At 42.0% G+C, this 72,089-nt stretch overlaps 2 pseudogenes; one reads left to right on the top strand and one right to left on the bottom strand.

Annotated features, from left to right (window-relative positions):
• Positions 1–27,619: 27,619 nt before the first annotated feature.
• Positions 27,620–50,893, bottom strand: LOC120432801 (annotated as a pseudogene).
• A 1,930-nt stretch (positions 50,894–52,823) lies between these two features.
• Positions 52,824–64,770, top strand: LOC120432786 (annotated as a pseudogene).
• The last annotated feature ends 7,319 nt before the right edge of the window (positions 64,771–72,089 follow it).

Below are 72,089 nucleotides of genomic sequence, written 5' to 3'. Positions count from 1 at the left end.
ATGTTTTGGTTTACTTTTTGCATCATGGATTATTCTTTGTTTCTCTGGTACTGTGTTTCAGTTATCTTGGTGTTTTGGTGATGGTGCTGATGATTATTGTTATTAGAGTTCCATGTTTCTGTTTATTTGTATTTAGGATTTGTGTTCTCATGTTTTGTGTGAGTTCAGGTTCCATGTGTCATTCTCTGTCTGTCTCTCTGCGTCTTCGTGTAGTGTTCTTGTTTCCTGTTTTATTGTGAAAGTCTGTGTCTCATGTGAGTGTTCAGTTTTACCCCTGTCTCGTCTTGTTGATTATTCCCAGCTGTGTTCCCCACCTGTGTGTAATCTCCTTGTGTTTCTCTGTGTGTATTTAAGTCGCGTCTTCTGTGTTTGTAGTTGCTGGTCCGTCTCATGTATCCACCCTGCTTCATCTGTGTGTCTCCCTGCTGTCCGTCGCCTGCTACCTCCGCTCATCCTCCTTCATGTTCAGGTCCTGGTTTGTGTCAGTAGTTTAGTTGTTCTCAGTTTAGATAGTTTCGGGTCCCGTTTTGCTGTTTTGTCCATTTCATTTTGTGTTTAATAAACCACCCTCTCACCTTCATTCTTGCCTCGCGATTGGATCCTCCTTTATTATTTTCCACACGGCTCATCCCACTCGCCGTGACACTTGAGAAAGAATTTATCAATTCAATCACCCCAGAGATATTGGTTTGTGAGTTTTGGAGAAAAGTAACACATCATCCGCATAAAGGCTGATTTTATGTTCTACATTCTTGCATTCTCGCTACTAAGTTTTAAAGTTAGTCTTATTAATCTTTCTGGGTCACAAAATAAACTTTTAACATATTTTCAGGCGAGAAAGTGGCAGTGTAAATGTCAAATATCTGCTTGGTTTATCAAGACATTGCATATTTGCAAAAGTGCGCCAACGCTTTCGGAGACGCCTGTTACCCACCTGCTCGATAGCAAACCGGGGATTCAATGGTCGCCGAGCCGGCGAGAGCAGCGGACTCCCGGCTTCATCGTTTTCAGACCCCGCTCTTTCACTACTCAGGTTAAACATGATATATAAGTCACCGGATAACTTAAAAATGTAATTGTTTGCCTTATTTCGGTGTTTTATTTGTTCGTGAGTAAATCGGGTTGGCTGAGATCAAAGTTATTAGATTATTAGATTAACTAAAACTTTATTAATCCATCGGTGGGTTCCTCCGGGATTTTCACACAGCTGAATAAACGTCAAAAAGAAAACTGATTAAACAGAAGTGTGAGACGGTCGAGAATTTATGCCAGTGTCCTGTTATATTTTAGATAGCAAGGAGCAGACGGCCGAGTTTATTAAACTCCACCAACACAGCGGTGATGCAAATCTGAAGGCTAGACCGTCCCATTTCACAGCCTCGCACTTCCGGCCTTCTCAGTCTTGAAGCACCCGCCCACGTGAGACCGCGAAGGCCGGGTCCTCCAAGGATGCAGCCGACGTTTTGGGACACAGCTTCTGTGTCCCTGGGTTTTGTCTGTCCCTAACCCTATAGACGGATTTAGGGAGAAAATGCTTTGTTTTCCAACGCCGCTTCTACACGCCATAAGCTTACAGCCACAGCAGGAGTCGAACCGGAAGTATCCCTCCACAGCCGGTTTTCATAGTTGCCGCGACGTGGAAGGAGCCAATCAGGAGAGGGACCTCAAATCAGCTGGACGTGGGTCATGTGACAGGGAGTAGTTGATATGGGTTACATACTGTATGCTAATGTCAAGGATGCATACAGCTCCTCCTCCCTCCCCCACTTGAAAGGTCAGATCATAACCTGATCCACCTCACCCCACGCTATGTGCCACCAGAGGAGGGAACCTGTGACCACGAGGAGCGTTAGGAGGTGGTCAGAGGAGGCCTTAGCGGAACTACAGGGCTGTTTCGAGGTGGCCGACTGGAAAACACTCTGTGAGCCTCACACCGAGGACATCAATGAGTGTATCACAGACTACATAACTTTCTGCACCGACTCCATTGTTCCAGCTCGGACTGTTCATTGTTACCCAAATAACAAGCCGTGGGTGACCAAGGACATCAAAGCCCTCCTCAACGACAAGAAGAGGGCTTTCAGAGGGGGCAACAAAGAGGAGATGAGGAAGGTCCAGGTGTTACTAAAGGACAAGATCAGAGAGGCTAAAGACAATTACAGAAGGAAGCTGGAGTGGAAACTACAGCAGAAAAGCATGAGAGAGGTGTGGAGGGGCATGAAGACCATCACTGGATTCAGGCCAACCAACAGCAGGGGAGCTGAGGGAGGTGAGGAAAGAGCTAACGAGTTGAATCTGTTTTTCAATAGATTCGACACTACAGTGGCTGCTCACACCCCACAACCTCACCTGTAGTCAGCCTGGAGTCCAGAGCCACACCCTGTGCCAGCATCTCTCTTCACATGGCGCTGTTTTCTCCTGTGAGATTCCTGACACCCATCCCCACCCATCACCTTAACTCAATACCAGGTTCAGATGCAAATGAGGAGACTCCACTCAGGCAAGTCTGCTGGACCAGACGGAGTGAGTCCCCGCATCCTCAAGGCCTGTGCTCCCCAGCTGTGTGGAGTCTTTCATAAACTGTTTATGCTGAGTCTGAGTCTGCAGAGGTACCAGTGATGTGGAAGACATCATGCCTCGTCCCTATTCCAAAGACGCCACGTCCCAGTGGCCCCAGGATTACAGGCCCGTGGCACTGACCTCCCACATTATGAAGACCCTGGAAAGGCTCATCCTGGACCAGCTGCGACCCATCGTCAGACCACATCTGGATCCCCTTCAATTTGCTTATCAGCCTCGTCTTGGAACTGAGGACGCCATCATCTACCTGCTCAATCGTGTCTACACCCATCTGGACCAGCCGGCGAGCACTGTGAGGGTCATGTTTTTGACTTTTCCAGTGCTTTCAACACCATCAGGCCGACCCTCCTGGGTGATAAGCAGAGGTGGGTCGAGTATCCAAAAATTGTACTGAAGTAAGAGTAGTATTACTTTCAAATATTATTACTCAAGTAAAAGTGAAAAGTAGTCACAAAAAGTTACTCAAGTAAGAGGAAAAAAGTACTTGGTGAAAAGACTACTCAAGTAGCGAGTAACTGTTTGAAATGTCCAATTTATTTTTTAAATAAATGCTATCAGACAAAGAAAAATAAATAAATATACAAATTTTAGTATTTTCAAATAGAATATATGTAAAAACATCAACAAAATAAGGCACAACAATTCTAATTTCCAGATTTCAATTTTTCACAACATAAAGCTTTTTTCACCAATACCTACAGTAAATAATATAAATATATAAACAGTGCAAACAATTTCCAGTGACAAGATATGCTGTAAACTTTATATTCATTTTTGCTGCAAATGGCGCAACAGCCTCAGAGAAAACATTAGAGCGAGGCATCTTCAACATATGTACATACAAGGCAGCTCAGTTTACCATAAATTGTATGGGTGTGCATCTATTTCTGCATATGTAGCAAAGATGTGCCATTTCTTCACTTAGTGAAGTGATGGTTAAGCTTCAGTAGCAGTTTGCTCTCAAGGTTCTTGCTGTGAAGCTGTAACTGTTTGGCAGTGAACAGGAGTCCTGCATGACTAAAGTCCTTCACAGGCTTCAGATGCAGGAAGAGCTATATTGATTTTGATCAACAGCTTCTTGATGTGAGGAACGCCATGCAATAGATCCACAACTCCAGCGAATGGACATGAAAGGTACCTCTCCAGCTCCCCTGCTTCTGGCTTTCCCACCCCATGGATCCATCATCTTAATCGAATAGGCCGCTGTTTGTGCTGGCCTCATCCAGCTCTGTGTCTAGGTGATGTCTGATGAAGTTGAGACCTGTGGAAAGATGCATGGTTTTTGAAAGAATTAGGTCTGGTCATTATAGTGCTGTATACACTGCCAAGCTGCGGATGTTTGGCAAGAAGATTTGATCACACTGGAGATGTTTTTTACTAACTCGTGTTGAAAAACAAAATCTTGTCATTCATATCCCGCACAAACAGTTTGCAATGAATTCCAGATTAAGTTTAAAATAAGAACGCGTGCAAAGCTAAGCAGTGCTAGCCAATAGATCCTCTATGCACCGTTTGGCTGTTACTCTGGGGAAAGACGAGAAAGACAGTGATGAAAGCCGTGACTGGAGCTGCAATGTAGCCTCTAATCTCAGTTGTACGTTTGTGCAATATAATTATCATGTTGGTACAATATATTTATATTTTACGAACATGATAATTATGTATATTGTAATAACATGATATTATATACTTCAAAGGTGAGAGGTATATTGTACCTACATGATAGTATTTTGTACAAACATAAAAAGTATATTGTTAGAACAATAAACCTTTCATGTTATAACGTGATATAGCTCTATTTTTCTTTTGCCTGGGTGGCAGCTCTACGTTTCCGTATCTGAGGTTTTTCATTGTGGCCTCACAAAATTATCACGACTACAACAACCATGAAAAGAGTTGGATGGACATTGCTGCTCAATCACAGCTGCCTGGTCAATGTTTTTCATTAGTAATTTAGCAAAGTTGATGGTGTGTGTGTCTGTGTGAGTGAAAGACAAAGAGAGGGAGAGCGAGAGAGATTTTGTATGATAAGCTTCATGTTATAAACGCACAGTTTGAGCACTCAGGTCGCATCAGAGCATCGGGCCGTATAGTGTGAGACCCTGCATCGTGACCTACGAACTTCTAACCCCTGAAATTCAATTGTACAGTTTGAGCAGGAGCTGAATAATGCGACTGAAAAAAATTGCAGTTTGCCCAGCTTAATGCAGACTGTTAAAACAAAACAAGCTGCTGTTTCACATAATAAACCCTGTCACCCGCAGTATTGCCTCCTGTTTTAACAGTTAAAGCAGTAGAGACGAGCTGTTTACATGTGCGTGGAGCTCTAGCTTGTTTAACCAGGCTAGCTGTTAGATTATAGCTTAGGCTAGCTAACCAGCGAGCAGTTAAAAGGACAGTCGCAACTGCACAAAACACCCACAAACTTATCTCACTACAACGTAGCGCCGAAAATATGACTCGCAGCTCGAGCTCGACACAGCTGCTGTAACATAAGACTGACATCCAGCTAACCACAGCTAAAAAGATATTTAGAGAAAACTTACCGTTTCCTCAGGTTACACGAGTTGAGCTTTTTCACACTGAAAAGTTGTTTTGTTTTGGCTCTCACTGAAGACACCGACACTGCAGACATAGGTGTTCTTTTGTACTGCTTTGAAGTGAAACATTCTTTGTATGTGAGGCCAAGGGTGTTCATCCTCTTCAGCTCTAGCGTAGACAATTGGCTCTGCCATGTTTTCATGTGTTTCTTCTTTCTGTGTGTCTCTACCAGCTCCTGGGATTGTCCCATGGATAACAGCAGGGTCCTTATGTGGATCAAGGATTTGAAACGCTTGGGCTTGGGCCCGCCACACTGTGGCGCCACAGTTTCAAACTGGTCATGTGACTGCATGGCCATATCTGATTGGTAAAAAAGTCACCGGAAACTCCACTGGCGGCATATTATCTAATGTGTTAAACTAATTATTTTTTTTAAAGTAACGAGTCTAATTTTGCAAATGTAGCGGAGTAAAAGTACCGTTCTTCTTCACAAATGTACTCAAGTAAAAGTAAAAGTACTGCGCCAAAAAGGTACTTTAAAAGTACATTTTTCAAAACTTACTCAAGTAACGGAGTAATTGTTACTCGTTACTACCCACCTCTGGTGATAAGTTAACAGCAATGCAGGTGGATGCTTCTCTGGTGTCCTGGATTGTTGATTACCTGACAGGAAGACCACAATATGTACGTCTCCCACAGTGTGTGTCTGACAAGGTAATCAGCAACACAGGGGCACCACAGGGACTGTCCTCTCCCCTTCCTCTCCACCCTCTACACCACAGACTTCAGCCACTGCACAGAGACCTGCCATCTTCAGAAGTTTTCTGATGACTCTGCGGTGGTTGGATGCATCAGCAGGGATGATGAGTCAGAGTACCGGGCTGTGGTCGACTCCTTTGTCACGTGGTGTGAGCAGAATCATCTGCAGCTCAACGTGGCAAAGATCAAGGAATTGATAGTGGACTTCAGGAAGACCAGGAAACATTTGACCCCTGTTTCAATCCAGGGGGTCAGTGTTGACATTGTGGAGGACTATAAATACCTTGGAGTACACATTGACAATAAACTGGACTGGGCTAAAAATACCACAGCACTTTACAGGAAGGGCCAGAGTCGTCTCTATTTTTTGAGGCGACTGAGGTCCTTCAACATCTGCCAGAAAATGCTCAGGATTTTCTATGAGTCTGTTGTGGCCAGTGCGATCCTCTATGCTGTTGCATGCTGGGGGAGCAGGCTGAGGGTCGCTGATGCCAACAGACCCGATAAACTGATTCGTAAGGCCAGTAATGTTGTGGGGATGGAGCTGGACTCCCTCAAGGTGGTGTCGGAGAGGTGGATGTTGTCCAAGATAAAGACAATGTTGGATAACACCTCCCACCCACTCCATGACATGCTGGTCAGTCACAGGAGCACGTTCAGTGAGAGACTGAGATTACCGAAAAGCACCACTGAACGACACAGGAAATCATTCCTGCCTGTGGCCATCTCCCTGTACAACTCATCCACTTAACACACTGTTTACTGCAACAGCTACACCCTTCTTGCACATGTTCTTTTCAGCTATTTATTAATAAGTGACTTTTATGTATATATATGCCTGTATATATTGTGCTATTCTTAGTTAGTGTATTGTCTGTCTTTGTTAATGTTTGTTTATAATGGAGCACTGTAACGAAAAATAATTTCCCCTAGGGATCAATAAAGGATTCTGATTCTGATTTAAGGATGGGGGTGGGGGGCTTAGCCCCCAAGAGAGGGACACGATATGAAAGAAAGTAGTGCATGAGCACAAAATTTCACAAACAGAAAACAAAGACTGAGAAATTGCTTTCCTACTTTTTTGGACAGATTAAACATCTTAGGCCACCAATAGATCTATTGTTTTATTTCAGTCTGTTTTATAATACAGTACAACAAGAAAACACTGTCTTTGCTGCATTAAAAACAAGAAAAAAAAAAAAGAAAATAAAAAAGTAAATCATTTTTATGGCTGCAATCACCAGTTACTTGGTGGGTGGAAGCATCAAAGAGTGCCGTCTGTTTTTAAGAGTGGCAAATTGGTCAGTCACTCTGTTGTGACTCAGATGCTGAAGCGTGTCTTTTTCAATAGACATGACTGCAAGACTGTGAAGTCTTTTCTGACCCATTGTTTGACGCAGCCAGGAGTGCAGCCGACGCAGTGCACTAAAGGACCTTTCACATGAACAGCTGTCTACAGGCATTGTTAGGACAACTTGGATGGCTGGCGTCAGAGAGGGAAACATGTTGTCTGTGGATAACCTCCTTGATTCAGACATATCTTTGGGTGGACATCCAGCCTCTCTTTTCCAGGCAAGAAAGTTTCTGGCCACCAGAACCTCCTCTGTTTTCAGGTCAACTCTGTAGTGCTTTGCAAGTTCATTCAAGTGTGGTTCACTCACGAAGGTCTCAGATTTAGGACTGCATGCCTGGATGCCTTTTAGTAGCCCTGCATCAACACTGCAAAATGTTTGATCAAGCTCACCAACCATCCGATCCACACAAGGGAAAAGTAACTCTCTTTCCGATGAGTCTGAGTTGTTCAATTCAGTGTGTGAACCCACAGTTGCCTCCAGCACAAAATCCTCCATTTTCCTCTGTTTGTGCCAGATTTAGCAGCTTTAACAGACTTTTGATACCTAGATAAATATTTACGAAGCATGTCCAGAGAGACATGAAGTTTATCTTTTTCCATTTTCGCTCAGCGCACCGACATTCACGCCTAAGGCCGTGGGTAGTGTCATTAAGCCATTGTCATTGTTAATAACAGTGTTAAACAAAATCGGAAAATGGTCCAAAATCCCGAGGTTCTTAATGTCCGTGATGCAGATATCCAACCCATGGGACAGTACCAAGTCGAGTGTGTGACCTTTTGTGTGAGTTGGATCACTTACCCACTGGGTCAGATTAAACAAATTAATAAGAGCAAGGAAGTCTTTGACTAGTGAGCCGTTGTCAGGAGTAGTAAAATATTATGCTGCTATTATTTGCTGCTATTTTTATAATCATCATTACCATTCTATTAATAACACTATGGATATTGCATTCAGATGTTTAAACATATTGGTATCATATAAGTCTTTATTACAGGTTCAGTGAGAACCACTTTAAACTGTGAAGTTGAATCTATAACCCGAAGGTTATGAATCTTTAGTATCTTTTATGTATCTATATCTTTGGATTAAGCTTTTAGTAGAGGTTCTTGATTAAAACATTTACTCAACATATTACATATATAGTTCCAATTAGGTTATTACATGTAAGGATGAGCCTGAAACACACACATAGTTTCAGTTGTGTACGTGCTGGCCTTCTGTCTAGTGGAAAGGTTACAAGGTCTAGCTGGGGAGCTGAGAGGTGAAAAAAAGGGCAGCAGAAGCTGACACACACATACACCCACATACACACACACATTATTAGATAGACTCATTTATATAGGTAAGAGTTTAATCATGTTTTGCTTGCGACTGCAAAATTGTGTCTGCATGAGTGACAGTTTGTGCAGAACGTGTGCCTGATGCTCCAGACAGATAAGCCCGGCAGGATGGTGACCGGATGCACCTGCCGACAATGTTCTTTTTAAACTGTGTTAAAAGTTATTGTGGTTTTGAGTTGACGATGCATGTATTGTGTTTATCTGACGCAAGAGGGGCGTTCTAATACCCCGATGCATAAAAACTGTGTTCTGACGTTTTGGAGATGAGATCTGGATGCTGTCTGGGTACAGGTCTCCACGCCATGCGTGTGCTTCATTAAAAATCATTTGTAGACTCCAACTGACTGGGTCAGTGTGTTATTCCGATCTCCACCACCTCTCTCGTCCTCAAAATGGATCTTAACACCGTCCTCGCAACAAACATGAATGTTAAAATCGACAACAATTAAAATACGATCATAGCATAAGACAACACTCCCCAGTAAGTCAGCAAATTCAATAAGCCCCTAAAAACAGTCAGTGATCACTGTCGGCCTCTCTCGGTTTTTATCACCACTGTTCATTTTAAAGCTCAGTTTTTAAACCCTTACGATGTAACTACAGCCCAGCCCTTGCAGCAGTATATTAATGACTAAGCTCGTATTGTGGATGGATTATCTCAGTTGTTCTCCTGACTGAAGTTTGGTCCGTTTACAGCATCCTACCTTACGATTGCATTTGTCCCTAACCATCAGGAACCCTCACTTTAACTTTTATCGAGTGGAAAAAAGTTAGCGTTCATCCTCCAGCTTCACTGTGTTTATGTTATGCTAACATAGCTGTGTAGCTAGCCACCACGTGCACATTGTTATATACCAGCTAGCCCAACTTCAGTAACCCTACAAACGTCACTGCTGTTTAGTTTTCTGTCTTCATGTATGTCTGAAGTCATGACAGAGCTGTACATTTTAATTTTTGCTGTAGTGGTTAAGCTGCCGGATTTTTGGCTTCACGACCCTCCTTCGTGGTTCATGCACGTCGAAGCTCAGTTTGCTCTTAATGGCATTTTAGCCAATGACGAGAAATACCATCATGTGGTGGCCTCACTGGATCCGCTGTCCACCTGCCGTGTGATGACCCTCCACCGGGATCCCCCCACCCAAGACAAATACACCGCTCTCAAGGAGCTGCTGCACATCTCCGACGTAGAGTGGGCCAAGAAACTCCTCTCTCTCAGGCCTGGGTGATGGCACTGTTCTCAAGCTCATGGAGAGCACACTGTCCTTGCTAGGAAGGACTCGTCGAAGGATTGCTCTTCACTCATGTCTTCCTCCGTCAGTTGCCACGACCAGTCCGAGCTGGCCTGCCCAACTCCCCGCTGGTGGCCTCAAAGGATTACAGCTCACTTGCAGAAGAAGCAGCTCGCATTCTCCTGGCATTGTCAGGAAAAGTACTGAGTACCGTTGCTGCTAGTGATGTGCGAATCATAAACGAATTGTTCAGTACTCTAGAATCACTTTACCGACTTGTGAATCATGTTTCACAAGCCCAACTGACTCATTCACTGACTCATCCCTGTTGCCGTTAGTAAACTAATTTATTTAGTAGAAATATATCTAGCTTATAATTAAAATTGTGTGGAAAAAAACAACAGCCAGTTTCTTAACAGAAACATTTCTGCTCTGAACTCGAAAAAAAAACCCTGAGTAGAAGCTCACATCAAGACAATAGCTCCTTAGTTCACAGTAGCATCGCTCAGCTAACATGCTAACAGCACATTTGAGTTTCTCACCCCCTGAAGGAATCACTCAGGACTCACTCACCCCCTCTCTCCTGGCTCACAGCTTCTTCTTCTTGGTTGGCAACCAATGTTAAGGTGCATTACCGCCCCCTGGCTCACAGCTCAGTGGACATTTAGATGAGAAAATATATATTTGACACATTTGAGGAAAATACTAATAAAATAAATGCTCCCTTTAGAAATCTTAATTTTTTTGCTCTATAAAAATAGTTGTTTTTCTTTTTCAATCACTCATCTCACTCAGCAGTAGGATATACATGAAAAGAGAAACAAATTAAGTTTGAGTGAAAATGTACTTTTGTTGCACTCTCTGGGCAACTGACTCAGTGGCTGTGTCCCAATTCAGGGTATGCACGCTTGAAGTACGCATTTCAAGTGCGATTACGTCACCGCCACGCGACGACAGCTGTCCCAATTCGAAGTGTACTTCAAATGCATCCCATCCTGGCTTCACTATTGGCTGCCTGTATATCTTAGAGTTCATTTTAAAATCCTCATGTTTGTGTTTAAATGTTTAAACAGTCTTGCCCCAACTTACCTCTCTGAGCTTCTGCATCCTTACTCACCCCCAGGTCTCTCAGGTCAGCTGACAAGCTGCTCCTGGAGGTACCCAGGTCCAAGAGGAAGCTCAGAGGGACAGGGCCTTCTCGATTGCTGCTCCTAATCTGTGGAACAATCTGCCCCAGCACATTAGAGAGGCCTCTTCACTGTCCACTTTTAAAACACGTCTTAAAACCCATTTTTACTCCTTGGCATATGACACAGTCTGACCCTGATTTTATTGATTTTATTGTTTTGATCTAATGTGCTGATTTTATTGTTTTAAATGTAATTCTCATCATCATTTTTATACTATTTTATTATTGTCTTTGCTATTTGTGCTAATTTTATTTATTCTAATGTCATTTTAATAATCATTTTATATATATATTTTATTTATTTTTATATTATTATTTTTCTTATTTTTAACATGTTCAATGTATCATTTTGGCATGTCAAGTGTACAGCACTTTGTGTTCAGCTGGGGGCTGATCTGAAAGTGCTATATAAATAAATTGCTTGCTTGCTTGCATACTCCAAATGCGCCGTCGATTTCCCCAAATATCAAGCGTGGTCCGGTGCACGTTTAGGGTCCCATATATCCCACAATTCATAGCGGGCGGTGGGTGTGGATAATTTTGCTGCAAAATACGGCAGAAGGGAGCGCCAAAGAGTGAACTGTCAAAAGTAAGTACAGAATATGATGTCACTTATTTATGTGCGAATGTGTAATAACGAAGAACATTAAAACATTACTGTTGGCCACATGTCGGCAAAGTTATGCGACATTAGTGATGTTTGTACTTTCAGCGGTAACTTGGTTTTAAAGCCTCTACTCCTAAATATATATATATATATATATATATATATAGTCGACCTTATCTTACAGAGAATGTGATGATTTTATGCGTAATTAAAGTCAGTCATATATCCACAAACACAACAAGCTGAAAGTCAGTGATGCTGCTCGGTTTGCAGTCCTGAATATGACGGCACAAGCAGGATTCACTGCACTGTTAATGTTAGCTATGTTATATTGCTGCCTCTGTTCGGTGGTGTCGAGCCAAACGGACTTTAATGTGTGTTAGGAGGGATATTAGGCCCCTTATGTCAAACTGAGTGATTTATGGCCCCCAATAAATTATTCATGAGCTCAGGAAGTAATAAAGGAAGTAATAAAAATATGATATTCATAAAAATATGATATTCATAAAAATTATGATTTTCATAAAAATTATGATATTCATCCAAAATATGCTAGTTCATAGGTCATTGCTTTTTCTTCCCCAAAACCAACTAATTGATTATTTAGAAAGATTTTTTTATATCAAATAGTATTCTTTTATTTTTAAACCATTAAAAAAAGATTTTACTTTTTTATGCTTAAAAAACGCCCTCTGGTGGTGGGTCAGCGCGTGAGCGCGCACCGTGTGCGCGCTCCCCGCGTCCGTGTGTCTAGGCGCGCTGTGTGTTTTTCGGGCAGTACCGTGCTTGTGTGTGAAAACGTGTTAAACCAGTGTAAATGTGCTTAGTTAAACTTGTGCTTTTGTAACGTTCAGTATGGCTAGACATACAGGGTGCATGCCTTTGGGGAAAACTTTATTTCAATTTATATGCATTTGTTTAATCCGAACAAGGAGATTTAAAATCAAACTCAGAATCGCAAAAACACTCATGATCCCGTGGCTCCCACCGATCCTTAGCTATACTCCTTAAAACCCTCCGCGCTTTCTCTCCAAAACCCTAGAATAACTTCTAGGAACCCCGATACCCAAAACCTTATATTCGATAACAGGGTAAACCCTGAAAACCCTTAGTCTTTTTTTTTTCTTCAAACGATCGCCCTTACTAGCTCCCTCTCAAATTCAGCGCAAAACTCTAAGTTCTCCCTTCGCTCCGAGCCGCACCGCCCGCAACCAGCGCACAATTTTTCCTTCTTGATCGCCTCCCGGCTCATCCCGAATGCTGCTTACCTAGTTTGAAAATTTGCGCCGGAGACCAACTCCGCCTAACCGCCCGCTGCCAATCACATAACAAAGGGCGGCTCCATTCGCACCCGGCTAGCCAATCGGGCTCAGCTTGGATTTACCTTCTCAGCGATAGGTTCACTGGCTGGCTCTCACCCAGGATAAATAATCTAACATTTCAACTCAAATTTAACTGTTTTTTCTGTTAAGAGATTTTCAAATGTTTCAAGTATTATTCCCACTGCCATTTGTACGTTATTGAAAGTTTATCTTTAATTTTAGTGTTAATAGTTGTTTACCCATTTATTCTTTCCATTTAATCGTATTTTTATGATTTTACTGTTTCGCTGAAGTGAAGCTTAAATGAAAGCATAGTGTTCTCAGATATGATTCACCCAGTATATTTCCTCTGCACCTGGTTCTCTACGAGCCGTTTCACTCCCAGGAAGGGGAGAGCAGGACGTTCTTATCTATACACTCCCAAATACAAAGAGGGGCCCATTCTTCAGAATCACACACACACACTCTGAGATCATAAACTTCACACACACACACATACTCTGAAACGCTATAAATAAAGAACTGCCACATACGCTGGTTGTGAGCCTGAGACAGCAGCGCCACCCAGCGTGCGCACGTTGTTACCATCTAAACTGTCTTGAGTGTCTTTATTTCGCCTGAAGAATGTCTTGTTTAAATATTTACTCCTTACATTTATTTGGTCCTTCGAACCAACAGAGTGACCTCGTCGTTTCCTGGATTCGTGAACCCACGCTGCAAAGTCTGTCATGACAGCCTGTTTCTAGTGAAACAGTAAAGACCAACTACGTGAATTCGCCGTTGGCCAGCGTTTTTACCAAGAGGTCCACGATCCCAGGGAGCGAGGAGGATTCTCTCTGACCGGCATTTTCATCCGAACCAGGTGAATATAAACACTCAAGAACACATTGCGGCTAAAATCGTTTTTTTAGATTGACACGGTTCTTAAAAGACTCGTCCTTTAAGGACTGGAGGTCAGGATCTCACTCTCACGAGTGAAAGGACTCGCCTGTAAGACGGAGTTTGACGGTCCTGTGTGGGGTCACTCCGCAGTTTAAAAGGTTGGAAGTCAGGGATCTCACTCTCACGAGTGAATGAAAATAAAGGGATCTCACTCTCACGAGTGAATGAAAATAAAGGGATCTCACTCTCACGAGTGAATGAAAATAAAGGGATCTCACTCTTACGAGTGAATGAAAATAAAGGGATCTCACTCTCACGAGTGAATGAAAATAAAGGATCTCACTCTCACGAGTGAATGAAAATAAAGGGATCTCACTCTTACGAGTGAATGAAAATAAAGGGATCTCACTCTTACGAGTGAATGAAAATAAAGGGATCTCACTCTCACGAGTGAATGAAAATAAAGGGATCTCACTCTCACGAGTGAATGAAAATAAAGGGATCTCACTCTCACGAGTGAATGAAAATAAAGGGATCTCACTCTCACGAGTGAATGAAAATAAAGGGATCTCACTCTCACGAGTGAATGAAAATAAAGGGATCTCACTCTCACGAGTGAATGAAAATAAAGAACGTGTCAATTAAAATAGGATTATAGTACCGCGTGTGAAGTTTATGTGTTGTTGAAGAGTGAGTGACCTTTTGAATAGAAACAACAGGTTTCTGCACCACTCTTACTGTTTCCTGTGTTGACCGATGTACTGGTGAGAAGGGGTCAAAGGTTGCGCTTCAACGCATAAAATTAAGGCCGCCCTGGGTCTAGACCAGGGTAGAAGGCTGCCTTAATAACCTCCCCCGACTCTAATATCAGCGAAGGTCACACAGAGTGTATGTTGGCAGTATTAATAAATAAAAGCAAAACAAGGTGTTTCCAAATACAATAAATCAAAATAAATTATAAGCAATTTACAATAAAATATTATTGATAACTCTAAGCCCAAAAATGGGAAATAAACCCGCAAAGCCTGAATTGACTGCAGATGAACTATGGTTAGAAAAGAAATGCCCCAGTGCAGGACAAATAAGCACAAACAGATGGAGAAATCCTAAAGAGACCTAAATGTCCCACGTGGGAGGGAAAATGTATAACTAAATTATAAGAAACCCTCCAAGCAGAAATAAATACTGAAAAGGATGCTAAAAGAAAACAATGCGTGCACAAAGAGGTGTAATGTTTTAAAGCATGGAAAGAGGAATGAAGTGGAATAAACAAAAGGTTAAATTAAAATAGAGCTTATTTAATGTATTCAAATTGATAATAGAAGGATAACAACCTGTAAACTGGTATTAACAATGAAATATAGTTGGCAGGACGACCGTGCCTAGAATGGATAGAATGCATGAAACCAGATAACTCACACAAACACATATTAAATGAAATAGAGAGATGCATAAGGTATATTAAGGTTGTGTCATTGTTCAGCCAAAGAAAGTGTGTGAAAAGGAAAATGTCTCCAGTTTGGGAAAGGGTGAGACTGCAGCTCACCCTCAGCCCTTGGTGGACACAAATAAAATATTGTAATATACTATTGCTGTTATATAAAAGATAATAACATTAATAATGAAATAATATTAAATATGAAGAGGCACCTCAGTCAGTTGTGATGTGAGGTGGATAATTGTTAAAAGTAATCTGTATCAAGCTTAAGGTTTGCTCAAATTCAGTATAATGACATATGAGATGAAGAAAATAAAGAAAATATGTAAACTAATTAAGTGCATAGAGACACTTGACCTGCTTGTAAACCTGTCATCCTAGATGAGATTTTGTTAAGATGAAGAGCAAACCTATACTACCAAGCTAATGAGCAAGATACACACTTTTTATTTTGTATTAATTTCTTTTGTTTTTCAGAGCAGAAGCTGCATGATATTAAAGCTCGAACATGCAGCTGTCTGTGAACCCAGTTTTCACCCTCACACCCCTGATCTGTTTTTAACAGCAGCTTTTTGCATCCTGTCTCATGTGTGTAAAGCGTTCATGCCATCAGCAACTTGTTTTTGTTTGTTTGTTTTGTTGGTTTGAAAAACAAATCTGTGATCATACTTGAGGATCACAGTGACACGAAATGATTAGGCACATGATTTACTGATGCCTAGTTTTAGAGCTGTGAGCTACGAGCTGTAAGCAATGCAAAGTTTTTCCCAACTTAGAAGTTTGACGATGTAACATGTATGAGATATATGAATTATTTTAAAACGAAATAGAAATTGTCCAAAATGCCTTAAGAAAATATGTAGTGCTGTATCTACAGAGAAAAAAGGAAGAAGACGCATTCAGTAACTTGAAATAGCCTTTCTACTTGCATGTAGATGGAAGTGCAGGTTGCATGAAAGCTGTTTTAACACAGGCATTTGGAGAAAAACAACGTCTGCTTGCATTTTACTTCTGCAAATTAGACTCTGTTGTGTGCAGGCCGGTGTAGCTGCAGCAGAGGCAGTAAAAGGTCAGCTGACATTGTTTTAGGACACACTTTAATCATCAAAGTGCCCCATGCTGTGACTTCTGAAACAGCTCTCTTCATGCAACTTCATGCTTGATGATGATAATTTGAGCCAGCTGAGAGCTGGGTTGAGAGCGATGCTTTGTTTTAAGTGACAAAGCAGAAAAGTTAAACTTAGTTTGTTTTTGTTTGTTTGTTTGTTTTTAATACGAGAGAATGGTAATGGATAAGAAGTGATATTTTGTTTAAGTGTTGAAGAAAGCTAAATACTGCAACATACGTCTAGTGCATGATCTCATGAGCAATGAATGGATCATCTTATTTATCTTTAAATAAACTCCGATTATGGAGACCTGAGTCACATATTTAGGGTACACCCTTAGGTGAAGGCAGAAAGCTACTAAACAAAGACAAGAAGCTATATACAATGCGCGATAGCCACAAGACTAAGCATTCACATTCTTTCTGACTCTTAATGAGCCTGAGTTATGACCTTGGCTCCTATTTTTCTGCCTCCACCAGAGATGGGAGTGAAGCTCCCGTGGAATGTGCTCTGTTCTCCTTACTGCATCTATAAAAATAGCATTCAGTAACTTGGATATAACCTTTCTACTTACATTTAGGTGGAAGTGCAGACTAGATGAGAACAGTTAAATTCAACAAAGAGTTCGATTACTCTGGAGAAACGGGAAATGTGTCTGTAACAGGAAAACGTGTAACAGGAACTACATGCCCATACAAAGGAGCTGACTGTGTCAAGACGCAGACAGACAGAGAGACACAGAGACAGCCAATATGTTTACTCTAACTGTTTTAATAGTTTTGCAATTTTCATTAGTTTTATTTTTCTTTAGTTATGACTTAAGATTTTAAAACTAAACACATTTTTTGCTACAAAATCAGTTAATTTTGTGACCACTCATTGCAGTTTTAGATAGTTTTACTTTTGTTTTTATTTTTATTTCTGTTAATGAAAGAATATTTTTTTTTTTTTTATTTTTTTTTTTTGACTTCTAGTTTTGTTTTTTCGTTGGTTTGACTTATCAATGATGAATTTGATCTGCAGTGCGCCATTTTGAAAATATGGCATGACAGAGGGCGACAATTTTGCAGACCAAGCAGCAAAATCAGTAGCAGTACAAACAGTAGACGCACTTATGGTGACAACACCTCTATGCAAATTCCACTGGATATCTTGAGAAATGAACCACACATTTGTGCCATTACTAGAGCGAAAGAAATGGTTGAGGTGCGGAGCAATTCTACAGGATGATCTGATCATATGTGATGGGAAACCGTTACAACGAAGTCTTTATACAAAAACAGTAGCTCTTGTGACACATGAAGTTGTTCATGCGTCAACAGGAGGGAGTCTAATTAGTTAAAACACTAGTTAAAGACACTTCTATACATTAAATTTCAAACAAGTCAATAAGAGAAACAACTCTAGCAGAGTGGATGACAAAGTTGCTGGAAAACAGAGAAATAGTTTTGAACAATCAACTGCCGAGTGATTCTCTTCCAGTTTCTTGCAGGTTGAAAAAGGGTTGAACCAATCCAAGAACCACAATCTCCCGAATAGAAAAGTGAGCAGTAAAGTCTAGACTGCAGACCGCTCTAACCTCTGGTGTTCACTCGGTGGGGAGAAGGGCTATCAGTGGCAACACTGAGACACTCGCTCCTCTTGCTGGGTGTCTACTCATTGGAGGCCAAGGGCGTGTCCACGGTCGAGGAGAAACGCTCACAGAGGGAGACCTGATGGAGATGGAAATACTAAATGCAAACCAGGATGCCCCTGAGGGTGAGAAACCGCACAGACGACGCCGATGCTGGACAAGAGGATGCCAACTGACCACTGTCACAACGATGTGTTCCATGCTCGTGTTCACAGTATTCTTATCACTGGCCCTGGTAGGCATGAACACGGCCTGCACCAGCAACCCATGTGACCCACACTGCCCGAGGATTTACCGGCAGGCTCCAAATGTGACGTGTCCTGAAAGGGGAACCATTTTAAGCTGCAGCCTATGCCCAGAAGAACGCCGCAGCGCAACGAGAAACAAAGAAGTGGAGAACAATGCTGGACCTTCATACCTAACAACACTGCAGCTGACGGCAGTCTGACCAGAGCCCTGGAAAGACTGAAGACCCTGAATGAGAGAATGAAAGAACATTCTGGAGTGGACACTTCCATGTGGGACAGCTGGATGGACATGCTTGAAAAGTACCGCAGCCTAGTGTCATCAATCCTAGTGTCAATAGCTGTTTTTGCAGCCATATTGACCCTATGTGGCTGTTGTTGTATTCCTGCATAAGATCCATGATCAACAGACTGATAGCCACAGCTATTACACCGGACCCTGTCGGCCAAAAAGAAATTATGACACTGCTGGAGCACGCCGACACTGACTCAAACACCGACGACGAAGATGAAGAAACAACCTGTAACTAAAAGAAAAAAGACACTCCTGTTAATAATGAAGCAACAGTTAAAAATGCACTGTCCAGAGACTGTATGCTGATAAAAGTTAAAATGTGTAAAACAAATTAACAACAGGAGGGATATGTTAAGAGATTTTCAAATGTTTCAAGTATTATTCCCACTGCCATTTGTACGTTATTGAAAGTTTATCTTTAATTTTAGTGTTAATAGTTGTTTACCCATTTATTCTTTCCATTTAATCGTATTTTATGATTTTACTGTTTCGCTGAAGTGAAGCTTAAATGAAAGCATAGTGTTCTCAGATATGATTCACCCAGTATATTTCCTCTGCACCTGGTTCTCTACGAGCCGTTTCACTCCCAGGAAGGGAGAGCAGGACGTTCTTATCTATACACTCCCAAATACAAAGAGGGCCCATTCTTCAGAATCACACACACACACTCTGAGATCATAAACTTCACACACACACATACTCTGAAACGCTATAAATAAAGAACTGCCACATACGCTGGTTGTGAGCCTGAGACAGCAGCGCTCACCCAGCGTGCGCACGTTGTTACCATCTAAACTGTCTTGAGTGTCTTTATTTCGCCTGAAGAATGTCTTGTTTAAATATTTACTCCTTACATTTTCTCTTTCAGAAAAACAAGTTTTCTCCTTTTTTTTCACAAACAACATGGCCACCAGACCTACCAACCTCACTGTGGTCTGTCAGACCCCCGTAACCAGCTACAGAGCCTCTGCCACGCCAGCGCAACTCAGACGAATGCATCTTTGCAGGGTCCAACCTGCATCTGCTATCGCTTTGGAGGAGAGATTCCGTCTCAACACCGGGGGGTTTTGGGGCTATGCTTTCAGCCTCCCGGAGAGCCAAATCTATTTCTACCAGCTAAAAGCAGGTGAAAGTTTTGGCCCGCTGACACCGCGGATTGCTTTTAGTTCCTCTGACTGGGCTGTTTTGACCCTCATCGCGACCCCTGAAATCCAGAAGAGCCTGCGGGAAACGAGCTCACAGCAACCGCGAACAAGGGATCAGGAAACGCAGACGCCTCGTGTTTTCAAAGAGGCCCACGCGTTTCCACCATTCACCCAACAACACCGGCCTTTAAACGTGGTGAGAAAAACCGTGACATATGCGCAGTGGGAGACTAAGAGCACGCCGTTTTTCAGGTGGGTCTGCAAGGCAAGTCGTCAGACATCAGATGATGCTGGCAAGGATGATTTTGTGCTGGACCTTACAAACACCCACTCCGGTGTTTTCAACACATTGCTTCGGATTCCCACTCAGGACTGGTTGGAGATGGTGGGTGAAAAGAACGGCAGAATTTTAGAGCTTTTTAAGCTAAGTAGAAGCACAATTGAGTTGTTCCTGGTTGGAAATAACCCGCAGCCTTCTGCATAACCCCGCCCCTCATCCGGTCCCCTTACCCCGCCTCCTCCTCCCCAGTCCTTTTAAAAACCACAACGGCTGTCTCCTCCACATCGTCTAAAAACAACCATGACTCACCACAGCTTTGGAACTCCCTCTGCTCTATCTCCAGCATCCTTTCGGCCAACAGCTGCTTCTACCCCAGCCGGAACCCCTCATGGATCTTGCTACTCCGCCACCCAGTCCCCACCGGGGTCATCATCTCCGGCTGCTATGCTTCCAGATTCGCCACTCCTGCCTCCATCACCTCAAGGTTGGAACTCTCCCAGCCACCCTGCTCTCGGCTGGCAATCACCGGAGCAGACCCCGGCAAGCAGCTCAGTCTCCGGGGCCTCGCTGTGGGCTTTGGGCGACCCTGTGTGCCGGGCGCTTTTCCGAGAGCCTGACGACAATGATCCCCACCCCGGCGAGAACCGCGGACAGCTTTCGCCCGTGCACAACGATGAGGCCACGACTCTACTCCCCACCGCTGTTTTTGAACTTATAAAATTAACTCTCAAGTACCTTATCATGTCGCTACTCCAGAAACACCGACAAGACGTGTGTCAAGGATGCGCGGTCTCCCACCCCTCACAGAGACGCCATTCTTGTCTTTTCCCGCTGGAAAAATATTACTTTTTCAAGTACTATGATGAACTCTGCAAAAGATAATGGAATGGACATTTCACCAACACATTATTACAAATTTTACGGTTAGAAGGGTTTTCACCACCACCGAGCAAGTCAGAGGTGTGGCCCAAGCGTATCTCTTTGAACTCAGAGATGCCCGAGACATAGAGACTGCACTGCAAGAAATTGATGCCAGCGTCACTGAAGTTACCCGCACCATAATTGATCAAGTGCTAGATGACAATTACTCACTGTGGCTATCCTAGTATTTCTTTTCTTCTCTTTCCTATTATTTTTTCTTACTGTTAAGTTTTCTTACTGTTAAGTTTTGTTTTTTTTTTGTTTTGTTTATTTTTACTCGTTTCAGATGTAATGTTTTTGTTTGTTTGTTTTGTTTGTCTTTCATTACATCAAATAAATTGTTTTGGAAAACCGTTACATGAAATAAAACCTTTTGGAAAATCATTGCAAGAATCAAACTCATTAATTTTGTTTTTACTACAATCAAAGTGTAATGTTTTTAATTACAAGAAATAAAATTTTCATGAACTCGTTACATGAGATAAGTAACTGTTCGATCATGAAATAAAACCATAGTTAAACATAACTTCAAAGAACACACATGGCAGAACAGATTCTATTGAAACGCGCATATTACGACCCGTCTCACCCCGGTAGTTTTTGTGGAGTGCAAAAATTGATTTAAAGCGTGCAGGATGAAACTGGTACAAAGATTAACGCACAAACAGCTCAAAACTTCCTCGCAGAACAGGATGCTTACACCTTGCACCGAGCTGCACGCCTGCGCTTTCCGAGAAACCGCGTCTTTGTCCCCAGACCTCTTAATCAATATCAGGCGGACCTTTGTGACATGAGGGCGCTAGCTGAGCATAATGATGGCTATCAATATTTACTTACAGTTATAGATGTTTTCTCTAAAAAAGCCTATGCAAGAGTCTTGAAAAACAAAACAGGCGTTCAGGTCACCAAGGCTTTTGAGTCTGTCTTAAAAGATGGCCAAATCCTCAAAAGCTACAAACAGATGGTGGTAAGGAATTTTTAATTCCAGTTTTCAATCTTTAATGAAAAAGCATGGTATAAATCATTTTGCTACAGGGAGCGATCTAAAAGCCTCAGTCTGTGAAAGGTTTAATAGAACTCTGAAAAGTAAAATGTATAGATATTTCACTGCTGTAAATACACGCAGATATATCGATGTGTTACAAGATTTATTGCACAGCTATAACACCAGCTATCACCGCTCCATAAAAATGTCCCCGATCAGGTAAATTCAGATAACGCAGCGTTAGTATTTCAAAACCTATATGGCCCTTCTTCTCGTGTTAGAAAAAAGCCCATGAAATTTAAAAAGGGGGATCATGTGAGGCTGTCTAAAGTTAGAGGTGTGTTTGATAAGCGGTATGAGCAAACATTCACAAGCGAAATATTTACTATTGATCAATGCATACCTAGAGAGCCTCCTGTTTATAAAATCAAAGATTACGATGAGGAAGAAATTATCGGTAGTTTTTACGAGCATGAGCTGCAGAAAATCGCTCTTGTCAAGGATAAGCTCTATCACATAGACAAAATTCTCTCAAAACGTAAACAGAGGGGACAGCTTTATTTCCTGGTGAAATGGAGGAATTGGCCTGAAAAGTTTAATAGCTGGGTGAAGGCCAGTGAGCTTAAAAACCTCACATAACAAACTCTGCACCTCACTCTCAACAGGGGTAACCTTGGTAATGGTTCAGCATGACTCTCAGGGCGCAGGGTTTTTACGTCACACTACCATCAAACGCAAGTCTGAATGTTTTTAAAAATAACACCAGTTCCAATTTCCGTGTGGATTTGGCTCACCATCTCAATCTCGATGGGGCCTGGGAGGTGGCTCTCACTGAAATTTCATATCCCTATACATGGCTTAATCTCCCGAATGACAAGGCTTATTTTGAATGGAGGAAGAAGGGCGATGCTGAGCAGCGGCCTGATGAAGTGGTTAAGACAAAACTACGTGCAGGCTTTTATGAGGATGCTAACACACTAAGAGCAGAGGTTGAAGCCTGCCTCAGGCGTCTCGAGTCGGATATTTATCTTAAATATCACCCCATTGTTAAAACGTTTGAATTCACAGCTGGAGGGATATATCAGCTCAGGTTTTTTCCTCCTCTGGCATATATGCTTGGTGTACCAGCAGGTGTCTGGCAGCGGTTTGAGCGCAAATTTGCACCATATCCTGCAGATGTAAAAGCTGGATGTTATCATCTATTCTGTTTTTCAGATATAGCGGCCTTACAGCTGGTAGGTGATAGCTATTCGCCCCTACTGCGTACTGTCAGAATAGAGGGTTGACCCACCACCAGAGGGCGTTTTTAAGCATAAAAAGTAAAATCTTTTTTAATGGTTTAAAAATAAAAGAATACTATTTGATATAAAAAAATCTTTCTAAATAATCAATTAGTTGGTTTTGGGGGAGAAAAGCAATGAGCTATGAACTAGCATATTTTGGATGAATATCATAATTTTTATGAAAATCATAATTTTTATGAATATCATATTTTTATGAATATCATATTTTTATTACTTCCTTTACTTCCTGAGCTCATGAATAATTTATTGGGGCCATAAATCACTCAGTTTGACATAAGGGCCTAATATCCTCCTTGTGTTTGAACGAGCTGACGGTTCACTCGTTAAGCTGAAAGAAAGATGCTTTAATCACAGGAGTCACACATGTGTCCACTGGACCATCTGGGAACTCTTCTTGTTTAGCACTCGTAATAACACAAACACTAAATCCTCCTTCTCTTGTGCTGTTTTGTAGCAGTGTATACACCTGAGACTGTCACCTGTCTGTCTGTCCTGCACTCTCTCTCTGTTTCTTTCTCTCTGACTGTGGAATAAAAGTATGAACATGTATTTATAAGTTACACTTGTGTTTGAATCCTGCAGCTTATCACACATTTGATTTCCATGTATGACAACTGCAAGTGTCCAGAGTGAGGACAGACTGAGGGACCCACTGCTGCACATCATCTGTGAGGCTTTGCACCCCTGATGATTGTGGAGATTCAGAAATTCTTTTATTGCTGCCATATAACCTGCATTATTATAATTGCATTAATAACATGTTTTACAGCATTATTTGATTAGTAATATTTCTCATAGGGTTCATATTGCATTGAAGATGTTTGTCATCACATTGACCTTTTCTATTTACAGGCTTAGTTATGATCATTTTATACACATTGCATATCTGTGCTGATTTGGAGTTGATGTTTCATCCAAAAGGGTCTTAAGTTTCACTGGAGAACATAGAAGGTTGACTGCATGCATGCTTACAATACACATAAATTTAGTGACAGGTCTGAGCGAAGGCCCAAGTGTCTTCTGGTTCTTTTTGTAACCTGTTGCACTTTAGTCTACTTGGTGACTGATGACCAGAGTTAGTGACCAGCCTCAGAGACCCTGGGGGCTTGAAGTTTATTGCCTTATTTAGTAGGTGTTATAGAAAAGAGAAGTTATATGTCTGTGTCTAGCCATTAAAATGTACAAGATGTACCATTGTCTGTAAACAATGACTGTACACAATGTATTTTTGACCTGTAATTGACGCACGTGGGGGTGTGATCCTCAGTGCTATAAAACCAGCATCCAGTGTATTTTTGTAAGAGAAGACTCATGCTGAAATATCTTGTCCTGTGTTAATAAACTCACCGTTTGATTGCACTTTTCTGGGGCCTCCGTGGTTTGTTTCACCGCTCTGCATTGATCGATTTCGCGACATGATCCACCAGGACAAACTCAGCAGTGTGTGAGGAAGAGGAGGAGGAAGAGCCAGCAGCAGCTGACAGATGGAGAGAATAGACAGACTGTTCCCTGTTTGTGAAGGACTGCTAGGAAAGTTTAACATAACTAATTGTCTGTCCTGAATCAGTCTTATTAAGTAATGTTCAAATAATGTGATCATCCCAGTGTTTTCAGTGTGGGAGAAAGTACTCAGGGCCTTCAAGTTACACACTATGAAAGGCAGCAACAACTTTAATATTCAGAAACCTAAAGTATGTATCAGCAGCAGAATGGAGCTAAAAATAAATGTTTGTTTCAGTTCTATGAAGCTTTGAGTATTTTGGATTAGTAGCACTGCTGTGTTTGTTGCATCATATTGCTGTAATTGTTTATATGCTTTATATATTCTGAGCTAAGTTGATCTATAGTGTTACATCATATTCTATAAGGATGTTATGTGTTTGTAGACTTTCTGCCCAGTTTGACCCATTTAGCAGAAGTCAGCCTGTTTAAGGCTCTGATATCTATTCTGTATGACTTAAAGCAGTTATGACATGGTCTGATTTTCTCACCCAATAAAGGAATATTTCATATATCAGTCTGATCTTCATTCTATCAGAAACAGTTATCACAGCTCGTACATTTGCTTTTTACACATGTATATAAGCATTGAGCCAAATGTAATAATGCCAACATACATCTGTATATACAGTGTCAAAGATACTTGTCTGTGAGTATAAATAACTGCAACGTGAATCTTTGACCCAGAGTTCAAGCTCACTGCTGATGATTATAATATATATATATATCATAATAATCTGACAATACATATAATATTGTCCATATTATATTAACATTACCACAGTGAGATGATTTTAGTCTCATGAACAACATGAGCTAATTGTTATTTACTAACTAATCTTGAAATGACTGTTCAGTACAAAAATGAAGCCCAACAATCATGTTTTACAGTCCTGTGGTCTCAGCCTCAGATACTCAACTAATCAAAGTGATGTCATGACAAAAATGAATGACCAACAAAACATTTTTCTCCTTCATTTCTGTCACACAAAGCTGTATGAAACGTTTCTCGCGGTTAGTATCATGGTTGCTAGGCAACCTGAACAGCGCGACGAAGCTAGACCGTCCCATTTCACAAGCCTCTCACTTCCGCACTTCTCGTGCTTATAGTACGCACCGCACGTAGTACGGCGTGAGTGCGTGTACTTCAAGCGTGCAGACCCTGAATTGGGACACAGCCAGTGACTCAAATGACTCAAAAACTCGATTAATTTTAGTGAGTGACTCATTCAAATTCAATTCAGTAAAAGAATCAAATTTACCATCACTAGTTGCTGCAATGAAATTTTGGCAACTGGAATAGCTTTATGCATACTTTTTTTCCACACTGACTTTCAGGCTTCTTTAAATTCAGCCATTTGTAGGTAGATACATTTTCATCATACAATGTGCATCCTTCTGTTCCTAACTCATTACCTAGTCCATATTACTATAGATATCCAGCATGAATTTTTAGAGACCGCATATTCCTTTAATTCTGCATTGTATGAATGGAAAATATTAATGTACTGCTCTCTGTAGAACAGTTTAGCAAATCCATGATTTTATTTTCCTGTGCTTGGGTTTTAATCAGCATATCTCACAAAGTTCTATTCTTTCTGGTTACTTGCCATGTTACCAAAATAGTTAACCCTGAATACTCAAATGGCTGTATTTTTCAGTCAGCTTTTTCAGTTTAGTTTCAAGTTAGTTTTAATTAACTTTTTGTTTTTTGACCACAAGCTTTTTTTTGACAGTAAATCTTCAATACATCTAAAAGCCCAGTGATATGAAAAGTGAGGGACATCTGATAAGAGCTAAAATAATAATAATAATAATAATACTAGTAAGAGACTAAATCACTGACAAGTGTTAGAGCTTCGTTTATTTCCAGCAGTGTATGTGTCATTAGGTTTCCTGTTTTTGATCATTCAGCAACAAACATGGTTTATTGATGTTCAATTGGTGCCTTTTGTTCAGAATATTAAAAAAACCTTAAAAAAATATACATATACACACACACACACACACACACACACACACACACACATATATATATATATATATATATATATATATATATATATATATATATATATATATATATATATATATATATATATATATATATATATATATATATATATATATATATATATATATATATATATATATATATATATATATATATATATATATATATATATATATATATATATATATATATATATATATATATATATATATATATATATATATATATATATATATATATATATATATATATATATATATATATATATATACACATAATCTCAACACCATGTTTAAACAGCAATGACCTGTGATGAAGGTGAAAAGCTCTGCTGGTTTCATCTTTTTCTATAGTCACAAAACACTAATTATTACAGTTACACATTATTCACATTTAAAAAAAATTCTATACTTAATAAACACTGCAAAACTTTTTACAAATATCTAATAAATTATACTGAAAAAGAATCTGCAAACATGATTTATGACAAAACAGTGACATCTTCTGGCCATGTTTATGACAGCAGGACAGGCAGTTTTATTTCTATTTATGTTTACTGTGAAAAACTGAAGAAGAAAAGTTTTTATTTCAGTCAAATTTAATGCTGTATTTTTTTTTTATCATAACAAAATTTGGTCTTTTGGGCACTCAGTCCAATTTGCTGGGAATGAACTTCTGTGAACCCTTTAGATAAACGGCAGCCAATTTCAATACAGTAGGTAACAGGAACTAAATGGGCTCTTTGTAGACTGCATCAGAACACAAAGCAGAAAAAATGGGATCTAACATTATTTGATGTAATTAATGACAGTCACAGTTCTTCACTGCAGTACAATGAATATTTCAAAGGCAGTTCCTGTTGCATTATCTGGTTGGATGGTAGGTAATCTGATTGCCCACCACCAGGCCACATGTAAACTACATTTCAGTGTGTTGCACTCCCTGTCAGACATGGCAGGTATAATATTACTGTTTTATTACATCACTAACATACATAAATTTAAAAACAACACATCATTGTGCCGCTGGCTCACATGCGCCCCACAGCAGACCTGATCTGCTCCAGCTGTCAGAACAGACTCTACTACAGTCAGTTACTCTGGTTTTCTCTTTAATAAAATGCAGATCTGGACCAAATAAAACATCTGTTGGGGTTAACTATGTCTGAACCAGGAGGTCTGAAAGATATAGGCAGTAAAATCTAAATCTAAAACCAGTGAAATCTCCCACTTCTCCAGATTTGGTCACTTCTTTAGAGTCTGAAAAGACAGAGATAAGATCAGGTCCATGTTAAAAAGTATCCAGAACTGGAGCCCAGTTGCCAGTGTAAACCCAGTTTGTGGTGTCCATGGCAATTGGTATGTCTGGTTACTCTGACACTTTGACCCGAAAAGTGACGCGACCCAGAAATTTGTCTCGCTCATCATCATTGCGGAGGTTAGAACCCTCAACTTTACACTCCACCGTCTGCTCGATGTTATAGTCTTCTTTTGTGAACAATAACTTGACTGCAACAAGTGGTTGCACGTAGTCAGGCTGTGAACAGAGAGAGAGGTTGTTAGCTGTAGCTCATAGCCGTCTTCTTGGCTTCACCTCATCTAACTGAAGTCTTCTGCAGCCTTTGCCAGCAATTTTATTGAAGTTATCCAACTAAAAATATGGCTGTTGGGCTGTTGTGTAGTTAATTGTACTGGTGAACCAATCCAAGAAGTCTGAGCTCCAATGGTGAACTGTATGGGACAGAATTATTCAGCTAAAAAACACCTTCAACTTACAAACACAAAGAAAGTTCGGGAGGGTTAGGTTGCAGATAATCTACAAAGACTTTATCATCTACTGCATAAATTAAGGACAAGACCAAATTATGTTATTTACTATTCGCTCCCAAACCATAAGATAAGATAACCCAGAACTTTCTGAATGAATTTCTGTAATTACTTCTTCCAAACCATCAACATGTTTTTAGGCTGCACACAAGAACTCCTACCATTAGTTAATCCTTCAATCTTAAATATGATCAACTCATCTCTATTAATGGGCTACATACTACAGGCCTAAAAGCTGGCAGTAATTAACCCACTAATTAACAAGCTATCACTTCACCCAGCTCTCCTAGGCCAATCTCCAACCTTTATTTTATCTCAAAAATTCTTGAAAGAGTATTTGTGAAACAGCTAACTGATCAGAAACCCTTTCTTTGAGTTTCTATCACGGTTCAGAATTTTCAGTACAGAAACAGTATAGTCACTGTTACAAATGATGTTTTTGCCTCCGGCAGTGGAGTCAACTGTGTGCTTGTCCTGCTAGAGCTCAGTGCAGCATTCGATACAGTTTACCATAGTATTTTACATTCTTACAATGATTAGAGCATGCTTTAGGTATGAAAGCTACTGTGCTGCAGCAGTTTAATATTTCATATCTATTGGCCTCTCTTCATTGGCTCCCTATTAAATCCAGAATTGTATTTAAACTTCTTCTCATATGCTCGGTCGTGAATAATCAGGCCTGATCTTATCTTAAAGACTTCACAGTAGCACATCACCCAAATAGAGCACTTTGCTATCACTCTGGGAACCACAAGTAAAGTACAATGGGAGCCAGAGCCTTCAGGGTTCAGACCCCTCTTTGTCTGCTGCCATAGGCCTAGGCTGCTAGGGGCTTCCCATGATGTATCGTTTCTTCACTCACTGTGTGTTTATATACCACTCTGCATTTAATCATTGGTTATTATTAAGTTATGACTTTTGTCATGTCTTCCTCCCACCACCCCAACCAGTTGCGGCAGATGGCTGCCCATCCCTGAGCCTGGGTCTGCCAGAGGTCTCTTCCTGTTAAAAGGGAGGTTTTCCTTCTTACTGCCATCGGTTATCCCATCATGATCAATGTTAGGTTTTGTATTGTGATTGTCATTTATGCTTAGAAATATCTACCCATATATGCTTAGAGGTTTATAATTGATTGTGTAGTGATAGGATGTGTGATCTTTAGTAGGCTGTAAAGGCTTTGTGTGCATTCAGAGCTCTCTGACTTTCACACCCACATTTTAGGAGCATGGGAGAGGTCGTACCTTGTCTTATTGTTTTATGGTAGGATAAACTGTTTTAGTCTAAGTGCCTTTATTTAGATAGACGGCTCTGGGGAGTCTTCCCGGGGTCACAGTTTGACCCCCCACACACAGATACACACACACACACACAAGGTATTCTTTGTTCACATGTATACCTATGTAAGATGTCATATGTTAATGAACCTATGCATATTCATGTAACCACAATAAAAGAGCAGTGTTACGGGAGAGCGGACGAGAGCAACTGGGGTCAAGCGAAGGAACGGCGTTTGTTCAGTTCTCTCCCGTGCACGTAAAACATAAAGAACTTTGCCTACTTCGTGTCTTGCTTGCTGTGTAATTACATTGTCTTCAACGTTCCAGTGAATAGGTTCAAGCTACAAACCTATCAATCCCCATCCTCGACGTTCTCCTGTACAATATTAAGAGTCAGAGATTCTGCATTATGTCTGGCTTTAACTGATCCTCCTCTCGGTAAATTCTCACAGTCTGCAGCTCAATCGAGCCTCAGTGCCATGCGATCACAGGTGCTTGTTTAAGCAACGCACGCAAAATCTCTCCTCCTGGGCTTTCACTACCTCTTTAGTGTGCGCACAACAATACAAGAATCAGCAAGCTCCAGTTTTTCTCTCACACAAACAAACTGGTTCAGAAATCGGCTTTTTAGTGATCACCTTAACTATAGTTGAAATATTTTCTGCCATCAATCCCTTCAGTTTCAGTTCAATGCTCCTTCAACCGGCCAGTCCCTGTCACCGAGCTGAAATTCCCAGTCTTATCCATCTCCCCATCAATCCAATAGCCTGGTCATTTATGTTGATCTAGAGATCAACTGCAGCCATTCTAACAAAATGATTGCATTTACCCTCTTACCCTCCGCAGCTTCCTCACTGTAAGCTTGCAGCTCTTGCAGCAAGTCCCTAAAAAATTTAATTTTCTCATGAAATGCATTTTAACTCCGTGAGATTTTATTCCTCCTTCAGCTCAGTTTTGGGTTCTGTTAGAGTGATTGTGATAAAAGTTGTCATTATTGTACTTAAAATTTGTAAACCTTGCCTTAAACTGCAGGCACATTCCATGTAAGGTTCTGGTTTCCTTATTTGGTAAGGAATGTTTACTTCCTGCCCTTTATGGGCTCACCTATGCTTGTATATGGTGGACCGTTAAAGGACTTCAGGCTTTTTCAGTGTAAATTGGAATCCCTAATGCCTCTCATAGGCATTTCTTCTGAGAATTGACAAATCAATTTGTACAACTGTGTATGTACTTTCTTGGCATTTCAGGCATCCTAAATAATTCAGGGCTGCAAAACATCTTGTGCACCTCATTCAGTAAACATGGACTGTCTCCCCTGCTAGGCATTTATGTCACTCCACAAGACATGAGCATTTTCTGTTGTGGATTATCCAATCTTGGCTCACAAGTGGAACTTCCACTTGGTTGCATTAGATAAAGATCGTCTCAGAGTTATTTGTCATAACTGCTCATTAATTTGAATGGTATGTCCATTTCTGTGTCTTCATTCTGCTGTCTTCAGTTTTGCACACATTTAGCACCATCTTTTCTTAACGTGTGGTTCTGCTTTCCTGTTTTAAGTCTAAAACTCCTGGCAAGTCATCATAATACTGGTTGTGGTATCAAGGTCTCGCTTCTCTCTCTCCTCTGACAACTCCCAGGCTGATTGCAAGCTTTCTACACTCTCCTGGCCTATACCAGCCTTGACCCTTAATTCAGGGTCTCCCCTCTCCTGCCCTTGTTAACTCCCAGCCCCAAAGCAGGCTCTCTTCTCTCTCCTGTCGCAGGCCCTCTACCCACTCTCTGGTGGCCATCAGAGACCTGCAGCCTTAATGCAGGTTCCCACTCTTTTCTCTTCTGTCCTTTGCCAACTCTCAGCCCTATTGCAGACTCTCTGCTCTCTCACCTTTTGTATCAGCTTCTAGCCTCTCCTTCTCTCTTAACTCAGTCAGTGCTCCTGTCTCATCTCAGTGTCTCTGCCATCTCCTGGCCCGGATGCTCTCATTTTTCTCATTCACTGTAATGCGTTTTATTGGTTGCTTTGTGCCTTTGCAATGTTGCTAATGCTCACATGTTTCATAGTCCTTTGTGCCATGGAAAGATTGGTGATCTTTTCTTTGGGAGTCCTGCCTTAATTCTGTATACAATAAATTGTGTTCAGTTTAATTAAATTCAGTTTTATTTATATAGCGCCAAATCACAACAACAGTCGCCTCAAGGTGCTTTATATTGTAAGGTAGACCCTATAATAACAGATACAGAGAAAAACCCAACAATCATATGACCTCCTATGAGCAAGCACTTTGGTGACAGTGGGAAGGAAAAACTCCCTTTTAACAGGAAGAAACCTTCGGCAGAACCAGGCTCAGGGAGGGGCGGGGCCATCTGCTGCGACCGGTTGGGGTGAGAGAAGGAAGACAGGATAAAGACATGCTGTGGAAGAGAGACAGATATTAATGAAATTAAATGCAGAGTGGTGTATAAACACAATGTGACTGAAGAAGAAAAACTCTATGCATCATGGGAATCCTGAGCACCCGAGACTCCTTATGGTTGTTGTGATTTGGTGCTTTACAAATAAATTTAAAGGTAAATATTTAAATAAAGCTTAGCTTAGCAACCTGTATCAAATACTATTCTAGCACAAACCTAAGTGATGACTTATTTGTGTGTCTTGATAAGATGGGCTTTAGGATATCAACATATTAATAAACAATCTGACATATATATTCTTGTATTCATTCCTTGTATGTTAAGTAAACTTTACGCTGTCAAAGCGAGAGGAAAACCGTTAGTGTTAAAGTTGCTCTGACACTTTCCTGCATAAATAGAAAAGTAGAAATCAATCAGATTTTTTTGCTACATAAAAATACTTCTGAATAAGTACTCAACATGCAGTATTGACTCACATGAGACTTCTTCCGTAGTACGGAAAAACATCTTATCCAGACGACCCTCAGACGGAAAGTACTGCATCTGCAAGGAAGTGGCTCTCTCGAGAGAGTGAGGCACATATACAGTTTTTCAATTTAATAGTTCGAAAAAGTAATTTCATTAATGACTGAAACCTTGTAATCTGCATTTCTAAAAATGTGGTGAATTTTCCTTTACGTTTCCTCTGCTTCACAGGTGCACCGTGGGATATCTGCATGTTGTGGGTTACCTTGGCAGTGCAGTTGATGTAGGGATCTCCTTCTGGTTTCAGGCCGATGACCTGCAGACGGGTTGTTAATTAGCATCCACACAAGTCATTTCTGGCTTGTAAAATCAACAAGTGCTTCACTGACCCGGTTCATCTTGATTACGATGCAGGGTTTCCCTCCTTGAACCCAAAGCTGGGGTCAGGCAAACCAGAACACTGACGCAGTGTACTTCGTTTAAACTGACAAACCTTCTTTACCGCTCATTGTCCTGCGTGTGTATTCGCCCACCATACACAACTCATTACGCTCCTGAATACTGTCATTATAACCTGAAGAGGAAGAAAGACAAAAAAAAAAATGAGGCTTGTATGCCTGAGCAGGGGCAGAGTCGACACTACCTGTATTAGACAACGCACAGTAAAGTCAACTCTAGATCAGGCGTGTCCAACTCCAGGCCTCGAGGGCTGGTGTCCTGCAGGTTTTAGATCTCACCCTGGGTCAACACACCTGAATCAAATGATTAGTTCATTACCTGGAGAACTACAAGACATGTTGAGGAAGCCATTTAAATCAGCTGTGTTGGATCAAGGACATCTAAAACCTGCAGGACACCGGCGCTCCAGGTCTGGAGTTGGACACCCCTGCTCTAGCTAGACCGATAGACAGTCTGGATCTGGACCCAGTTTCTATTTTACTCTGCACAATGTCTCTCATATTTACAGTAGGGTTATTTTAATCTGTGCAGCTTTTTGTCTTCACATTAGTCTGTGTGTGCATACAGGAAACAGACTAGTCTTCTTTCCTGACCAGTTGTTGAATACTTGCAAATGCTGATACACACCTGTTAGTCTACTTCATCATATATTACAGTGAATCATAACCCATGTCAAACTTTATATTCCAGATCTTTGTTTCAGGAAATTTCCGCTAAATGGACCTCTTTAATGATGCCTCTGATGAAAAGTATTATGCATGTTCACTTTTCTGTGCTGATCAGGCTTTTGGAGCCTTGCTCCTACAAACCATTTCTCTTTATCAATATTTCTTTGATTTATCAGTCAGCCTTCTGCCAGTGTAGCTCAGGACTCTGACATGAGCTTCTTCATCAGTCCTGGTGGAATTCATTTGTCTTTGAACATGTTTCATACAGTTTTGAATCACCGAGCGCACATGTAATTCAGACAGCCACAGAGCTTTATCAGTCCATGATACTGCCTGCACTGTGTTTCACAGATGGATGGCACGTTGGCTGTGAGCATGCAGTTTTCCAACCTCAGATGTGCTGCAGTGTTTATGTGAAAAGCAATGTTTCTTCTGTGGTTTACATCCATTAACACAACTTTTCAGGATTGTTTAATGCAGTCTGGTGGACAGACATCTGCTGCTAAGGAAAGTGGCATCACTTCTGATCTTCCTGTGCTGTAAATAGTTTCTCAGTTTTTACCAGAGTCAGTGCTCAGTTCAGGTAAAATTATTATAGTACTGTTGGGCTTAATTGGCTTCCGTTAAAATGTACATCATCATACTCAAATCCTTGCTCTGACATATGCAATCGGAACTGAACACCTAAACAAAGAGGCAGAGCTCAGAATACATCATGAGTGGAGTGACTGATCCACCTCACCAGGATCTACAGCAGAGGCAGAGCCGGACACTTTTAAAAGATACACTAGGTCAAGCCTATTCAAATGATGGCCCGCGGGCCACATGTGGCCCAGAAGCAACCTGCGAGTGGCCCTGCCTGTGGTCCTGGCAGAAATGCAGAGAAGATGCAAAAAATGAATTAATTAAATAACAAATAAAAAATTGAAATTCCTTCAGCGTATTGTAAACTGTGAATGCAACACTCCTAGTAGCCTGGCAATATTTAACCCACAATGCACCGTGATGTAAACATATTAAACTATCATCGCAATGTATGATGCGACAACAGCATGTCTTTCTCAATCCAAAAGCATAAAACTGACAAAAAACCCCCCAAAAAACCCCCTCAAAAACCGTTGGTTTAACCCTGCCTGGACTGACAAATACTTATTTTACCGCCAAATCCAAATGCCAAACATATGTGTTTAATTTTCAGTGAGTGTGTTGCGGTACTTAAGAAGGCACCACAATGACAAACACCAGACTTCCTACACAAACTTTCCAGAGCGATCTCAGGACAGGGCTGCAAAAGTACAGTTTAACTGCGAGTTTAATTGCATCTTACAACCAGAGTTGTACTACCATGGTGAGGGTCCTGTACAGCCCAAGAGAGAGCTGCAGCAGCTTCCCTTCGTGTTTGCTGGATCTTGGCGAAGAAGAAAAGGCCCTTCACAGATTTGGAAACAGTGAAATGCTGCATGCTGGCCGTGGTGGATGCGGTGATAAATGACGAAAAAATTAAAGTGAGTGTAACATCTGCTATTAAAAACATCAGACAGTTCAAATATTCGTAGAGTTGAAGTTCTGGCGTCGGACGAGTTTGAAACGCTGTTAGATGACCTGAAGAAAACTGATGTAATGTCTATAGCAGGAGATGGGTTCACAGACAGAACTGATTATGCACAGTTGTGCATATGTCCTTTTATTGATGGCAGATTGCTCGGCTTACTACCGTTAGACGGACGGACAGCTGGCGAAATAATGTTTGAGAAGATTTCAGCTTTTTTTGAGAAAAGTGGTCTGGATATGAAGCGTGTCTGTATACTTGTGACGGATGGGGTCTATCCATGGCAGGAAAAGTGAGTCGTTTGGCAGCGCGGTGGTTGGCTGTTGCACCTCAGTTGAGAACCTCACCACTGCATTGTTCATCCGACAGTGTTATGCACAAAACTAAGTGCGAAGCTCAAAACGACAATGGACAGCGTCATGGCTGCAATTAATTTTATTCGCTCAACATCAAGCCTCCAGCACCGCTTATTCAGCAAGCTGCTCTCAGAAAAGTCTGCTGAGCACCATGACCTGCTATTGCACAATGATGTCAGGTGGCTGGGCAGGGCACTGGAGCATTTCTGTGATCTCAAAGAGGAGATCACAATTTTCCTCTGCAAAAGCAGGCAAAAAAAAAAAAAAAAAAAAAAAGAAACGACAGATGTGACCATTGTCCTTTAAAATGTGGCTGGGTGACCAAAATATAAATTTTATTTTGAAAGGAAAAAAAGAATAAATATTACTTGTTTTCCAATACACTTGTGTGGGTTTGAATTTTATCATGACCTGCTGCTTACTGGCTGCAAAAAATTTCTGGCCCAGATAAATTCCTTGGTTTGAAAATCTGGCTCAACTAACTTTTTAGTTGTAGTAGGTACTAGATACATGTTCTAATGAGTTATGGCAAACAACCATTTGACTAACATGTCTGTCTCACCTGGCTCTTGTTCCTTCTCTGTTCCTCTCGCTCCCTCTTTGTGCTGACAATCAAGCCAAACACCAACATCATCAAATATACAGTTGAAACCAGATATTTACATACTCTTCAGATAAAAACACAAACACTTTAATTGTAAAACATCAAATCAGACTAAATGTTTGTCTGTGTTCCATGGATGTTTCCTGTTTTATTTTGAAGGTCTATGTCTTATGTCAGTGTAGTCTGCTTTGCTTCCTTTGTTTTGTTACGTCCGATCTGTTCCTTCATTGTCAGGTCGTCTGTTGTCCTTTGTGCCATGTTTTCATGTTCCATGCTCCAGGTTTCAGGTATCTTTGTATCCACGTCAAGTTTCATGTTTTGGTTTTTATGTTTATCTTTAGTTTCCCCAGTTTAAGTTATCTTTTAGCTTATCTCTGTCTTTTGTTTTGTATAGTTTTACCAGCCTTAATAAATGGCTCGCTTTCTGTTAACATTCAAGTTTTGTTCACGTTCCTTGGTGTCTGCGTTTTGGGTCCCCTTCGCAAATTCACACAGTGTGCTGCCGTATACTGTGACACTCTCTCTTTATTCTGACATTTAACTAATTCAAAAGATATTTCAATATTCATTTATCTAAACAAAAAGTTTACTCTAATTTGATGTTTAGCAGTAAAATAAATGTTTTTATATTTTTCCCTAAAGTGTATGTAAATATCTGGTTTCAACTGTGAATATACTGCTGTGTACTGAAATTCCTCTTGTTTTGCATAGAAATACATTGAACAACATTCAAAGCATAATATATAAAATAACATTTACTCGAGTTTTTTCTTTGAAAGAAGCCCCTTATGTCCACTGTTGTGTTCATCAGTACATAACGAAACAGTATTTCGTTTCATGCTGGGTAACACCATACGAAATCACAATAAACTTCTTGAGTCTTGATAACTGAAACTGATTTAGAGTACTTTATTTAGCCGTGGAGGGTAACAACTGAAAATATGAAATAAACACACATGAGAGCTAAGACTGTAAAAAACAGCATTGTTGTTCGGCTTTTCATTTTGCCATTTGTTGATTCACTCGAAGAGCAAGTAACGTAATATGGGTCAAGTGATCAGTTTGATATCAATCTTTGTGATACACCGTCATATTTACATATTTGTACAGTACGAATGATTTTCTTTGGTACCTGGTCAAACTTCAGCTCTCCTCTGTCTGCCTGTCTGCACTTCTCCTTCAGCAAACTCGCAGGCAGCAGCTTCTCCCCCCTCGCTCACAGGCGTAAGTGCTGTGTTCAGTCGCCCAGTGTCTCAGCTCAGATCATACCAAAATTAGGGGGAATTTACAACTGTGCGCTATGTGCTTTGAATATTGTGTGTAGTTTTTTTTGTTTTATACAGTTGTCAGTCAGGCATCTAACTATGAAACAAATCACACTCCAAAAGACCCCGGCTTCTGACAAAATGACACGGGCTTAAGCCCAGTAAGCCATGCTCCCGCTCCACCAATGTTCTACAGGAGGACGCTGTGACATTAGACCGGATACATTTGACCAAGTGGTGCAATGAGAGGGAAGGTGATCCAGACTGAATGATATCCCACTCATAAATATGATATCCACCTCTGTTTCATGAAGCTCTGCACACAACAGTACATGATGGACAAACAGACAAACCCATGCGTCCAAGCACACAGTCGTTTGTATTTTGGCTGCAGTGAGGATCAATGCTTTGAGGTGACTCAGACACAATCATAATGTCACACATACAGTTTACAGGTTATCACTTCAATGCAGTGGCAGCCATTTTCTTCAAGCCATATTGAGAGTGATATGAATTCTATTAAATCTACCATTCATATTCACTGACATATTAAATGTGCTACAGGAAACACAAACATTGAAATGTGTGTAAAAAAAACATTTTGCTTTTCGACCTAAATTCTAAGTCTGAGAATATTAAGCTCGTGTCTGAACACATCTTGGTCCTTTTCTTCCTGGAATAAGCCAAGTCATTTGCAGGAGCACTTCTATAATTCACCCTTATTTCAGCTACATATTGGGCATAATGTTAGCACAGAGGTTCACTGATGTTCTACCTTCAGACTGTGAGCTATTCCTTGGTGTGTTTAATAAAGACTTTTTTTTAAGCCGTATGATATTAGTTCAGCGGGGTTGAAGCTGTCTGCAAATGCAACCCAGACAAAGATCAGATCAAGTTTTGACAAATGCGGAAATCCCAGAAATGAGTTTGGAGCCTTTGCCGTGGCGGTTTACATGTTGTACTCACTTTGCAGGAGGTCGTGCAACTGTCGGATGTAATGTTTGTAGTTTTCTGGGTCACTGCGGTTGAAGGTAATTTCAACTGCATGAGGACGAATCACCAAACCTGCAACAAAATCAAAATCATTACTGAAATTAAAAAAAAGGAAAAAAAAGAAAAAAAAGAAACAAAAAGGCCATAAGTAAGGATGAGTGGCAGCAGGGTGAAAAAGGAAATGAAAGCACCTGGACTGGCCACTCGATCCTGATGTCGGGGCACATTTTCGTCGAGTGTCTGCAACATCACCCACATGGTAAGAGAAAACATTCCCCCCAGGAAACCATAAAAGATGAGGTAGAAGAGGAGGATGAGACCTACAGAGAACATTCAAATGTTACTTTGTTTCACTGTTGTGTTTAAATAAACAGCAAGAGAATACCCATTGTTGACTACGAAAAATACTATGGAAACCAGTAACCACACTTAAAAGGTGATTATAGAACAGAATGCCTTTATTGTCACTGTACGGTTGTACAATGAGATACAGATCATCTCATACTCAGTGCAAATAAAATGTACAAATTTACAATCAGGTGTAAAAGAGAAAAGAAAAAAGTAAATATGTAAATAAATTGTGTTTTGTATATACAGTTCCCTATGATTGCACATAGAATTTAGTATTGCACAGTGGTGATTTATGGAGGGAACAGGGAAAATGGGGGGGTGGGGGGGGTGGGGGTGGTATCGGTGCATGTTTGAGTTCAGGGCGGTCATGGCCTTTGGAAAGAAACTGTTCTTGAGTCTGTGGGTTTTTGTGCTGATGCACCTGCAGCGCCTCCCTGAGGGAAGCAGGCTGAACATGTTAAAACCAGGGTGGGAGCTGTCCTTGATGTTTGCTGCTCTGCTGAGGCAGCGGGAGGAATACATGTCCATCAGGGAGGGGAGAGGGCAGCCGATCTTCTGTGCTGTCTTGACCACACTCTGAAGCCTCGCTCTATCTGCCTTAGTGCAGCTGCTGTACCATACTGTGATGCAGTAGGTTAGCAGGCTCTCAATGGACGAGCGGTAGAAGGTCAGCAGCAGGTTGGAGTTCAGCTTGTACTTCCTGAGGACTCTCAGGAAGTGCAGCCACTGTTGGGCCTTCTTGACGACCGCTGAGATGTTGTCTGTCCAGGAGATGCCAGCAGAGATGAGGACACCAAGGAACCGGAAGGTGTGGACCCTCTCCACACACTCCCCGTTGATGTAGAGGGGGGCTAAGTCAGTGGTGTGTCTCCTGAAGTCAACAATGAGCTCTTTGGTTTTCTTAGTGTTCAGTGTCGGGTTGTTTTCTGAACACCAGGCTGCCAGCTTCAGGACTTCCTCTCTGTAGGCTGCCTCGTCTCCCTTTAAGATGAGTCCGACTAACGTGGTGTCATCAGCAAACTTGATGATGAGAGTGTTGTTGTGGGTCGAACTGCAGTCATGGGTGTAGAGAGAATACAGGAGGGGGCTCAGCACGCAGCCCTGTGGGGATCCGGTGCTCAGCGTGCAAGTGGAGGAGAGATGAGGGCGGAGTCTTACAGTCTGGGGCCGGTTTGTGAGAAAGTCCTTTATCCAGGCACATGTCAGAGGAGGGAGGCCAAGAGTGACCAGTTTGGTGATGAGGATGTCCGGGATGACTGTATCAAAGGCTGAGCTGTAGTCCACGAAGAGCATTCGGACGTAGCTCTGCCGCTGCTCTAGGTGACTCAGCACAGCGTGGAGGGCTGTGGCGATGGCGTCTTCTGTGGATCTGTTTGTGCGATATGCAAACTGGTGGGGGTCGAATTCTGGGGGGAGGTAATCCTTGATGTGCTGAAGGACTAGTCTCTCAAAGCATTTCATGATTACCGGTGTGAGGGCCACAGGGCGGTAATCGTTCAGGCTGGTGATGGGAGACTTGTTTGGCACTGGGATGATTGTGGCTGATTTTAGACAGGATGGGATGGCTGCCTGATCCAGTGAGAGGTTGAAGAGTCTGGTGAAGATGAGGGTGAGCTGGTGTGCGCATGCTCTTAGTACCTTGCCAGGTACTCCGTCTGGACCAGCCGCTTACCTGGGGTTCACTGCTAGGAGTACATGTCTGACATCGTGCTCCATTACAGTGAGTGGAGCGGTGCAGGAACCAGGTGAGGATGAGGATGGAAGCAGGGCTGAAGCAGATGAGTGCTGCTGTTGTGGTGTTTCAAAGCGGGCGAAGAAGCTGTTTATTTCCTCTGCCAGCTGCACACTCAGGTTTTGTGTTTTCACAGCCTCTGTGGTTGATGATGTCTTGCATTCCCTGCCACACCTCCCGTGTGTTGTTGCTGGACAGCTGGGACTCGATACTTCTTTTGTGGTCTGACTTGGCTTTTTTAATTCCTCTTTTCAGGTCAGCTCGAGCAGCCTTGTACAGAGCTCTGTCCCCTGACCTGAAAGCAGCGTCACATTTCCAATACAGAACTTGATATAGTCCACCACTGATTCTGTGAAAGTTTCTAGGTCTTGGTGTTGAAATATGTCCCAGTCTGTCTGTGTGAAGCAGTCCTGCAGTTTGGAGAGATCATTTTCAGGCCAGGTTGTAGCAGTCTTTGTGGTGGGCCTGGCACTGTGTCTGAGGGGGGTGTAGGCTGGGGGAGCGGGAGGGAGAGGTGGTCGGACTGGCCGAGGTGGGGGAGGGGTATGGCGTGGAAACATTCTTAGCCTGTACAAAACAACTAGTTGAAGCACATTTTGTTCATACTACTGTACTATATTAGTAAATCTGAGTTATTGTGAACCAAAAAAGTCTATGTCAGCTGCATAAAACTGCTTATGGCCACGGGCCCATTTCTACACCTTTATCAGCACCACTTTCTCTGATTCACTTGTAAATGTGTTCTGATGCTACTTTTGGCTGGTGATATAGAACTAAATCCTGGACCTAATTCAAACATCAGTCATTTGGACTGGCTACAACTAATTAGCCTAGTTAGCCTATGGGCACAGCCATCTCTGCATTGCTTTCCACCTCAACTAACTGTGCTCCAACCACCGTCCCAGTTAGTAAGGCTACATCTACAGCTAATAGTGTTTACGCCCCCGCCTCGGCTGCCTGGGCCCCCGCCTCGGCTGCCTGGGCCCCCGCCTCGGCTGCCTGGGCCCCCGCCTCGGCTGCCTGGGCCCCCGCCTGCTGTACCCAAATTACAGTCTCCGGTAAAGGGTTTCTCATCATTAAATGCTCATCGCATTGTCAACAAAAGGACAAGAAATCCTGCTATTAAAAGTTACAGAGGAACAAAGATCTGCAAGACATTTAATCAGGCTAAAGTAATCTGGGACACTAAAAATAAACCAAAGGGGCTTCTATGTGGACACATTAACATTCGCAGTATGTTACCAAAGCATGAGCAACTGGAACATATTCTAAGCAATTCCAATATTTCTATTTTGGGTATCTCTGAATCTTGGCTCACAAGTTCTCCTGAGTCTCTTGGTTGTCTTTCCAGAGTACACAGTATTCAGAAGGAATAGAATTGGAACAAGAGGAGGAGGAATACTTGTGTGTGTAAAAAAAACACCTGGATTGCTCTTTACTTAGTTCACCAATAGATGTTGAAATAGAACATATTTCTGTTAAAATCACTCTTTCCCCAGAAATGTCATTTACGTTGATCTGTTTATATCGCCTCCTTCCATAAAGAATATTTTTTATGAACAACTACAGATATTACTTAAATATCATACTATAAATAATAAGTCTAATGAAATAATTGTAATGGGAGATTTTAATGTCAACTGGGGCTGTGAAAAGGACAGAAAAACACTCAAGGACATAATGGAGACTGAACTTTATTCAACACATTGAACAACCCACAAGAATAACGAGACACTCTAAAACTAAAATAGATCTGGTTTTCAGTAATAAGCCCGAGCGAATTATTAAATCTTATAATTTTATCTCTGGTATTTCAGACCACAATTTTATATTATTTTCTAGAAAACTTATAAAATCACGGGTTAAGAATCACTTTCAAAGTTCATCTAGCAGGAGATCCTTTTATGAATTTATACCAAGAAGTCAGCGACAAAATGTAGCAGAAGCATTAGCATCAGTTAACTGGGAGCCTTTATTGTGTAGTGATGATCCACAATTCTGCAGCAGTCACTTCACTGACATTGTCAAGGATGTCATATCAACATACTCCATTAGAGGTCGACAAAGAATAAAGACAACATCTAATTTGCCCTGGTTAAACAAAGAGTGCAAGAATTTAATGAAAACAAGAGATCAATTACTAAAACAGTTCCTGAAAACAGGTCTAACTCTGGATAGACAGAGATTTACTTCAATGCGGAACAAAGTAACAAGAAGTTTGAGACAGGCCAAAGCAAATTTTTTATAAATATAATTGAAAGAGCCAAAGGTAATGGTAAAATTATCTGGCAACACTTAAATAAATTACTTGGCCGTCATTCAAACAAAAGTAAAAATACAATTGAACTTTATGTATTAACTCTATTGTTAGAGAGCCTCTATCTATTGCCAGTAACTTAAACACTTTCTTTATTTCATCTGTTAAGGAGATCAGTCAGAGCTTTGACTCAGTCATATGCTCTGATAATGTGAATGATGTTGGTCAAAATTTGTTCACCATCACTCATATTTCAGACACTGAAGTTGCTAAACTAATTACAGGTTTAAAACAATCAAAAGCACTTGATGTATATGGTATTAACACAAATTTCCTAAAAGAACATATGGATTTGATTGTACGTCCAACAACTCATGTTTTGAATATGTCTTTCGAACACTCCATTGTTCCAACAGATTGGAAAATTGCTGCAGTTACACCAATTTTCAAAGCAGGTGTGAAGACTGACATGTCTAATTATCGCCCCATAAGCATACTCCAGGTCGTATCTAAAATAGCTGAGAAGTGGGTGGTTAAACTCCTCACTGCTCACCTAGAAAACACCCAACCCTCATTACATCCATTGCAGTTTGGCTTTCAGGCACATCACTCCACAGATACTGCCCTGTGTATGTTAGTGGAGAACTTGAAGAGCTTGCTGGACAAGAGTCCCTGTATTGGAGCTGTATTTTTAGATCTGAAGAAGGCTTTTGACTCTAAACCATCAGATATTGTTGTCCAGATTGACTCAGTTTAATATCTCCAGTCAGGCTTTTTAGTGGTTTGCCTCATATCTCTCACACAGGAAACAGTGTGTGGTGTTGGATGGGGTTAAATCTCCATATTTAGACTGATACAGGGGTTCCTCAAGGATCTGTTCTTGGGCCCTTATTGTTCTCTCTTTTTATCAATAACTTACCTGAAGTCTGTCCAAATATATTTGCTCAAATGTATGTGGATGATGCAGTTATATATACGCAAGCAAATAGTGTCCAGCAGGTGGCAAAAGATCTTATAGCTGCTTTAGCATTAATGCATAGCTGGCTGGAGGACTCATGCCTAATGTTGAACACCTCAAAAACTGTCTGTATTTTTCAAAACGCCCCTTAAACTTGAAGCAGTCAAACATATTCCTGGATGGAGTAGAGCTTGAATTAGCTCCAGAATTTAAATATCTTGGGGTCATTCTAGACCCAACATTATCCTTCAAGAGTCACATAAATAAAGTGTCCCAGGTACTTAAATTTAATAATCGAAATTTTAATCATATACGTAATAATTTAATGTTGCAAATATGAATGTTGCAAAAACTTATTTTTACTCAATGATCATCTCTCATATGGACTATTGTTTGACGTCCTGGTCACTTGATTGTCCAACAACACTTAAAACTATTGAAAACATTTATAAAAGAAGTTTAAAAAACTACTTGACAAAAAACCGACTTCCCACCACCACTGTCATGTGTTTAAAAAAAAAAAAAAAACAAAAAAAAAAAAAACAAAAACATAAATTACTGAACTTCAATAACTTAAACACACTTTATATATTAGTGAAACTTTAAAAAGTCTTACACTCCCTTGTTCCACCACCACTAAAGCAGTTCATTAGGCATAAAGAAAGCTCAGACAGGACCACTCGAGCTACAATCCAAGGAGACTTGTTTATACCCCACAGACGGACAGCATTTGGGCAGAACGTCCTTTCTGTCAAGGGCGGCCATCTGTGGAACAGTCTTCCTCAACCCATTAGAGAATGCTCTACATTCAATTTGTTTAAGGCAAAGGTTAAAAACTGGTTATGGAAAAATCAAGTGTGTGATCATGTATAAGTTGTATATCTTGATGCATTCTCAATCATCCAGGAAAGTAAATCTCAAAAGTTGAATCTGTTCATCTGGACGTGGCGTTTGGTGGGAGAAACGTTTAAATCACTCATCCAAGTGACTTCTTCAGTCTCAGCTGACTGCAGGTTTCCCCAAACCTTATAAACAGTACATTTGCATAATGACTGAAACCAGCCCACTGAAGGAACAATGGGCTGGGAGGTCAGTTCCTTAATCATAATTATGCAAATTCCCATGACCACTGATCAACAATCACTGACCAAAACCCACTGATCAAAGAACACTGATCAATGGCCATGAGTACCATTCACAGAGTGTTGGGGAATGGCTGCAATCACAGCATTGTAAGATGGTGACAGATGTACCCTTAGGCCCCTCCTCGATTCAGAGATGGTCTTTCCCTTTTCACGTAAATGGCCTCCTTGACTCCGGCGCTCAAACCAGCGTTCTTCCCTGTCCAGGATGTGTACATCCTCATCATTGAAAAGAGTGTCCACTGGCCTGTAGGTGTAAATAAACTGCAGAGTCCTGGCCTGATGAGGTAGCTTTTCTGTGTTGTGCCATCCGCTACGCTAGAGGTTGTTTGGTTTCCCGATGTATAAATCCTGGCAATCCTCCTGGCACTTAACAGCGTACACTATGTTACTCTGTTTGTGTCGGGGACCCGATCCTTGGGTGGACCAGTTTTTGGCGCAGCGTGTTTTGGGGTTTAAAAGCCACAGAGACCCGGTGTTTAGAAAAATGCGTCTCAACTGTTCCGATACTCCTGACACATACGGGATCACTACAGGTTTTCGCCTGGGCAGCGGTTGTCCTTCTCTCCTGGATCGGCTGGAGCTTTCTTTAGGAGCCTTTCCAGCTTTGACAAAAGTCCAGCTGGGATAACCACATTTACTCAGGGCCTTCTTGATGTGCTGTTCTTCTGCCTCCCTGGCCGCTGTGTCAGTGGGGATGGTGTTCGCTCTGTGTTGACACCCAGTTTGTGCTCCAGTGTATGATGAGAGCCAAACCTTAGATACTGATCCGTATGTGTAGGTTTACGGTACACGTCAGCCTTTAGATGTCCCCCATTACTGATGGAAATCTCACAGTCTAAGAAGGCTAACCTGCCACTTTTCATATCCTCCCTGGTGAATTTGATGTGTCGGTCCACCGAGTTAATGTGATCCGTGAAATGTAGTACGTCCTGAGATTTGATTTTCACCCAGGTGTCATCCACATATCTGAACCAATGGCTTGGTGGTGTTCCAGGGTAGGATAGCAAAGCCCTCTTTTCCACTTCTTCCATGTTCTTCCTTCCTTTTCTCCCACAAAACGCTACGCCCAGATGAACAGATTCAACTTTTGGAGATATAAGTTGTATAGTTTTAATGTTTTATTTGGGAACAGAATGGTGTGTATGTGTGAGTTTGGTGATGGAGTTTTTATTATGAATGAATGATGAATTTTTATGAATTATTATGTCTATTTTTTTTATGTTTAAGGACAACAGATAGAAATTAGCCCTTGGCTATAATCTGATATGTTTACATTCATGTAAAATTTTTTTAGATTTATGTTCATTAACATGCACTGTCCTAAATAAATAAATTAAATAAAGACCTCTGGTCAGGAAAGGGGTCTGGTTGGACCTCTTTCCTGACCACCTCCCTACATACTGACCATGATTTGGATCCATCACTCCATCAGTCCAAATACACCAGATTTTAGTCTAGTTATTGTGTAATGTGCCAAACATCAGCCTTCATTAAGCATGGCTTCCTGACAGCCGCCCTTCCACCGAGACCATCCCTGGTCCATCTCTCAGCACCTGTGTCAGGTCGTTGCTGGGTTTTTCCTCCTTAAGGACATGACTGTTTTTTTAGAGGAAAAAAATAAAATTTTACATCAAACTGTTATCTTTGGCATTTTTCATAGATTCAACTCAACAAGTGGGAACAAATGATGTGTTTCTGTGACACGCTGCTGGTAACAAAGAGCCTAAAAACAATTTAAAAGTGGTTCTTTGCTAAGGTGTCTGTTATGTGCAGACACAGCGTTAAATCGATCCCTTGAGGTAGGAGCATTTTAACCTCGGATTATTCAAGCATAACAAAAACATTCCTGTGAAAATGGTCAGGTGCAAGGACTGTAGACAAAATGAGGGAAAAGTATCCAGTGTCCAAAGAAGAACTTTGACAGAACTTCAGAAAGCTGGAGAAGTATTGCTTAAGAGCACTTCAGTTATTGCTCAAGACTTTTGCACAGTACTATAAGTGACTGAAAAATCATCTGGAGTTAATAAGTTTCATCTATAACTACATTAAACATGTTGTGAATCACCATGGTAACCTTGTCAACCAATCGTTTATCACATGCACAGTGTATGTGTCACACAGTGGAAATTTGTATTTATCCTGTATATTGTTTTATTTTGATTTTTGGTGTTTGTTTATGAGTGTCGTTTTATTTGCATGGTTTTGTTCTGTTTCTATTGCATGGTTTTTAGTGTTTTACATGACATGGTTTTAATCCACTGTGGACTGGCTACACATGGGACAAATTAGCTGATGGGACCACCCGCTGAGGCATGGGTGTGTCCAGAGGTGGCCTATCAGCTGTGTAAAGACCTTTTAAAAGCAGGCTAGCTGAGCACTGAAGGAGGAGAGACCCCAGACTGGAAGGTGAATGCTAGATGGCCAGCGTGACACGGTGACCCAGTCCTGACCTCATGGAACGGCAACAGTAGGAGACAACGCGTGTGATTGGCAGCAGGGCAGAGGTTTACCTCTGCCTGCATTTGTGAGTAGGGTCTCTACTGTTTTTTACTGGGTGCAGCTGGATTGGGAGAGGGTCGCCATGGCCATGAGCCAGGGCCGCTTCTGGGACCATTGTTCTGGCCTCTATTTGGTTTTAGAACTGTAGAAGCTTCTTGGATGAAACGTCTTCTCTAACCCTAAACTTAAAGAAATGCCCACCTGGATGACTGAGAACCTACATAGACAAATACATAAGTTTAGTTAATGGTGGAGTGATGACCTAGCACAGACAAACAACCACACTCACATTCACCCTTACAGCCGATTTGAATTCACCATTTCACCTGATACAAGCTGGAGAACCCACAGGGACACAGGGAAAAATGCAAACTCTTTACTGAAAGAAACTAATGCCACAGGTGCAATGTAGCAGTAAAGAAACACAGCTTTTTCATAAAAACAAAACAAAACAAAAAACAAACACAGCCTTTATGTAATCTGAGAGAGCTGGACAAGCACACAGCATTATTAGGGGTGTGGCAGGGGGCTATAACTGTTAGCTGTCTGCTAGGCTTCATTTTAACTCAATTCAATTTTATTAATACAGCGCCTAATCACAACAGTCACCTCAAGGCGCTTTATATTGTAAGGTAGTAATAGATACAGAAAAACCCAACAGTCATATGACACCCTATGAGCAAGCACTTTGGCGACAGTGGGAAGGAAAAACTCCCTTTAACAGGAAGAAACCACCAGCAAGTAACTGATTGGAGTACCATATTTTTTCATACATGAAGAACTTTAATGACCCTAGAACAGACTACTGAGGAACCTAAAATGTGATCATATTCTGGAGCTTTTCCAGTAAACTGGAACTGCTGACTGGTTGATTAAAATTCTTATTATTCAGTTAAATTTGATATGGTGAAGGAATGAAGAGTGGGTGTCTTGTTTGGTTTTTGTTTTTGGTTGGTGGGGGAGGGGGTGTACAGAAACCATACTGATGTTTGTAAAAAGTTAAATTAGTATATACATGGGGGGAAAGAAACCTTTTCTAAATAAAAGCTACGCTTAGCTCCTCCTGTATTCACGAGAGGTGAGCACAGTTGCGCCAAATACCTGATTTGGCAAATACTTTTCATCAGATCCTGACACAAACGCTAAAGGATCCGTTTTACAGGATTAAACCAAGGTATTTGGTTTGGTGAATGTGTAAGCCAAAAAAATGAGTTACAAAGTAGTACTTTTGTACGCAACCTCATTAGAGAGGGTTTACAGTAATTAAAGCAGCGTGTATCATCAAGTACAGTCTGTTATCTATGTGTTCAGTGTTTTCCTATCAGGCTGTGTTTTATCAGCTTTGTATCATTATCAGCTCAGACTTTCCACAGTGAGAAGGAAAACGCGGCGTTTTGAGTCAAGGGAAACGCGGCGTTTTGAAAATGCTCTCCAAAGCGTTCAATACATTCAATACATTTGAAAATGTCGTTTTCGCGTCGCAGTGTGGACAGTGAACCCGGAGCCTTTTCAAAACAATGACACATTTTAGTCATGTGACCAGTTAAACTAAGATAACAGAGGGCATTATACAGCAGTTGTTTGTTTCACAGACCTATTAAAGATTAATATCAGTCTGTACATGCTCCAGATAGCTTTTCTTCAAATACTTTAATTCTCACTTGCTTTTGCAACTTTGTACTTTTGTGTTACTCACAGCAACAACTCCACCTCGTTGTTAGTCCATTTTAAAAACTCTGTGCTTTTCCTCGACATTTTGCCGCATTGTTCAAAGAGCCGGAAAGTAAATAAGCAGCAGACAGAAATGAGGCAGGTCGAATCTTCTTACTTTACACGCATGCGCAGTACTGGAATGTAAGCGTTTTAGGTCGTTTCAGTGTGGACGCACAACTCTGTGAAAATGACTGAAAACGATCGTGTGGACGTGGAGCATTTTCAGACAAATTTATCCGGGCTAGTGTAGACGTAGCCTAAATGATTTAAAAATCAACCTGTTTTTCTCACTTCCTGTCAGATAAATCCTGCTCCACAGGGATGTTAAAGCTAAGGAGCCAAAATGGCTTCTTTCAAAGAAGATGAACTTAGGACCAAGGCCCAGGCTCAGATAAAGAAGGATTATTTGGAACAGAGTCATGCTGAGCTGTTCTAGAAAGCCCAAAAATGAGGACGTGAAGGTGGAAGTGAGGAGAACAGTTCTGATGAGTTGTGTCTTTGATACTGTTGGCTGTAATCCCACAGATATTAATTTAGTCACTGTTGCGATGTCATCAGCATTACTGAGCTTTTTAAACTGCAAGTTTATTAATAAATCCTCAGTGTGTCGATCCTATTAACATGTTTAGACTGAAAGCTGTTTAAACAGTTTTGTTTTTCGTAGTCACGGCAGAACGGACAAACTCTGTTATTAAAATCTTTGCTGGGTTAGGATGATGATCCTAAACCTGCCTCTTATTCTTTTGTAAATAAATGATAAGCAGCTCTTTTATCTCAGTCATGACTGCAGAGATCAGCCTCTTATAAGCAGTCTTCCTCTGAGCTTCACTCAAACTCATTAAATCTCATCAATCATTAAAATCAATATGAACACGATGGTTATTAAATGCTGTTAATGTTGAATGTCTGCATTAGTACACAGTGTGTGCAGGCTGTGGTGTACAGCAGCATAAATACTGCAGTATGTTGTAGTACCGTCACAGAGCTGCAGAGGATTTTACATAATTAAACATGAACTCGGCGCGCCTGAGGGCGCAGAGGCTCATTTCTGCTTTATTCTCACATCTTCAGCGGTGTTAATGAAAATCACTCATCCGAGCTCACATATTAGCCCGGCTCGGCTCGATCCGGCTCGGCCCGCTGTGAAGCATCGTGACAGACACCCTAAGCTCAGGGGCTTACAGCCGTGCCGGACCGAGCCGGGTAGGGTCAGACCGGGTCAGAATCAGACTTTCACTGTCACGAAAAGACCCGGTTCTTTGGCCGCCTCTCTTACCCCAGCTGCCAGCGGTTCGGCCCAGAAACTCCCCGGTCCGCGGGTTGTAGATGAAATCCTTCCAGGAATCCTGCTTCTCCTTCTTCTGCTCCCTTTTCGCCTCATTCGCCTCTTTCTTGTCCTCCTTCTTTTCCCGTTTCTCCTCCTTTTTCTCTTCTTTCTCTTCCGCCTTCACCTCCTCCTTCGCATCCTGGTTCTGATCTTGGTTCGGCCCCTGGGTCTGATCTTGGTTCGGTTCCTGAGTCTGATCCTGGTTTGGTTTCTGGGTCTGGACCTGCGGACTGGACGACATACCGATGCCGGACTAAACTGATCTGGGCTAATCAACGCTAAACACCAACAGCTGGGATAAACCGATCCGTCGGATCTGCGAGAGGAGCCCTGTACGCGCAATCACACACACACACAAGCACATAGGGACTGCTGCAGAACGAGACGCATGCGCAGCACAGAGCATGTGTGAGGGCTGAGGGTCTCCAGTGATGAAGACGATGATGATGATGATGATGATGCACTGTGCTGTGAGAATAGGCTGAGACCATCATCCACCCATCCTGAAGTTTATCCCAGCTGTTGTAGGGGGAACTAATTACAATTAATTCTAACAGTTAACTCTTACATCCCCAAAAGTTATCGCCAATCTAACATAACCCTACTATCGTCTAATATGGGTTAATATAATGTAAAGTCACCAGTCAGGACAAGGATATTCAGTGTTTTTGTCAATAAAAAAAATATGCCTGATAATCCCTTTCACTGGAATTTTTCTATAAAACAATAAAAATAAACCCTGAAAGAAAAAAAGAAGCTGCTCAGAAATAAATTCATGTCAAACCGACATTATATAATCACGCTAGCAGATCATGTGACCGTTGCAGTAGCAAGTAATTGGGCAAAAGCAGGATGATGTCATGCTGATGTGAGACAGAAAAAAGGAGGAAGCCACCTGAAAAAGAGGAATAAGAAGGAAATAAGGAGCCAGGAAATGCGAGAGGATCTATTCTGTTTCTTTTTTTTTTTTGGTGCTTTTTTATGTCATGTTGTAATATTTCATGAACGTGACAGCGACAAACACAGTGGCTCAACCTCCTGATTTCCTTGCACCTGACTCTCTCTGAGGTGATGTTTGCACACTTGAAGTCATGTTTCAGATGTGGAGGAAGACAGACTCAGCAGACACTGAATACTAAATGAAGAGGTACTTTAAGAGGTTCTGGTTCTAGTAGTGAGAAGGTGGTACAGGATACATAAAGACACAAGTTTTGTGTGTTTTGGACCTTTAGTTGGGTGATGATGGAGGGGTTCATGTAGAACAAAGCAGTCTGAAAAATGGAGCCAAGCCTTAAGTGCAGCCTAGCTGATCCAGACTTTTAGGTCCTTTCTGGTTTTTGTTTGTTTCGTATCTCCTGTTCTGGGCTTTAATTTTGTGTTTTATACTATTTTGTGGACACTTCCTGCTCCCAGTGAAAGGTGTCAGTAAATGTAGGAGCTGTGACATCACACAATTGTGATAAAGTATTGTGTGATATCATCTATCTCTCTCTCACACACACACACATTTACACATAAAAACACGCTCTCTCTCTCTCATCATTCTTCTTCACCCTCCTTATAACCCCCCATCCCCACGCACCCACCCTTCAGCAATAGGGGGAGGAGCCAGCAGGGTAAGGATGCTGTCAGGTTGCCGTGGTTTCAGCCTCTCGTTTCTTGTGGCGACCATCGTCAGGGATGTGTGTGTGTGAGGGTGAAGGGTGTGTGAGTGTGACTGTGTGTGTGTGTGTGTGTGTGTGTGCGTTTGAGTGGTGGTTATTACAACTGTAAGGATATATGAATGAAGAAAGGCGGAGAGGAAGGAAAGGAAGGACAGGGGGAGGAAAGCGGCATTGAAGGGTGGATCTGGATTAACGTCGCTGCAGACAAAAAAATCTGTCATTTCCTCTGAGCTGCAGAGATCTGAGAGGACAACAGAAGCCTCATCACTCCATCTTTGTTTCTGCAGAGGGAGCACTGAAGGAGGGAAGGAAGGAGTCAAGGACTAAAAGGGGGAAAGAAAGGAGGACTGAAACAAGAAAAGAAGAATAGGAAGCAGGGAAGGAAATAGGATTGAATCAGGGAACGAGGGAGAGTGGGAGGAAGAGGAGTCTGAATCCTTGCTGGTCATCAGGTAAGGCTCCTCATTCAGCTTCAGTGTCATCTTCCTTCATCTCTTCAGTCTTTCTGCTTGTCTTCGAGCTGCTGCTGTTCCCACTGACAGTGTCAATAAAGTGAGTTCAAAATATCCAGTTTCTTCACATCCTTCTCGCCTTTCAGTGAAACCTGAAACGGCAGCATTTCACTTCAATATGGCTGCCATGTTGGGGTTAGAGTAAGGGAAACTTCTTAATTTGATTGGCTTTTATTTTGAAGGGATGTCTGTCAGTCATGAGTAAACAGTGTAAAAACAAAGGTGAACACACCTAAGAAGACAAGGTCAAAGTTCAGATTGGAAGTGATTCTGTGTAAAACGTGTGTGTGTGTGTGTGTGTGTGTGTGTGTGTGTGTGTGTGTGTGTGTGTGTGTGAGGTTCATACCTAAGTCAAAGAGATACAGTCAGAGAGGCCCTTATTAATCAGTGGCTACATCACTGTGCTTCACCTGTGATGGACTACTGACCTGTCCAGGTGTACCCCATCTATACTGGAATAGGCACCACCCCACATGTTCCAAAGTAGGCTAAGGAGTTAGGATAATGTGTGGATGGATGGATATATATATATGTTAATGGATGGACAGATGGACGGACAGAAGGATGGATGGATCAACTAAAAACACTCAGTGCTGAACAGTGCCTGTTGTACTGTAGGTAACATGACTTCACTACCATCTGACAGCAGGAAAGTTCCTGTTTTGAGCTTCCTGCTGTGAGGAGTCTGGTATTCCCTTTTCCTCCGACAAAGACATGCTGGTTATGTTAACCTGTGAGCCAGAAGGAGTGTGCGGTGGGTCAGAATCTGTAATGAAGCTGTATGTGTTAATGTGGGTAGTGGTGTAAAGGACTGAGTAGTCAGTAAACCTCTCAGGAGGCTGCTACACCTCAGCGTGTGAAGCAGTTCCACCTTGACAGATCCTAAAGGGGAGACCCTGAGTAGCAAATCTGAATCTTTCCCCTCATCCTCTCCTTGTGTCTCCTCTCTCACCCGCTTACAGGAAGCATTACATCATTCTCCTGTGAGAGATGCTGCTGTTGCTAGGTTACTGCCAGCTGACTCCCTGTTCCATTTTTAGATGGATGCTGAGAAACAGAGAGGTGGGGAGGGATCAATATGGCGAGATGAATTCAAAGCAGTACTTTATTTAAAAGTCAGGGAAAACAAACATGAAGCCTTCATGATGAAGATGGATAAAAGTGAGCCACGTCCCTCATATTCAGATGATTACTTTAATAAATTTATACAAAATTATTACATTTCAAAAGTGATATAAAACCTTCTTGGCTGGTTGAAATGAAATGCATCCTGGAAGCAGAGACAAGAAAACATGTTTGTCGACGGAGAACTCTCACTCTGTAATTGAAAATAAAATCACTGATGTCTGATCTGAACAATTAGAGCTAAAAGTCGCTGCTAATGATGCTGCTGCTGTTCAGATCCACATAGCTTTATTAATCCCAGTGTGTTGCAGCTTACCCACACAACCTACTCAAATGGTCAACGTCACACAACGTATAATCACTAATTGCAAATAGTGTTGCATGTCAAGGCAGAGATCAACAAACAATAAGTTCAAGGGAAATGTATACGTTAATAAAATCACAAAAACAGCTGTTTATTTTATTGTTTGTGCATGACACTTCACAGAGGACCACATCATCAGCATTCCCCGGTATCAGGACGTTCACAGGTGGGAATCCAAAGACCTAGCTGTGCAGAAGAGAGATGACTAAAACAGAAATAAGTCACAATAATCCAGAAATGTGTTGTTTTTGTGGACAGGCTAACATCACCTGAACTGTCCTGCTTCTGCTCTGAGGTTTCCTGCTATTTGTGGATGTACCAGTTGAACTGAACAAGATGTGAGCAGATGTTACACGAGCCAGCGTTGCTGCTTTCCAGCTTCTAAACAATCTTAAGGTGGAATTCATGAGTTATACTAAGCATCTTTGGCTTACTCTCAGAATGATGACTGACCTTTGATCTAACCGGTGGCCCTGCACCATTCAAACATGATCTGCACTGCCAACAGGAACAAACACTGTGAACTGATTTTCTCTGCTCTTCCTCTCAGGTTATTAGGGAGTCATGACATCACAGGAGGAAGGATCTTCATTCAGGAGGTTTTTCAATACGTGGAGGACAGTGGACTTGAATATACGATGGTCTGGTGATCCAAAATGCCTCCGACATTGCTAGAGAGAGCGACCGCATTCGCAACCAGACCAATTGGACGTACCTGCATGAAAAACACCAGAAAAAAAGACGGCAGGAAGAAAGCATCAAGAGGTAGAAAGCATCAAACCTTAAAACGAGACCATGTTGTTTCCTGTAAACCCATCTAAACCGCAATAGAAAACTCTTCCGACCTTTTCTTAAGCACACAGACCTCATATGGGCTTAGATATGGTATACTTCTGGTAAACTGGATGTCTGTGTAGGTTCTCAGTCATCCAGGTGATGGTAATCTAAGGAGCTTGAAACCAAAACAATAGAATAGAATAGAATAGCTTTTTATTGTCACTGTTACAAGAACAGTGAAAGGCAGTTTGGCATCTCTCCATGTGTGTGAAGCACACAATAGCGTAAGTATTTACACGATAACAGCCAAATTTACATTTACACAAGAAAGATATGTACAAGTTATACATACACCTGCAAACATACACGCACATACATACATATATGTATATATACATATTTGCATCCGTACATACACACACACACATATTTCCACATACACGCTTACATCTATATACATACACATACATGCCATCTAACTAGCAGGTGCATTGAGAGGTGCAGTGTGATCAGTGATATTGCACATTGAGTGTGTGTGTGGGGGGGGGATGATATTGCACATTGAGTGGGGGGTGCTGTTGGAACTATACTAAATAATGTTATAATAAATACAGTTTAAAGAGGTAAGGGTGTTGGTTGCATTGAAGTATAAACAGAAATACGATTTATAAATAAGGTGTAATGTCCACGAGTGTTGGCAGTGCAGTTATCCTCCAATCAGGGTGGAGGTAGGGCATGTTTGACAGCCTGTGGGTAAAAACTTCTGTTGAGTCTGTTTGTCTTCGACCTGATGGACCTGTAGCGTTTACCAGAGGGAAGGGGAAAAAGTGAGTGTCCAGGGTGCGAGGGGTCTTTGATGATGATGCTGGCTTTCTGCTGAAGTCTGCCAGTATAGATGTCTCTGTTAGTGAAGTGCCGATTGCCTGCTCTGCTGCCCTCACCACCCGCTGCAGTTTCCTCTTGTCCTCCGCAGTGCAGCAGTTGAACCAGAGTGTGCAGCAGTAAGTCAGAAGGCTCTCAATGGTGGAGCGGTAGAAGTTTACTAGCAGTCTTTGGGGTAATTGGGCCTGACGTAGTTTCCTGAGGAAGTACAGCCTTTGTTGTGGTTTCCCTACCTGGTGGGAGATGTTTGTGGACCAGGTAAGGTCGGCCGAGATGTGGACTCCGAGGAACTTAAAGCTTTCTACCCTTTCAACTGGACTTCTTTAAGTTTCATAAAGATGTTTAATTAGGACCGAGTAATCAGGACCCTTCAAGACTGGGCAGAAAACGTTTCCTTAAAGCAGAAGGGAAAGAAAAGGAACACAGCGTAAAGGAAGTCCTTGAAACATGTCGTTTGATTGTCGCCATCAAATCATTAAAGCAGGTCAGACACCAACGAGGGAGAATCAGAAAGACAAGCAGATCATCATCATCGTCCCTCATGTAGCAGGTTTATCAGAAAAACACTTCCCCACCACAACGTCCCAGTGTCCTTCAGAACCAGCCACACACTCAGACACAAACTAAACACCGTAGTGTAGCTGTGCAGCGAGGAGAGCTCAGAGCTCTATACTGGAGACACCAAACAGCCCCTTCATAAATGCACAACATAGAAGAGCCACTTCGACAGACCAAGACTCAGCTGTTCATCTGCATCTAAAGGTCAAAGGACACTCTTTGAGAATGCCAGTGTGCACATGTTGGACAGAGAAGACAGATGGTTTGAACAAAGCATCTATGTCCACTGTGAAAGACCATCTTTGAACAGAGGGTGGTTCTTACCACACCAACTGTCTGCCATTTACAATGCAGTTTTCATATCCCTTCCAAAGTGCATCAAACCCCACTCACATCTTGTGTCAGGTGATCTCAGTGGGTCATAACAGGGTGAGGCAGGTCATTTCAATTTGTCACATGATAGGGTGTCACAGTGGTTTCAACCAAAGCCTCTGGTGATAATGACCCACCCTGTTGACCTGTTGGCTCATGTGATGAGGCAAATGATCAACAGTGGGTTAAAGGACAATCCCCACTATGGATTAAATACCTGGGCCTCTCCACATTTGGTTTTAAAATTGAAGAAGCTTCTGGGATGAGAGGTGAAACATCTTCACGAAATGTAAAGAATTCCAGTCGCTTTCCAAGCTCCTTACAATGGTAAACTGGATAATAAATGATATAGAAAGAACTTTTATTTTTCCACAATAAGAAACATACATCTACAAAGATCAGCTGAGATATATATATATATATATATATGTGTGTATATACACCCAGCGCGCCCTGCGGGCGGTTTATCCTTCAAGCTCGGGTCCTCTACCAGAGGCCTGGGAGCTTGAGGGTCCTGCGCAGTATCTTAGCTGTTCACAGGACTGCGCTCTTCTGGACAGAGATCTCCGATGTTGTTCCCGGGATCTGCTGGAGCCACTCGCCTAGCTTGGGAGTCACCGCACCTAGTGCTCCGATTACCACGGGGACCACCGTTACCTTCACCCTCCACATCCTCTCGAGCTCTTCTCTGAGCCCTTGGTATTTCTCCAGCTTCTCGTTTTCCTTCTTCCTGATATTGCTGTCATTCAGAACCGCTACATCGATCACTACAGCCGTCTTCTTCTGTTTGTCTACCACCACTATGTCCGGTTGGTTAGCCACCACCATTTTGTCCGTCTGTATCTGGAAGTCCCACAGGATCTTAGCTCGGTCATTCTCCATCACCCTTGGGGGCATCTCCCATTTTGACCTTGGGACTTCCAGGTTATAATCGGCACAGATGTTCCTGTACACTATGCCGGCCACTTGGTTATGGCGCTCCATGTATGCCTTGCCTGCTAGCATCTTGCACCCTGCTGTTATGTGCTGGATTGTCTCTGGGGCATCTTTACACAGCCTGCACCTGGGGTCTTGCCTGGTGTGATAGACCCCAGCCTCTATGGATCTTGTACTCAGAGCTTGTTCTTGTGCTGCCATGATTAGTGCCTCTGTGCTGTCTTTCAGTCCAGCTTTGTTCAGCCACTGGTAGGATTTCTGGATATCAGCCACCTCCTCTATCTGCCGGTGGTACATACCGTGCAGGGGCCTGTCGCTCCATGATGGTTCCTCGCCTTCCTCCTCTTTCTTGGGTTTCTGCTGCGTGAGGTATTCACTGAGCACGCTGTCAGTTGGGGCCATCTTCGTGATGTATTCGTGGATGTTTCTTGTCTCATCCTGGACTGTGGTGCTGACACTCACCAGTCCCCGCCCCCTTCCTTCCGCTTAGCGTACAGCCTCAGGGTGCTGGACTTGGGGTGAAACCCTCCATGCATGGTAAGGAGCTTTCTTGTCTTTATGTCAGTGGCTTCTATCTCCTCCTTTGGCCAGCCTATTACCCCAGCAGGGTACCTGATCACGGGCAGGGCGTGGGTGTTGATGGCCCGGATCTTGTTCTTACCGCTCAGCTGACTCCTCAGGACTTGCCTGACCCTCTGCAGGTACTTGGTGGTTGTAGCTTTCCTAGCGGCCTCTTCATGGTTCCCATTCGCTTGGGATCCCCAGGTACTTGTAACTGTCCTCTATGTCTGCAATGTTGCCTTCTGGTAGTTCAATCCCCTCAGTTCTGACTACCTTCCCTCTCTTTGTTACCATCCGACTACACTTCTCCAGTCCGAATGACATTCCAATGTCATTGCTGTATATCCTGGTAGTGTGGATCAGTGAATCGATGTCTCGTTCACTCTTGGCATACAGCTTGATGTCATCCATGTACAGGAGGTGGCTGACAACCGCTACATTCCGTAGTCGGTATCCTCTCACTGAGGGGGTTCAGGCCTATGCAGAACAGCAGTGGGGACAGAGCATCTCCTTGGTAGATCCCGCACTTGATGGTGACTTGTGCTATGGGCTTGGAGTTGGCCTCTAGTGTTGTACGCCACATCCCCATTGAGTTCCTGATGAAGGCTCTTAGGGTCCTGTTGATCTTGTACAATTCTAGGCATTCCAGTATCCAGCTGTGGGGCATTGAGTCATAGGCCTTCTTGTAATCAATCCAGGCTGTGCACAGGTTGGTCAGTCTGGTCTTGCAGTCTCGGCTGACTGTTCTGTCTACCAGTAGCTGGTGTTTTGCGCCTCTGGTATTCTTGCCAATCCCTTTCTGTGTCCCGCTCATGTATTGACCCATGTGCCTGTTCATCTTAGCCGATATGATGCCTGACAGGAGCTTCCATGTAGTACTGAGCCAGGTTATTGGTCGGTAGTTGGATGGGACCGGTCCCTTCTTGGGGTCCTTGGGGATCAGGACCGTCCGACCTTCGGTTAGCCATTCCGGTGTCTCTCGTTAACTAGCAGCTGGTTCGTTTGTGCTGCCAGACGCCTGTGGAGTGCAGTCAGCTTCTTCAGCCAGTAGGCGTGAACCATGTCAGGGCCTGGTGCTGTTCAACTCTTCATACTGGAGACCCTTTCTTGGATGTCTGCCACTGTGATGGTTACTGGACCCTGTTCAGGAGGTCGCTATGGTCTGCCCTCAGATCCACTAGCCACTGAGCATTGCCGTTATGGGTTGTGTCTTTCTCCCATATGCTCTTCCAGTATTGCTCCGTCTCCAGCCTTGGTGGTGCTGTTCTGTTATTGTTCCTTGCCACTGAGAGTACACCTTTGCTGGTTATATATATATATATATATATATATATATATATGGACATTTTTTGTGTTTTAAATGTAAATAAGAGTTTAATGCATCACCTCTTCAGAAACATTACGAGTGTCTTGTATTTGTTTTACAAGCTGTTGTGTTATCGGACAATCACACTAACATGATCTCCCTTTGGTGCAATCAGGATTGGTGAGGATGTTGCCGCGGCCTCGGATGGGGCATACTCCGGGAAACACTTCAGGATGGGTTTCATGACGATGCCAGCTCCACAGGACCGACTGCCCCCACCCAGCCAGGGCTTCACCGTCAGATCCCAGTCCCTCCACTCAGTGGGCGGAGGTGAAGATGACTCCAACAGCAGCCGCAAACAACCCCCACCCAAACCTAAGAGAGATCCCAACACCAAACTGAGCAGCAGCTCCGAAACTGTGGATGGGGGTGGAGTTACAAGAAGAGACCACCAAGACACCAAAGAGAAGCTAGAACAGGCTGAAGGTAAGTCATTAAAACCACGTGTCTCACATGTTGGAGACTTGGGCACCAAATTAGATCTGCATGTTCAGGACTGATGTTCAGGTGATGGCGAAAGCAAGGTCTCATTATAAACATTAATAATAATAATAATAATAATAATAATAATAATAATAATAATAATAATAATAATAATAAATTTTATTTATGAGCGCCTATCAAGTCACCCAAGGACACTTTACAATAGGAAGACACATAGTAAAATAATGGCAAAATAAGAACAATAAAACAAAAGCACAAGCTAAAATTAACAAACAGTGGATTCACAGTGAATATGCTGATTTGAACAGATGAGTTTTGAGTTGGGATTTAAACTGGGGAGAGAACCAATGTTTCTTATTTCTGGGGTAGGCAGTTCCACAGCCTGGGAGCAGAGCAGCTGAAAGCTCTGCTTCCCATGGTGGTGAGGCGGAAGGAAGGCACAGCAAGCTGGATAGAAGAGGAAGATCGAGTTGAACGGGCAGAACAGGTAGTGGTTAACAGGTCAGAAAGGTAAGGAGGAGCGAGGTTATGAATGGCCTTGAAGGTGAGCAGAAGAAGTTTGAATATTATCCGAATTTCACAGGGAGCCAGTGAAGTTCCTGAAGAATAGGGGTGATGTGCTGGTAGGAGGGGTTCTGGTGATAATCTGAGCAGCAGAGTTCTGAACCAGTTGAAGCTTATGGAGGATTTTGGGGAGACCATGCAGAAGAGAGTTGCAATAGTCAATACGGGGTGTAACAAGACTGTGGACAAGAATGGACGTAGACTGGGTGGAAAGAGAAGGAAGTAATCTGTTAATATTATGTAGATGGAAGTAGGCAGAACGGGTGAGATTATTGATGTGAGATTTGTAGGAAAGTGAACTGTCTAGGATGACACCAAGGCTCTTAACCTGAGGAGAAGGAAAACTGTGGAGTTATCGATCGTGAGTGAGAAATGGTTCGCCTTTAAAAGGTTGGATTTGGTGCCAATAAGGAGGATCTCAGTTTTATCCTCATTGAGCTTTAAAAATTAGAGGTAAACCAGGATTTTAGCTCGGATAGACATTCTTAAAGGGAGGAAGGTGGGAGGGAGGAGTCAGGTCTGCAAGAGAGGTATAACTGGGTGTCATCAGCAAAACATTGTTCATGACCTCCTATTGGTCCATGTAGGATTGGCGAGGATGTTGCTGTGGCCTCATTATTCATAAGGAGAGGTTCAATGTGTTTCACTTCACCTGACTTTATTATTAAAGAAGTGTGTAAAGCCTTTCCTTAGACCTTTACATGAAGACACTGTAGGGATCAGAATCGAGAACCCGTTCTCTAGAAGAACCGGTTTCTAGTAGTTGAATTCTTTGGAATTGTTCAGCTGCTTGTCTCTTGAGGAGGAAAATAGTAGGGCAGTTTACAGCATACATATGAACAGAACTTTTTTATTTTTCTTGCACAAAAGGACATGAACGTGATGGTAAAGTGCAAACTGCATCCAGGACAGAAACAGCTGCATTGTGTTGCTAACACAACCTCAGCTCTTTGCAAACACCTGCACAGACAACATGCTAATGCTGTCTGTCACTCTGGCTCCTTGGTAAAGTTCACCAAGTTCAGGTCATTTTACTGAGAAATGCAATAGTATTAGTAATAGTAGAGTTCCTTACTGCCTGACCTCAGAAACATCACTTCTTTCCCTCCTTTTAAGTCCACCCTCAAAACCCACCTGTTCAAAATAGCCTACTCTGTATAACTTCTCCATGCTCTTAAACTTTGTTTTATTATTATGTTCATTTCCTGTTTTATGCTTGTCTTATTTTTTCTGTACAGTGTCCTTGGGTGTTTTGAAAGGCGCTTTTAAATAAAATGTATTATTATTAGTAGTAGTAGTAGTAATGTAACCAGTAGTGTAAAGAATTACTTCCTCCTGGGAGTAATTACGTTATGTACTGCATTCATTTTAAGAATGACTTTTTGAGTAATGACCCCAACACGAATCACAACAAAGAGCAGAAATACCTCCAACATCCACAACCTAACCAACCTAACCCATCCACAGCATGTCATTCATGTGCATGAATGTAATGTCTTTGATATGCTGCTTAGAGATGGTGGCGACTCTCATAATGGAGTCAGTGAAAACCAATAAGTCATATCGATAATGGAATCTGATTCACTAAATTCTTATCAATTCCCATCCCTATGACTATGTTGAAAAGCAGAAGATATTTTTATTGTATCTGTCTGAAGTAATCCTAGTTCTTCTGTCGGTAAGATTATTGAAAAAATGACTGCCTTTACATTTGAATTTAAATAGTTCTCTAAGGAATTTGTAGTTGTCAGAAGGTATGGAAGAAGTGTTGTGACAGTTGTTCACTGTCTGTCTGCAGCTCAATGTTTCCTCCACTGTGAAGATGCCTCCAAGAAGATGCCTCCACCTAAACCCAAGAGGAATCCCAACACTCAGCTTAGCACCTCCTTTGATGAGTGCTACATCCGTAACCATGGCAACAAGAAGCCTTCCTTGCAATGGGACAAATCTTCATCCCAAAGTCAAAGTTCAGCATCCAGGGACACGGATGATGAGGAGCCAGTTTACATTGAGATGGTGGGAAACATCCTGCGAGGGCTGAAAGGTCAGGAAGCAGAGGAGGACGACCAGAACGAATCGGTGTACGAGGAGATGAAGTACCCAATGCTGGAAGACTTTCTGCAGGACACGAATGCTGCCATCATTGACCCTGACGCTTGGTCATCCCGCGGCTCACTCTGTGACATTCCTCCACCTTTCCCAAATCTCCTGACTCACCGCCCACCACTGCTCATCTTCCCACCTGCCCCCTCTCAGTGCTCCCCGAACTCAGATGAGTCCCCCCTCACCCCTTTGGACGTCACCCGCCTCCCAATGTTAGAAAACGTCTCCTATAGCAAGTCGGGCAGTGTTGAACAGCCGCAGAGCTCCACTCACTACCGCAAAGAACGAGACCGGGACGTGCCCTCCACTCACACCATCACATCTTCTGGTCGTTCCTCAGCTCCACCTCTCCCCTCCAGCCTTTACAAGTCATCCAGCACCACACACGGTGGTCACGGTTACCCCCGCAGCCAGTCAGCATGCCCATCTCCTGTCAGCATGGGACGCTCACTAACACCTCTGAGCCTGAAGAGGCCACCGCCGTATGACACTCTGATGGCAGGAGGAAGTATGCCTCGCTCTTCATCTTCATCTTCATCATCCTCACACAGGGCAGGTGAAGGAGGGCTAAACTCAGTAACTCCTCCTCCACACATGGGTCCATGCAGAACATGTCCGTGAGGTCACAGACTCCAACAAGTCCACTAGACGAACTCAACAACCTGTTTGCATCAGGTAGACAGGTGATGAAGAGGGGTCAGGAGGAGGAAAGAGCAGGGAGGGTGAAGGTAAGAGAGTTGCAGAGTATTGCATCAACACGATATTATAATACCTGATGCACATCAAGGACAAGGTTTGTTTTTGGGGTGCTGGGGACTACAAGTCAGAGCAAGTAAACCTGAGGTCACATTCACAATAATGGCCCACGCCTTTAACAATGCAAACTTTAAACCTAATACAATTTCAGCAGGTGAGACAAATAACCCTCCACCATACAGTTGTTATGTGTAGGGGATATCCACAGAGGCCAAAGCAGCTTGTGTTTCAGACTGTAAACATGTTTGTTTCTGCTGTGAAGTTTTAACATGGAAATCTATGGTGACTGACTCACTGCTGGAGCCCCTGCTGGATGTATGAGGAACTGTAAGTTTAGGGATTTGAGCCTTGGCTTAATTTTAGTCCCAGAGGTTGATGACTTGTTGCTATTGCCCAATGGTGCTCATCCACACGTCTGAAAGAAAAGTATATTAAACAGTTTTACAACCTGTTGTGTAACACTGAGTACACACTGCGGTTTCTTATCTCAAATACAAAGCAAAACCAAGTCAAACCATGTTCATTATAAAATTAAGTTCAGCGCATTGAAGTGTCCAGTTTATCTCCCAATCTAAAACTGTAAAAGACGATAGAAAAACTGTGTTTAGCTTGTCCGTCTTTATTTACCCTAACACCCGCCTGGAATGCCTCCTCAGTCTCTAATGGTCTTTGGGTCAGCTGCTCAGAAATATAATCAAATCACACAGCACACCAGCAAACAAAAATGTCACAAAAGCATATTGATAATTTCCCCCACACACCAGGCATAGTGGAACTGGGTCAGTTTGTAACCAGTTTACCTTCTTTGCTTACTTCTGACCACAGCTCATGCTAGGGCCTTCATCTGGTTTGGGGTTTTCTCAGGACCCAGGTCAGACCGACTACTTTTTCTTTCTTTTTTAAAAATATTTATCTATTGCTATTAGGCACTGCATTGTCTCACTCACAGCATGACTATTATATAATTTCTTCTTCGCCCCTTCTCTTTTACTGGCAGTTGGCCATTATTTGGGGAGGTAGTTGTATATTCTTGGATTTGTTGGATTTAATGGTTTTGATTCTCATTATTGTTTTCTGCATATGTTATAGTCTTAGTTTATAGTCCTTAGTTTTCTGTTACTTTGCCCTCCCGTGTTCCACGTCTAGTTACTCTTGTCTCTGTTCTACCTGTCTGCCGTGTCTCCTTGGCTGTATCCCAATTCAGGGTCTGCAGCCTTGAGAACGCGGCCTTCGCAGTCTCGTGGGCCGTGTCCTTGAAGACCGAGAAGGCCGGAAGTATGAGGCTCGTGAGGCTTGTGAAATTGGACGGTCTAGCCTCCGCTATGTTGCCTAGGTTGCCTAGCAGCCATGATACCTACCACTGGAAACGTTTCATACAGCTTTGTTTGACAGAAATGAAGGAGAAAATCTTTGGTTCATCTGTTTTATATGAGTTTTGAGTGATTTGATAAGTATCTGAGGCTGAGACCACGGGACTGTAAAACATGATAGTTGGGCTTCATTTCTGTACTGATCAGTCATTAGTTAGTAAATAACAATTACCTAGTGTTGCTCATGAGACTAAATTCATCTCACTTTGGTAATGTAAATATAATATGGCCAATATTAAAGTTATGATATTAATCATTATTAGTTATTACAGCAGTGAACTCTGTGTCAAATACTGAGCTTCAGTAAAAATTCAAGTTACAGGTATTTATATTTCCTATCACCTTAAATCTTCACTCAAAGACAAGTCTTTGACAGTGTATATACAGATGTATTATATATAAGAGACAAATTTTAATATGTTGGCATTACTAAATTTGGCTCAATGCTTACATATATGTGTACGCATAGCTGGACTGGCCATTGGGCATACCGGGGATTTGCACGGTGGGCCGATGGTGATTTTTCGTTTTTATGGGCCGATGAGTATTTTTGTTTGTTTGTTTTTTTTGTAACGGTATAAACAATGAAAGGTGGTGAATTGGCCAATTGGTCATGATCGACTCTGGGCTGGACCAATTACAGCCGATGAGGTCGAACTTTAAAGTTCCGTATTTAGGTGTAAAGGAATGCGATTTGTCCTGAACTTCAGCAAAAATGTAAAAAAGAAGACACAAAGCTGGAGTTATTCTGCATCTTTACGCTGCATGGCTACCTCTTCTTCTCTCATTATCTCCCCCTCCATTTCCTGTTGCTGCTTAATCATGAAACTGATCAATGATCAGCTGATCAGATTTGCTGTCCCGTCTCGTTTGTTTATCGCCCACATTGCGCCAGAAAGACGAAACCAGCGGATGTTGCACTAAACAACAGCAGCACGTTTAAGCTTGATAAGCTGTTGTTATAATTTATTTAATATTACTTTCTAGTATCAGCTGATGTTTGCTGGAGCCACAGCTGTAAAGGTGCTGGTCAACACACAGTCAACACACAGTTTCCCTCTCACCAGATATCCAAACCGATATCTGGTGAGAGGGAAACATGAAGATGAAACCAGGAGATGTCCTTACTGAATCATCAGAGCTGAACAGGTGATGGAGAAACAGGTTTACCTTTTAGGTGACATGAATGAGTGGAAGGAAAGTTATGAACTGTTTCTGAGAGACAAATAACACCAGGATCCATTTCTAGATAGCTGACAGCTACGTGTGCAGGGGCGGGTCTAGCAAAGTTTTGCCAGGGGGGCAGGTAGGGCATTAACAGGGAAAGGGGGGCACAAAGACATACTTTTCTTTCTTATTCTTATTTAAAATGTCTAGCTTTTAATAAATAATTATCTGAATCTTACAACCAAAGTTTTCATCTGATGTAAAATGTATAGAACTCCATTATTGTATTCAGTAAATATTTGTTATGGAACTGCTGTGTGCAGGCAGGAATGGTGGACCCAAAGTGCAGACGCTCGGAGGCAAAAGGTGAATTCAAAAACAGCTTTAATGCTGAACTCAAAAAGGTAACAAAACAGAGACTCCAAATAAACTCAGGCAAGCAGACAGAACACACAGCATAGTAAACGGTAGATCGCGACACAGACAAACTGAAACACAGGGCTTAAATACATAGGCTGTATCCCAATTCAGGGTCTGCAGCCTTAAAGTCTGCATTTTAAGGCCGATTACATCACAGCGGCGCGCCAAAGGCTGTCCCAATTCAAAGGCTGCTCGAAATGCGGCCCTCAAATGCGTCCTTCATTTCCCTGAATTTTAAGGCTGTGGCGGTGTAGACTTCGTGGCCCAACATATCCCACAATCCATAGCGCGGCAGTCACTGTGGATAATTTTGCCGCAGACGGCAGAAGCGGAGCGGCCGAAGAGTAAACTGTTAAACGTAAGTACTGAATATGATGTCACTTATTTATGTGCAAATGTTTAATAATGAGGAACATTAAAACATTACTGTTGGCCACATGTCAGCAAAGTTATTTGCCATTAGCGATGTTTGAACTTTCAGCGTTTACTTTGTTTTAAAGCCTTTAAAATATAATACAATAGTCGACCTTAATCTTACAGAGAATGTGATGATTTCATGGATAATTAAAGTCAGTCATATATCCACAAACACAACAAGCTGAAAGTCAGTGATGCTGCTCGGTTTGCAGTCCTGAATATGACGGCACAAGCAGGATTCACTGCACTGTTAATGTTAGCTATGTTATATTGCTGCCTCTGTTCGGTGGTGTCGAGCCAAACGGACTTTAACGTGTGTTTGAACGAGCTGGCGGTTCACTCGTTAAGCTGAAAGAAAGATGCTTTAATCACAGGAGTCACACATGTGTCCACTGGACCATCTGGGAACTCTTCTTCTTGTTTAGCACTCGTAATAACACAAACACTAAATCCTCCTTCTCTTGTGCTGTTTTGTAGCAGTGTGTACACCTGAGACTGTCACCTGTCTGTCTGTCCTGCACTCTCTCTCTGTTTCTTTCTCTCTGATTGTGGAATAAAAGTATGAACATGTATTTATAAGTTACACTTGTGTTTGAATCCTGCAGCTTATCACACATTTGATTTCCATGTGTGACAACTGCAAGTGTCCAGAGTGAGGACAGACTGAGGGACCCACTGCTGCACATCATCTGTGAGGCTTTGCACCCCTGATGATCCACCAGGACACTCAGCAGTGTGTGAGGAAGAGGAGGAGGAAGAGCCAGCAGCAGCTGACAGATGGAGAGAATAGACAGACTGTTCCCTGTTTGTGAAGGACTGCTAGGAAAGTTTAACATAATTAATTGTCTGTCCTGAATCAGTCTTATTAGGTAATGTTCAAATAATGTTATCATCCCAGTGTTTTCAGTGTGGGAGAAAGTACTCAGGGCCTTCAAGTTACACACTATGAAAGGCAGCAACAAGTTTAATATTCAGAAACCTAAAGTATGTATCAGCAGCAGAATGGAGCTAAAAATAAATGTTTGTTTCAGTTCTACGAAGCTTTGAGTATTTTGGATTAGTAGCACTGCTGTGTTTGTTGCATCATATTGCTGTAATTGTTTATATGCTTTATATATTCTGAGGTAAGTTGATCTATAGTGTTACATCATATTCTATAAGGATGTTATGTGTTTGTAGACTTTCTGCCCAGTTTGACCCATTTAGCAGAAGTCAGCCTGTTTAAGGCTCTGAGATCTATTCTGTATGACTTAAAGCAGTTATGACATGGTCTGATTTTCTCACCCAATAAAGGAATATTTCATATATCAGTCTGATCTTCATTCCAGGGGCGATTTTAGCCCATTTTGGGGGGTGCTGAAGCACCCCCAAAATGAATCAAAGCACCCCCAAAGATTTCTTACTTTTTTGACAATATTTGTTGTTTGTGTGGCACACTACTAAAAATATAAAAAGCATCCAGTACTTAATTGAGATGAGTATAGATAACCCCCCCTCCCAAAATGGTTTGTTCCAGCTCAGCTACTCTGGCTCTAGCGCCGTTGCGTTGCTGTCAGAGCGATAGTGGCTGAGACGCAGCGGAGCGGATGTTTTAGTGCCTGGCTTAAAACAGGACATGTTAGCTGCATTTAACCTTCAGTTACTCTTTATGTAGTTAGATAGGAGTCATGTTTCTTTTTAGCTGAAAAACATTACACCCAGGTAACCTGCAGTGTTGAAAACGTGTTTCCCGACGATGTTTGCTACCCTACAATCTGTCCTGCTCTGTAGTAAAATCAGCGACATTTGACCGTCCTGTTGCTCCCACTGAAATGTATACAGCCTATTTAAAATCTAAAACTTAAAATTGTCCGTAGCCTAAAGTTGTTACCGCTGTCCTGTTTGAAATGTAATGAGAGAAACTGGTTATTTTATCATATGTGCATATTGAACCCAAGGTACTAACTAGCTAACTGACTGGATACCCATTAACCTTATAACTCCTGTTGTGTGTGTGTGTGTGTGTGTGTGTGTGTGTGTGTGTGTGTGTGTGTGTGTGTGTGTGTGTGTGTGCAGAGAGACAGCCAGGTTCATATTGGATATGAGGAAGTTTTTTCAAAAACAGGAGCCACATTCAGGTAAAAGTGTAGGATCAAATGATCCATCAATAAAGGATAATGTTGGATCAGTGTTTCAATATTTAGATCTTTTATTAGATGTACATGTGGTTTGGTTATTTGCCTTTTGGTTGAAAGTACACTGAGAGAGGACTTTTTTATTAGTAATCTTAATAGAATGATTGTCAGTCCAAAGAGGGAGAGAAGAAAGAGGGGAACATGAGGAGAAAGTACAAGGTCAGGAAGAACCAGGTAAGAAAACAGACAGGGAACAGTGACAGGCAAAACAGAAACTGTTAAACTGGCAAAGAAAAAACCCCAACTAATTTTACTCATACAATCTGGAAGTTGTGTTCTCCCTATATTAAAGCTGCTATACAGAATCTGCAAAACAAACTGGGTTGTCAGCCCTGGCACTGCATTACCATATTGAACTTCAGTCAGAGGAAGTCACGGTTGCCAAAAACTTTTTGAAGCTCAAGAGTGAGGCTGGTGCCATCCCAGATATGTTAACATTGTACAATCTTCTGGATAATCAGATCTTCCCCACACTGAAAACTGTTATTCAGGTTGCCCTAACAAACCCAGTTAGCAGCTGTAGCTGTGAAAGGTCTTTAGTGTCTTGAGTCAGCTCCATACCTGGCTGAGAAGGACCATGGGTCAAAGCAGACTCCAGCACCTGGCTGTGATGTCAGTTGAGAAAGAGATGCTTGAGAGACTTGACCACCAAAATGTGAGAGATTTACCAACCTCAAGGTGAGGCGACATATGTTAAAAGAAAAGAAAAAATCTGCAGAGCCATAGTAGTATCTGCACTAAAGATCTTTTCATACATTGTATACATTGTACCAGAGGCCAAGGTGTCTCCATTTTTCTAATTTTTTAATAATATTTTGTACATTTCAAGGACTCTTCTATTTTTGGAGTGTATTTTTTATGTATCTGTATTATATTATACACACACTTTACAAGTGAATCTCTGTCCAAAAAATGCACTCAGTTTACTTTTTACTCATTATGAGCATCATTCATTATTCTCCTGCAGTAATTAAGGTTAGGATATGTTTTGTTTTTTTTTTAAATTCCAATCCATTCTTCTTTGGCAGCATTTAAATAACCTTTATCAGATTTGATGGTTTTGTTACAGACTTTTCAAAAAAGTGTTTTGCTTTTCTTTCACAAATGTGGGGATTAAATTGTGTTAAAATGTACAAAACAGTGATGTCATGTTTTGTGACGAGGACCCAGGCACAGAGAGACTTGATGAATTTAAGAATCTTATGATTTAATAAAGAAATTTGCAGACTTGCACAGAGAGGGTAAAAATATGATGACTGATAATGGAGATGAAGACAACAGACGATAAGGACAGGGAGGAACAGGGGTTTAAATGCACCAAGGAGACAGTCAGAGGGAACTCGGGACAACTGGAAACATTTAAGGATGCAGGGACTGACAGAGACGGGGAAGAAGTCTCATCGTGATGTGTAAAGTTTATCTTGCCTGGATGGGCAGCTCTCTGGGTGCTCAGCACCCCCAAAGCTCTGATCCTAGAATCGCCCCTGCTTCATTCTATCAGAAACCGTTATCACAGCTCGTACATTTGGTTTTTACACATATATGTAAGCATTGAGCCAAATTTAGTAATGCCAACATATTAAACGAACAATGTTTGTCTCTTATATATAATACATCTATATATACACTGTCAAAGATACTTGTCTTTGAGTGAAGATTTAAGGTGATAGGAAATATAAATAACTGCAACTTGAATCTTTACTGAAGACACAGAGTTCACTCACATGAATTTCACTCACATGTGCTGTACCAGTGTACCTGCACATGTGATGTAACAATAGAAGTGATTTGATTTGAGAGTTCAAACTCACTGCTGTAATAACTTATAATGATTAATATAATAACTATAATATTGGCCATATCATATTTACACTGACTTTAGTCTCATGAACAAAATTAGCTAATTGTTATTTACTAGCTAATCTTAAATGACTGTTCAGTACAGATATGAAGCCCAACAATCATGTTTTACAGTCCTGTGGTCTCGGCCTCAGATACTTATTAAATCACACAAAGCTCGTGTAGAAACAAACACACGAACAAAATATGTTCTCCTTCATTTCTGTCAAACAAAGCTGTATGAAACGTTTCCAGCGGTTGGTGTTATGGTTGCTAGGCAACCTGGGAAGTGCGATGGAGGCTAGACCGTCCCATTTCACGAGCCTCGCACTTCCAGCCTTAGCGGTCTTTGAGTACGTGGCCCTTGAGGACCGTTGAGGCTGCGTACTTTAAGGCTGCAGACCCTGAATTTGTCATGGAGAATTGAGTTAAAGGACTCAGGTGCGAGACTCCTTGCAGCGTGGCAGTGAATTTTATTCACAGTGAAAAATAAGGCAACAGTTCGAGTCTGTAATCCAAAAGAGCGGTGCAGTGATACGGTGACCTCTCCCGTGGTGACAGTGCAGTGATAATCCAAAACAACTCCTTTTGTGCCCGCTCCTCCTCCGATCCCTGGATCCTGGAGGCAGATGAGAAAAACACACACGGTCACGAAAACGTTCTCACTCCTTCACAAACTAGGTATACTAATCGCGACTCGCTACCCGGTTTAGCTCAACGTTCCAGCGTTGGTTGTGACCCGACCGCACCATTAAATAGGTTTGCTTCAGATTAGTAGCAGCCGGCGAAATGATAAAGCACAGGTGCGGTGATTCCAGCTCAGGATTCTCCCCCCGGGTCAGCTGCCGTTCCGTGCCACGGCTTCCGGTAGTCCGTGTTCCAACATACAGACACACAGCACAGGATGGAGAGGAGAACACCACAAAGTACACACAAACACAACAAAAATTGGCAAGGCGACCGGTGAGGACCGTCTAGCCGTGACAGAATTGGGATACAGCCATAGAGGGAGCAATCAGGGAATGGGCAACGGGAGGGAAACACAGCTGGGGCAAATCAGGCCTAATGAAACAGGGGAAGCAAAACCAGATACATTAACATAAGACACGCACCTCCAAAGTAAAACAGGAAACATAACACAGACTGAACTTAAAGACACAGACTCACAGGCAGGCATGGCTACAGAGGG

This window comes from Oreochromis aureus, linkage group 14 (genome assembly GCF_013358895.1).
Source record: "Oreochromis aureus strain Israel breed Guangdong linkage group 14, ZZ_aureus, whole genome shotgun sequence".
Classification (NCBI taxonomy): Eukaryota; Metazoa; Chordata; class Actinopteri; order Cichliformes; family Cichlidae; genus Oreochromis; species Oreochromis aureus.
Note: the sequence above shows the minus strand (reverse complement) of the source record. Positions and strands in the feature narration are given on the sequence as shown.